Source organism: Nannobrachium achirus, assembly GCF_963921795.1.
Source record: "Nannobrachium achirus genome assembly, chromosome: 19".
NCBI lineage: Eukaryota > Metazoa > Chordata > Actinopteri > Myctophiformes > Myctophidae > Nannobrachium > Nannobrachium achirus.
Window position 1 is genome coordinate 51197543 of NC_137826.1, and position 72089 is coordinate 51269631.

Consider the following 72089-nt stretch of genomic DNA (forward strand, 5'->3'; position numbering starts at 1 on the left):
CTGTGCATCTGTCTGACTCGGCAGTAGCCTAGTAGTTGTAGTCTCTTATGGGGGTCCCTGGCATATCTGGGGGTCCGTGGGCTAATAAGTGTCAATTTAGGGGTCCTTGACATGAAAAGGTTTTAGAACCACTTGTGTAATATGCTTGCTAACTAGTCGGTGTTTGTTGAAAATCTATACAATTATTAAAAAAATTACATAATTTTTTTTAAATGTATATTTTATTTTTAGTAGGAAAAGAATGGGATTATTACTCGAGTTGTGACCCATACAAATTGGTCTGTGACCCACAAATGTGTCTCGACCCACTGTTTGGGAAACTACCCGAGGAAATGGCCCACAAATAATAGCTACATGAATGATGAGGATTTGTCAACATCAATTACTATCACTGTTATTTTCCTACTGAAATACATGTCAAATTGTTCATTCAGAGTATTTTGTCTGAATAATACTTTCTGAACATTTCCTTTCATAGCATTGACTGGGAGGAGGAGGAAGAAGTCTAGGTGTGTGCTGGAGCGAGGGCTTGTAGAGTCATCATCTTCTTCTTCATCATCTGAAGAGGAGGACGGTGAAGATTATGTGGCTCTGCTTTGTTAGGTAGGTTCCTATGCTGTCCCACAACTGGTGTTCCACCCCCATCCACACAGCAGCGGTTTGAGTCACAAGTCAGCTGAGGTCTTGGTACAATTTATAATAGAGATGCATTTGAATAGTACACCTCCATATAAACTATCCATGGTGATTCAGAAGGAAACATTGTTTTATTATTTTGTGTGTATTACTTCAGCTAACCTCTGATGCCTGAAAAATGACTAGTCGGTGGGTCAAATTCATTGTCCAGGCGTAAACCTTATGCTGTGAACAAGCAGATTTCATTTTATTTCTAATTATGATTTTACTTTACCAGGCCATGGCATGGACTTGGCTGGGAGCCGACAGGACCATGGAGACAGAAAAGTACCCCGCAGATCCAACCAGTGGAAGACCTGTGGTCTCCGGCAGTCTTCTGAACTGACTTCCAATAACTGTCATTACTGCACTGCCACCAAAGTGCCCTTACACAGAATACACACCTCTTGGAAAACATGGATCTCCAAAGGATTTTGTGCCTTTTTCACTTTAGTGCCTCTGCACTTTGCTCTATGCTTCACACATTGTCACTGTTGTGCTTCACATGACAACACAATACAGTATGTATGTAATGGTAAGACTGAATTCATTTTCCAGTGGATGCCTGCATCAGTGAAACCACACTTGGAATTTCCCAGAATTGCACCTTTCTAGTTTTATGCAATGTTGATGAATTACATGGGACCACAATGGAAGCAAGTCACCAGGACATGTTTTGTTATCCATTTAGCTCAAATGTAATGGTATATTTCTGTTTACACAGTGTTTAATCAATCAACACAGATTTTTAAACCAGGGACCAACAATCTTCTACTGAGAACCCACTGTTGAAAACCCGTTTTATTTCAATGTCTGAAGGACAAAATGTTTTACACTGCAGTGGTGTAATAAAAAAACAATTCACCATAGAACTCTTAATTTATTCTTTGTCAGAATATAATGGTAGTCCTGATGTTTTGATTCTGTGACATTATCATATTGCACTTGCTAATTGTCCATCCTCTTGTGTCAGGTACGGGCTAGACTGCTGCTGTTAAAAATATGAAATGTTGTCAAAGACTTCCCAAAGAAGTAATGTTTCAACATTACATTTTGATTGCCTACTGAAGTCAAATAAATTCAAAAATAGTTATGCAGTGTGACAGAAGATGACATTTCTATTATGTTTAGACATTTATGCACTTGTGTCTAACAAAACAAATACAAGTAGAATTGTCTGTGGAATAAACAGCACATTTATTTAATTGCAGGTTTTTGTGTGACCATGGTGATCAGTTTATTTTTTGACTGATCATTTTAATCCATGACACCAACTAATTACTTACTTTACAGCACCTTACGTTTGTCACACAATGTTACATGAATATGTAAATATTTACCCTCCTAAAATACAGCATGTCATGAAGAAAACTTGAGAGTAACCATTTGCATTATGACTGATTGAAAATATATACTTGATGTTTAAACATTTGAACCCCAGCATCCCTATTCTGGGGGGAACATTATGTCCATAATAGCCATACTCTACTATACAGGTATATATTTTTAATTCCTATATATTCTTTTAATTCCCTAACCCTACAACTTCTGTACTATGAGATTGTTGCTTGCAGCACTTATTCAACAATGTTGGCATTTCTCTGCATCAACTGGGTGCCCAGGGGCCTGGCGGAGGACATTGGGGGAATCTGGCAGGTCTAAGAGCAGGCTGGGCTCTCGTTGAAGAGTGTGACATTCGGTCAATTTGTGCCTGACAATAGACAAAGACAATAATATTCACATAGAGACAATTAATTTCCCACAAAGTAACTTATGTTCATCAAAGTATAAATATTATGTGTGCAATGGGCATTGGGCACACATCTCTCTTTCCCATACTTTGTTAATTGTTATACTGTACAACCTTAGCCTACTTGGTACAGTAGCATTTACAAATCACATAAGCTTGAGTTATACTTTATAATTTGATGGTGTCATGTAGCAAAGAGCCGATCTACAAGCTCACAGTTATTCCCAAAATTGGGAAAGCAGATTGAAAGAGCCCAAATGCAATTTTAGAAGTTGTTTTGTTACATAGAAATAATATATTTACAACATAATTGTACATGAACAGCCCATTCATGCACAATTCACCAAAGCAAATATAATTGAAATGTATTGACTTTACTTATTGTATAGCTTGAGTAAAACTTACTTGTAAACACTGTGATAACTATGGTAGGCTCTGCCTGGCGTGCAGACATTTAGACTAAAATATAGCATATGGCATATAGCCTACCAATATATCTGAACTGGACTTGTTTGATACATCATCGCTACTAACTGATGTATGATCTACTAAAGGGCTATAGCTAACATTATCGCTAACATAGTAACATTAGCTTCAGCTAATATGTTTTTTTACATAAAGATTCACTCGGAAACATGCTATTGCAACGTGTACACGCACGCCACACACACACACACACACACACACACACACACACACACAGTGCAGCACGTTAGCCAGCAAACTGAATACAGCCCAGTATAATGTCTTCCAGTAACTTGCTATAAAGCTGTGAGTAAAAACGTTCATTATGACACATAATTTTCTAAAAGTCTGATGATGGCTATAGCTTACCTCAGAACCAGATATTCTGCTTTCGGTAGTGGAGTAGAGTTGTTGGTTTTCTTAATAGAGTTATAATAAGGTTTTCTTTCAAAACAAACATACGGAGATCCTGACTTCCTGCGTCCTGAGCATGCGCTCTTCTTCGTTGGTGGCTTTTGCGAAGGGCCGTAGTGAGAGAGGCTGCCCTAGCTGGGCTGACTGTATTATTGTCACAGGATTGGCTACTTGTTTAGAAGCCAACTGCGGCCCCTGCAGGTAATATAGAGACTAAATATTTAGTACGAATAACCAACCCATTGAAACTTGTATAAAAAAAAAAAATAAATAAAAAAAAGTGACAGTAAAATTTTGACCAGATCTGGCCCAAAAAATGCTTATATCAGCTTTAAGTTGAGTAGCCCTGGTCTCCCTTACCAAAAAGTAGTAAACTTCAAGTTTACTTTTCTAAGTATACTTAAGTCAACTTTGAGTATATTTCTTAAGTATACTTTAAGTACAAGTATACTGATATTTATGTACAAGTAGTATACTAACAAATGTACTATAGCGAGGCAGATAAAGTGCATATTACAGGTGAATCGTTCACTTGCGGATACAAGCACCAAAATTGGCACACATACTCCTTAGGCATTGCTCTTTTCAGAAAACCATCTGGCCAAAAAAAAAATCAAGATGGCGGCCAATTTTCATGATGGCCGCCATTGAATATACAGTAATCTTGCATTCCGCAATAAAATCCCATAGACTTGTCCTATTTGAATGATTTTGGTGTCAAATCATACATTTATCACTATGTAGAATCCAAATTTGGACCCATGGACTTACTCACTGGCTTCCTAGTACCATACATCAGTCCCGGAATCCTAATATTCTGCTAAATTAGAGGTTTGTGTTATGTCTGACTCGGGTAAAATGGGTGGTAGTGTATATCTTAGTATTGTTAGAGGTTTATAGTGTGTGTGTGTGTGTGTGTGTGTGTGTGTGTGTGGGGGGGGGGGGGGGGGATGTAGTAATGTAGTAACTCAACAAAGCAGATTTCAATGCATAGCGGCTGACACAGCTAACATGCATGGTAGATATAATAGCGCTGTGGGATCACTCTTTGTTTAGTCTCTATTCTTCGACCTTTTTCTATCTAGGGCCTAGGCAGTATAGTACAATAGTATAGTAGGCCTAGACTACAACACTTCTAAACCTCGCACCTGCAGCTGCACAGTGCCGTGCAGGGCAGACCAAAGCGGTAGCATTTGCATCGACTGCAGCATTCCAACTTGCATCCACACTTGGTCAGCTGCTGGCAACTCTCTGCAATGGGTGGGAGCTCAGTCCAATCAATCTGCCACAGATCTCCTTTCTTGGTCCAGCCCCAGTTGTCAGGAGTCTGCATTTCTGGTTGACATACTGTTGACTGACTCCAGATGCAAGCCGCTTGATAGGAAGCGCGCTTCACATGTTGCTTCAGTGCTGCTTGCGTTGGAGGAATGGCTTCGTATGGCCTCTGCTTCCGAGCAAACATGTCCAACCTCGCATCATTGACACCTTCAGCTGTGCTGGATCGGTCGTACATCATGACCACAAACTTCTCCAAGGTTTTCAGGTCTTCATCATCCACTACAGGTGGGTAATGGCTGAGTTTGCTGAAGACACCGGAAGCCTCATCACAAACATTCCAGGTTTGCCACGCAGACTTCTTCCCCTTTCCGCGGAATGCTGAAACAACATTGCAGCCAGTGAAGGCATGGAAGAAGAGCATCCCTTTGCTCTTTTCTGCAAGAGTGCAACACAGGTCATGAACAGGAATCCACTTTAAGTTCTGTCTTTGGCCAAATGCAACCCACAACTGCTGCAGACCGAGCTCCTGAAGTGCCTGCAGAACACTGACTGCGATGACAACAACATCTGTGTCGTTGGCTTTGACGTTTGAAGAGTACGCAATGCTTGATGTCCTTCCTACAATAAAAGCATACTCTACCAAGTACGAGAGAACAGACATTGTGTTGGATGTTTACCGGCCATCTAGTCTGAAAGCTGAAACTAGATCGAAGCGTGGACGTGGGGTGAGACGCAGGGTGACAGGCTTGGGCAAAATTCCTTCAAAATGGCAAAACTTTATGAGAGAAAATGACAACAAAGCTGAGCTATTCAACTTTCTGGCTGATAAGATAGCATGTGTGGCCTCACCAAATGTGGTCATTGTGACCAAGGAAGAAGATGCTCTCAGCAACAGCACTATCAATCTGGCTGGGGTGGCACCATGCAGTCACGAAGAAGCGGACACACGGATCTTTGTGCATGCCAGGCAGGCCACAGAAGCAGGCAGCAAGGTCATCATGGTCAAAGCCAACGACACAGATGTTGTTGTCATCGCAGTCAGTGTTCTGCAGGCACTTCAGGAGCTCGGTCTGCAGCAGTTGTGGGTTGCCTTTGGCCAAAGACAGAACTTAAAGTGGATTCCTGTTCATGACCTGTGTTGCACTCTTGCGGAAAAGAGCAAAGGGATGCTCTTCTTCCATGCCTTCACTGGCTGCGATGTTGTTTCAGCATTCTGCGGAAAGGGGAAGAAGTCTGTGTGGCAAACCTGGAATGTTTGTGATGAGGCTTCCGGTGTCTTCAGCAAACTCAGCCATTACTCACCTGTAGTGGATGATGAAGACCTGAAAACCTTGGAGAAGTTTGTGGTCATGATGTACGACCGATCCAGCACAGCTGAAGGTGTCAATGATGCGAGGTTGGACTTGTTTGCTCGGAAGCAGAGGCCATACGAAGCCATTCCTCCAACGCAAGCAGCACTGAAGCAACATGTGAAGCGCGCTTCCTATCAAGCGGTTTGCATCTGGAGTCAGTCAACAGTATGTCAACCAGAAATGCAGACTCCTGACAACTGGGGCTGGACCAAGAAAGGAGATCTGTGGCAGATTGATTGGACTGAGCTCCCACCCATTGCAGAGAGTTGCCAGCAGCTGACCAAGTGTGGATGCAAGTTGGAATGCTGCAGTCGATGCAAATGCTACCGCTTTGGTCTGACCTGCACGGCACTGTGCAGCTGCAGGTGCGAGGTTTAGAAGTGTTGTAGTCTAGGCCTACTATACTATTGTACTATACTGCCTAGGCCCTAGATAGAAAAAACTAAAAAAAAAAAAAAGAAAAAAGAAAAGACAAAAAAAAACGTGTCTCCATGACCCCCAGAGCTATGTCGGCAGGAGTCTTGTACTCCTGGCAGGGTTACCCAAGTCGAAAAGGTCGAAGAATAGAGACTAGACAAAGAGTGATCCCACAGCGCTATTATATCTACCATGCATTTTAGCCGCGTCAGCCACTATGTATTGAAATCCGCTCTGTTGAGTTAATACATTACTACATTACCCCCCCCCCCCCCCCACACACACACACACACACACACACACACACACACACACACACACACACTATAGACCTCTAACAATACTAAGATATACACTACCACCCATTTTACCCGAGTCAGACATAACACAAACCTCTAATTTAGCAGAATATTAGGATTCCGGGACTGATATGGTACTAGGAAGCCGGTGAGTAAGTCCATGGGTCCAAATTTGGATTCTACATAGTGAAAAATGTATGATTTGACACCAAGATCATTCAAATAGGACGGGTCTATGGTATTTTATTGTGGAATGCAAGATTACTGTATATTCAATGGTGGCCATCTTGAAAAATGGTCGCCATCTTGAAATTTTATTTGGCCAGATGGTTTTATGAAAAGAGCAATCCCTAAGGAGTATGTGTGCCAATTTTGGTGCTTGTATCCGCAAGTGAACGATTATTTCTGTTATCTGCCCGGCTACTAGTTAGTGTACTAGTTAGTATACTTACAGTATACCTACCGTACTAAAAGTAATCTGAATTGGCCCACTTTTGAGTATACTCGAGTAAACTCTAAGTTTACTTAAAGTATACATGAAGTATATATGAGTATACTTAAATTATTGTATTCATACACTAGAATTGTGCTATTCCCTTACTTAAAATAAACCATTCATATACTCAGATGTATACTTAAGTACACTACTTATTTACTTGAATTGCACTTCTCTTATACAAGAGGTATACTATGGTCATACCTGAACTGCACTACATTTAAATTTGAAGTATACCATTTATATACGTAAAACATACTATGCGTGAACTTAATGTACACTACTCTTTTACCTGCAGTGTACTTGAATAGCACTTTTATTGTACTTGAGGTATACTAAGGTCATATGAACTGCACTACTTGTAACCTTGAAGTATACCATTTATATACTCAAACTATACTATGCATGAACTTAATGTGCACTACTCTTTTACCTCTAGTGTACTTGAATTGCACTTTTCTTATACATAAGGTATACTACGTTTATATTTGAACAGCACTTTTTTCATACTTGAAGTATATCATTTATATAGTCGGAACATACTATGCATGAACTTAATGTACACTACTCTTTTACCTGCAGTGTACTTGAATTGTACTACGTTTACATTTGAACAGTACTATTTCATACTTGAAGTATAACGGTTATATACTCAAAACATACTATGCGTGGACTTAATGGACACTACTCTTTTACTTGAATTGCAATATTCTTATACTTGACGTATACTACGTTTATATTTGAATTGCATTCATTTTAAACTTGAAGTATACCATTTATATACTCAAAACATACTTGATGTACACTACTCTTTTACTTGCAGTGCACTTGAATTGCACTTTTCATTTACTTGAGGAAGACTTTGGTCATACTTGAATGGCACTTTTCTTTTACTTGAGGTATACTATGGTCATAATTGAACTGCACTACTTTTAAACTTGAAGTACACCATTTATATACTCAAAACATACTATGCGTGAACTTAGTGTACACTACTCTGTTACTTGCAGTGCACTTGAATTGCACTTTTCATTTACTTGAGGTATACTATGGTCATACTTGAACTGCACTACTTTTAAACTTGAACCATACCAGTTATATACTCAAAACATACTATGCGTGAACTTAACTTACACTACTCTTTTACTTGCAGTGCACTTGTCTTATACTTGACGTAAACTACGTTTACATTTGAACTGCACTATTTTCATACTCGAGGTATGCCATTTATATACTCAAAACATACTATGCGTGATTTTAATGTACACTACTCTTTTACTTGCAGTGCACTTGAATTGCATTCTTCTTTTACTTGAGGTATACTATGGTCATACTTGAACTGCACTACTTTTGAACTTGAACCATACCAGTTATATACTCAAAACATACTATGCGTGAACTTCATGGACACCACTCTTTTACTTGAATTGCACTATTCTTATACTTGAGGTATACTATGGTCATACTTGAACTGCACTACTTTTAAACTTGAAGTATACCATTTATAAACTCAAAACATACTATGCGTGAACTTAATGTACACTACTATTTTACCTGCAGTGTACTTGAATTGAACGTTTCTTATACTTGAAGTATTCCAGTTATATACTCAAAACATACTAGGCGTGAACTTAATGGACACTACTCTTTTACTTGCATTGTACTTGAATTGCACTTAGCTTATACTTGACATATACTATGTGTATATTTGAACTGCACTATTTCTATACTCGAAGTATACCATTTATGTACTCAACACATACTGTACGTGAACTTAATGTTCACTACTCTTTTACCTGCAGTGCACTTTAATTGCTCTTTTCTTATACTTGAGGTATACTATGGTCATACTTGAACTGCACTACTTTTAAACTTGAATCATACCATTTATATACTCAAAACATACTGTGCGTGAACTTAATGTACACTACTCTTTTACCTGCAGTGCACTTGAATTGCACTCTTCTTTTACTTGAGGTATACTATGGTCATACTTGAACTGCACTACTTTAAAACTTGAAGTATACCATTTATATACTTAACACATACTATGCGTGTACTTAACTGACACTACTCTTTTACTTGAACTGCACTTGTTTTATATTTGACGTATACTACGTTTATATTTGAACTGCACTATTTCCATACTCGAGGTATACCATTTATATACTCAACACATACTGTGCGTGAACTTAATGTTCACTACTCTTTTACCTGCAGTGCACTTTAACTGCTCTTTTCTTATACTTGAGGTATACTATGGTCATACTTGAACTGCACTACTTTTAACTTGAATCGTACCATTTATATACTCAAAACATACTGTGCGTGAACTTAATGTACACTACTCTTTTACCTGCAGTGCACTTGAATTGCACTCTTCTTTTACTTGAGGTATACTATGGTCATACTTGAACTGCACTACTTTAAAACTTGAAGTATACCATTTATATACTCAACACATACTATGCGTGTACTTAATTAAAACTACTCTTTTACTTGAACTGCACTTGCTTTATATTTGACGTATACTACGTTTATATTTGAACTGCACTATTTTCATACTCGAGGTATACCATTTATATACTCAAAACATACTACGCGTGAACTTAATGTACACTACTCTTTTACTTGCTGTGCACTTGTCTTATACTTGACGTAAACTGTGTTTATATTTGAACTGCACTATTTCCATACTCGAGGTATACCATTTATATACTCAACACATACTGTGCATGAACTTAATGTTCACTACTCTTTTACCTGCAGTGCACTTTAATTGCTCTTTTCTTATACTTGAAGTATACTATGGTCATACTTGAACTGCACTACTTTTAAACTTGAATCGTACCATTTATATACTCAAAACAAACTGTGCGTGAACTTAATGTACACTACTCTTTTACCTGCAGTGCGCTTGAATTGCACTCTTCTTTTACTTGAGGTATACTATGGTCATACTTGAACTGCACTACTTTTGAACTTGAACCATACCAGTTATATACTCAAAACATACTATGCGTGAACTTCATGGACACTACTCTTTTACTTGAATTGCACTATTCTTACTTGAGGTATACTATGGTCATACTTGAACTGCACTACTTTTAAACTTGAAGTATACCATTTATATACTCAAAACATACTATGCGTGAACCTAATGTACACTACTATTTTACCTGCAGTGTACTTGAATTGAACGTTTCTTATACTTGAAGTATACCAGTTATATACTCAAAACATACTAGGCGTGAACTTAATGGACACTACTCTTTTACTTGCATTGTACTTGAATTGCACTTAGCTTATACTTGACATATACTACGTGTATATTTGAACTGCACTATTTGTATACTCGAAGTATACCATTTATATACTCAACACATACTGTGCGTGAACTTAATGTTCACTACTCTTTTACCTGCAGTGCACTTTAATTGCACTTTTCTCATACTTGAGGTATACTATGGTCATACTTGAACTGCACTATTTTCATACTCAAAGTATACCAGTTATATACTCAAAACATACTATGCGTGAACCTAATGTACACTTGCTGTGTACTTGAATTGCACTTTTCTTATACGTGAGGTATACTACTTTCATACTTGAAATGCACTATTTTATTACTTGAAGTATACCATTTATATACTCAGAACATACTATGCATGAACTTAATGTACACTACTCTTTACCTTTCAGTGTACTTGAATTGCACGTTTTTTATACTTCACGTATACTACGTTTATACTTGAACTAGACTATTTTCATGCTTGAAGTATACCATTTACATACTCAAAACATTGAATTGCACTTTTCTTATACTTGAGGTATACTATGTTTATACTTGAACTGCACTATTTTCATTGTAGCGACGGGGTGCAACTAATTAATATTCGAACACAGTTCTGCATAGGTATTTTAATGGTTAAAGAAAGACAGAGTGTGAAATATTATAGCTTTGGAAATGGAGGACTGTATATTCTGGAGTTGAGGTTATGCGCACCACAGGGCTCCAGTCAAAGAGCAGTAATCAATGATGACACTTGGTGTTTTATGTGGTTTTTATAAAGGAGGTAGTTGGCGGACACAAACATACACAATGATGAATGGTATCTGAAAATATAGAAATAATACATAAGGATAAGGAGACAATAAACGATATGCAGTAGTAACCTACACAAACATAGCATATTACTGAAATGCCATGCACTCATGTGCCAGCTTAGACCCAGCATGCACTCACACACAGGTTAGACTAGGGCCTGTTAGCTTAGCCACTGAAGTTTAGCTAGCAAACACAATTACAAAAACAAACTTTTTAAACCACACACAGATCAATTCTGACACAATAAACTGTTACCACATGAACCATTATTGCTCTGCAGGACAGAACTCACTTTGTCAAGAACGCATTCTTATGTGCATATGTTTGTGTGTGGCTGCACTCATGCATGTAAACAGTTGGGGGAATGTTTGGTGTTGCTGAACTGTCTGTAGATTTCACTCTGAATGTGTAGTCTTGCCGGTCCCATTATACACCTACAAATGAACAGATAAAGCACATTAGTAATATACAGTAGTAATATACTTTGAATTGACAAGTAGAATACTCAAGATTTGTGAAGATAATGTAAAGCTGTTATTTGTAAAACCCTTACCTTTGTCTGTCTCCTCCTCCCAGGGTGGTGTTCGGGCAAAAGAGTTCCCTCCGGTAACACGCACACTATTTATAGTTCTGGGAGGGTGAAGCCAAGTGGGGGGGTGGATAGAGGGGAGATTGAAAATGATTCTAATGCATTTAATAATGTATGGTGGGTGTACACATTTAGTGGGCATAGTGGTAATTGGAGATATGAATTAAAGGAGCATATCCATGTGCTAGTATTTTAAGTACTTTTGTATTATTAAATGCATTAGAATCATTCTCAATCTCCCCTCTATCCACTTCCCACTTGGTTTCACCCTCCCAGGACTATAAATAGGGTGTGTGTTCCCGGAGGGAACTCTTTTGCCCGAACACCACCCTGGGAGGAGGAGAACATCAGACAAAGGTATTATCATCACACATCTTGGCATTCTACTTGTCAATTCAAAGTATATTACTACTGTTGACTCCCATAACTAATGTGCTTTATCTGTTCATTTGTAGGTGTATAATGGGACCGGCAAGTCTACACATTCAGAGTGAAATCTACAGACAGTTCAGCAACACCAAACCCCATCACCACCTTTATTGTCCCCATTTAGAGCAGGCATGCCTCAGGTACCCTCTGATCAGGACCCAGGTGACACTTTAGTTGAGGCAGTTGTTTGGGCACCACTAGAACAGAGGACCCCAACTGTTTACATGCATGAGTGCAGCCACAAACAAACATATGCACATAAGAATGCGTTCTTGACAAAGTGAGTTGTTTTCTGTCCTGCAGAACAATAATGGTTCATGTGGTAACAGGTCATTGTATCAGAATTGATCTGTGTGTGGTTTAAAAAGTTTGTTTTTGTAATTGTGTTTGCTAGCTAAACTTCAGTGGCTAAGCTAACAGGCCCTAGTCTAACCTGTGTGTGAGTGCATGCTGGGTCTAAGCTGGCACATGAGTGCAAGGCTCATTTCAGTAATATGCTACATTTGTGTAGGTTACTACTGCATATTGTTTATTGTCTCCTTATCCTTATGTAGTATTTCTATATTTTCAGATACCATTCATCATTGTGTATGTTTGTGTCCACCAACTACCTCCTTTATAAAAAACACATAAAACGCCATCAAGTGTCATCATTGATTACTGCTCTTTGACTGGAGCCCTGTGGTGGGCATAACCTCAACTCCAGAGTATACAGTCCTAGTATACAGTCCTCCATTTCCAAAGCTATAATATTTCACACTCTGTCTTTCTTTAACCATTACAATACTTATTAATTAGTTGCACCCTGTCGCTACAATGAAAATAGTGCAGTTCAAGTATAAACATAGTATACCTCAAGTATAAGAAAAGTGCAATTCAAGTATGTTTTGAGTATATAAATGGTATACTTCAAGTATGAAAATAGAGCAGTTCAAGTATAAAGGTAGTATACGTAAAGTATAAAAAAACGTGCAATTCAAGTACACTGCAAGTAAAAGAGTAGTGACCATTAAGTTGACGTATAGTATGTTTTGAGTATATAACTGGTATGGTTCAAGTTTAAAAGTAGTGCAGTTCAAGTATGACCATAGTATACCTCAAGTAAAAGAAGAGTGCAATTCAAGTGCACTGCAAGTAAAAGAGTAGTGTACATTAAATTCACGCATAGTATGTTTTGAGTATATAAATAGTATACTTCAAGTTTAAAATTAATGCAATTCAAATATAAACGTAGTATACGTCAAGTATAAGAATAGTGCAATTCAAGTAAAAGAGTAGTGTCCATCAAGTTCATGCATAGTATGTTCCGAGCATATGAATGCTATACTTCAAGTATGAAAAAAGTGCCGCTCAAATATAAACGTAGTATACCTCATGTATAAGAAAAGTGCAATTCAAGTACACTAGAGGTAAATGAGTAGTGCACATTAAGTTGATGCATAGTATAGTTTGAGTATATAAATGGTATACTTCAAGGTTAAAAGTAGTGCAATTCAAATATAAACGTAGTATACGTCATGTATAAGAAAAGTGCAATTCAAGTAAAAGAGTAGTGTCCATTAAGTTCTCGCATAGTACGTTAAAGTATAAACGTAGTATACCTCAAGTATAATAAAAGTGCAATTTAAGTACATTCAAAGTAAAAGAGTAGTGTACATTACGTTCACACATAGTATATTTTCAGTATATGAATGCTATACTTCAAGTATGAAAATAGGGCAGTTCAAGTATAAACATAGTATACGTCAACTATAAAAAACATGCAATTCAAGTACACTGCAAGTAAGAGAGTAGTGTACATTAGTGTCCATTAAGTTCACACATAGTACGTTAAAGTATAAACGTAGTATACCTCAAGTATAATAAAAGTGCAATTTAAGTACATTCAAAGTAAAAGAGTAGTGTACATTACGTTCACACATAGTATATTTTCAGTATATAAATGCTATACTTCAAGTATGAAAATAGGGCAGTTCAAGTATAAACATAGTATACGTCAACTATAAAAAACATGCAATTCAAGTACACTGCAAGTAAGAGAGTAGTGTACATTAAGTTCACACATAGTGTGTTTTGTGTATATAAATGGTATACCTAAAGTATAAGAAAAGTGCAATTCAAGTACACTGCAAGTAAAAGAGTAGTGTACATTAAGTTCACGCATAGTATGTTTGGAGTATATAATAGTGCAGGTCAAGTATAAACGTAGTATACGTCAAGTATAAGAAAAGTGCAATTCAAGTACCCTGCAAGTAAAAGAGTAGTGTACATTAAGTTCATGCACAGTATGTTTTGAGTATATAAATGGTATACTTCAAGTATAAGAAAAGTGCAATTCAAGTGCACTGCAAGTAAAAGAGTTCTGTACAGTAAGTTAACGTAGAGTATGTTAGGAGTATTTAAATGGTATACTTCAAGTAAGAAAATAGTACAGTTCAAGTATAAACGTAGTATACCTCAAGTATAAGAAAAGTGCAATTCAAGTACACTGCTAGTAAAAGACTAGTGTACATTAAGTTCATGCATAGTATGTTTAGAGTATATAAATGGTATACCTCAAGTCTGAAAATAGTGCAGTTCAAATATAAACGTAGTATACAACAAGTATAAGAAACGTGCAATTCAAGTACAATGCAAGTAAAAGAGTAGTGTCCATTAAGTTCACGCACAGTATGGTTTGAGTATATAACTGGTATTCTTCAAGTATAAGAAAAGTGCAATTCAAGTACACTGCAAATAAAAGAGTAGTGTACATTAAGTTCACGCATAGTATGTTTGGAGTATATAAATGGTATACCTCAAGTCTGAAAATAGTGCAGTTCAAATATAAACGTAGTATACGTCAAGTATAAGAAACGTGCAATTCAAGTACAATGCAAGTAAAAGAGTAGTGTCCATTAAGTTCACGCATAGTATGTTTGTAGTATATAAATGGTATACCTCAAGTATGAAAATAGTGCAGTTCAAATATAAACTTAGTATACGTCAAGTATAAGAAACATGCAATTCAAGTACAATGCAAGTAAAAGAGTAGTGTCCATTAAGTTCACGCACAGTATGGTTTGAGTATATAACTGCTATTCTTCAAGTATAAGAAAAGTGCAATTCAAGTACACTGCAGGTAAAAGAGTAGTGTCCATTAAGTTCACACACAGTATGTTTAGAGTATATAACTGGTATGGTGCAAGTTTAAAGGTAGTGCAGTTGAAGTATGACCATAGTATACCTCACGTATAAGAAAAGTGCAATTCAAGTTTAAAAGTAGTGAAATTCAAGTATAAATGTAGTATACGTCAAGTATAAGAAAAATGCAATTCAAGTACACTGCAAATAAAAGAGTAGTGTACATTAAGCTCACGCATAGTATGTTTGGAGTATATAAATGGTATACCTCAAGTCTGAAAACAGTGCAGTTCAAATATAAACGTAGTATACGTCAAGTATAAGAAACGTGCAATTCAAGTACAATGCAAGTAAAAGAGTAGTGTCCATTAAGTTCACGCACAGTATGGTTTGAGTATATAACTGGTATTCTTTAAGTATAAGAAAAGTGCAATTCAAGTACACTGCAGGTAAAAGAGTAGTGTCCAGTAAGTTCACGCACAGTATGTTTAGAGTATATAACCGGTATGGTGAAAGTTTAAAAGTAGTGCAGTTGAAGTATGACCATAGTATACCTCACGTATAAGAAAAGTGCAATTCAAGTACACTGCAAATACAAGAGTAGTGTACATTAAGTTCAAGCATAGTATGTTTGTAGTATATAAATGGTATACCTCAAGTATGAAAATAGTGCAGTTCAAATATAAACGTAGTATACGTCAAGTATAAGAAACGTGCAATTCAAGTACAATGCAAGTAAAAGAGTAGTGTCCATTAAGTTCACGCACAGTATGGTTTGAGTATATAACTGGTATTCTTCAAGTATAAGAAAAGTGCAATTCAAGTACACTGCAGGTAAAAGAGTAGTGTCCATTAAGTTCACGCACAGTATGTTTAGAGTATATAACTGGTATGTTGCAAGTTTAAAAGTAGTGCAGTTGAAGTATGACCATAGTATACCTCATGTATAAGAAAAGTGCAATTCAAGTTTAAAAGTAGTGAAATTCAAGTATAAATGTAGTATACGTCAAGTATAAGAAAAGTGCAATTTAAGTACCCTGTAAGTAAAAGAGTAGTGTACATTAAGTTCACACATAATATGTTTTGTGTATAAATGGTATACCTCTAGTATAATAAAAGTGCAATTCAATTACACTGCAAGTGTACATTAAGTTCACGCATAGTATGTTTGGAGTATATAATAGTGCATTTCAAGTACAATCGTAGTATACGTCATGCATAATTAAAGTGCAATTCAAGTACCCTGCAAGTAAAAGAGTAGTGTACATTACGTTCACACATAGTATGTTTTGTGAAAATACATGGTACACCTCAAGTATAAGAAAAGTGCAATTCAAGTACACTGCAAGTAAAAGAGTAGTGTCCATTAAGTTCACGCACAGTATGGTTTGTGTCTATAACTGGTATTCTTCAAGTATAAGAAAAGTGCAATTCAAGTACACTGCAGGTAAAAGAGTAGTGTCCATTAAGTTCACGCACAGTATGTTTAGAGTATATAACCGGTATGGTGCAAGTTTAAAAGTAGTGCAGTTGAAGTATGACCATAGTATACCTCAAGTATAAGAAAAGTGCAATTCAAGTACACTGCAAATAAAAGAGTAGTGTACATTAAGTTCACGCATAGTATGTTTGTAGTATATACATTTTGTGTAAATAAATATGGTACCCCTCAAGTATAAGAAAAGTGCAATTCAAGTACACTGCAAGTAAAAGAGTAGTGTACATTACGTTCACGCATAGTATGTTTGGAGTATATAAATGGTATACTTCATGTATGAAAATAGTGCAGTTCAAGTATAAATCTAGTATACCTCAAGCATAAGCACTACAGGTGCACAGTGTAGGGCAACTACCTCAAGCAGCCAGTGTGAGAAATATACAAGTATACACCCACAAGCCAGATACTGTATAAGAACACAGTACTATAGAATATAGGCTGCACTTGAAATGAAGGAAAAGTATACTTAAACTTTTGCTGTGTACTCGTCAGTATAAACTAAGTATACTTTTGTTAAGTATATTCCTGATAGTACATTTTAAGTAAACAGAAAAGTATACTTACCAAAGTATTAGTTTAGACAAAGTATACTTAGTTCATAACAAGTATACTCAGAGTATACGTAAGTATACTACTTTTTGGTAAGGGCTATACTGTCCGAATGAATGGAGGTTCTGTTTAGAGTTGCCAACTGTAATCATGCAAGTTATTGTGGCAGACACTCGCAAAAACAACAAAACAAACTGTGCTTAGAGAAGTCGTCAAAAACACATTCATGTTGACGTGTGTTATTGTGTAAAACAAGTCAGAAGATGAAATGAAAAAAGTTTCCCCCGTACTGAAATCACACAGTATATGTACAGTATGACTTTTAATGGATTCGAACGGTCGGAGGTCTGTTTACAGGCCATTAAACTTATGGGTGGAATCTGAATGTGAAGCCAAAGGGACGACTGAATGCCCAGAACAGCTCAGCAATAGCATTGTGAAGGTCAGCTGAACTCTAGGGTACAGCATAATGAAGACAAAGAACAATGGACCCTGGGAGCTCTTGGACGCCATTGCTATGCCGAGTTCCAAGCATTCACCCATCAGGAGAGATCGAGTGTTCGCCAGGAATTTCATCAATATCGCTTGCGGAAGGTCGGCCTAACGAGTTGTAAAGATGAATACGATGAGGTTTTAGGCTCCGCGTTGACTCTAACGACTTGCATTTGATGCCAGCTGCACACATAGACATCAACAGATGTCAACAGACCATGAATGCAGTTTTTGCTGTAAAAGAAACACAAATGCCTCCCTTTCCATGACGTACCTGAAGCCATAGATGATAATTTGCCTTGTCCAAACTCTCCTGGGTTTTTCATGATTCTGAATCCATTTCAAGCATTTGTTTTGCACGAAAAACATTCCTTGGGTTAAAGGCGGCTCCCACAAAACTGTGAAAAGTGATGACTCATCACTAAACCATAGTTTTGTCGGGCCGTTTTTTTGACCAAGGAATGTTTTTGGTGCAAAACAAATGCTTGAAATGGATTCAGAATCATGAAAAACCCTTAGTTTGACCCCTCACATGGTACTTAAAGCATATTTATCTTGGTGTGTTTTATCCTGTAGGAGTTAACGCCAACTTTCAGCAGCTGTCAAGGATTCTCCTAGGGAAACTGAGTTTCAGACTTTGTGAGATGTGTTACTAGAGACCTTTACAAACACATTTGTGAAGACATTTCTTGGTAAGGAATGTATTCCAGGATTTGACACTATTTCTGAAGATATCCCCTTACTATTAAGGGAGGTTCTTGAAATCTAAAAGTTTGAGAACCACTGCTGGAAAGTATTGAACAACAGTAAACGCTCCAATTAAATTAGAAGTATACCTAAAATGGTACAGCACTTGAGTATAAAGTTACTGAAGTTACTTCCCGACGTTGCAGACAAGTCTGTGCAAAGAAGTCCTTTGGAAGGACAGGTGTGCTATTACTAAGAACACTTAGACTCTGCCAAATGGCTTGGGCAGCCTTGTTGGACTGACAGGGTTCAATCATCCCGCATATTGACAGAGGTCAGGTCAGCCATTTTGAAGAGCGATGCAGTCAAAAGAAGAAAGAAAAAAAGAAGAAAAAAAAAAAAAGACTCCAACACAGCCTTTAACCCAGATATGCTTTAACTATTAAAAATAGTGTGAGCTTGTAGATCTGCTATTTATTTTTTAAATCGTGAACATTTGAATTTTGACCAGATTATAAGTGTCTTCTAAATCCTTCAAGGTTTTTTGAAAAACACATGTTTAAACCTAGGTGGTTCTCAAACTCTTTCATGTCAAGGACCCCTAGATTTATATGTATTTTGTATCAGGGACCCCCCCAGAAGCAAATATTTGAGTTACAAATGTTCACTTAAAAAAATAGATATTCAAAGATTTGCACAAACTTTCATGAATTTTCAAAAATAGCAGATCTACAAGCTCGCAGCGCGGCACGTGAGGTTGTATATCTGCTATTTTGCAGTAGTTAAAGCATTCAATAATTTAGGCCTAATAAGGCCTAAATGGGTTAATACAGGTGGTTCTCAAAGTGGGGGTTCGGGGAGCCTCCAGGGGTCCTTGAGGTTTGTTTCAGGGGGTCCCCCGGCTAAATGAGCGGTGGTTAGGAACCAAATGAACCCTGACCAAAAAAATCGCAATGGCGTCAAAATGAACTTACACAGTACCAGTTTTATTTCATAAGGTGTCAACCGATTCTTTTTTTTTTCTTTCTTTTTCTAATAGCTGATCTACAAGCTCGCTGCATTGTGAGCAAAGTAACTTGTTAACTAGAAAAGAAAATTTCGAAGAAATTTTAAGTGTGCCTGCAGCTCGCTAAGTGTGTGCAACCTTGTACGTGTTAACATTAGCATCTTTGTTAGCATTAGCATTTGTTAGCATTAGCATGTGTTAGCATTAGCAATATGGTTTCTTGTTTTTAAGAAATAGGCTCCTCCCACAAGTTCCGCAAGGCGATTACGTTGTCCCGTCGCTCCCGAGATCGTTTGTGTTTCGTTTTGAGAGGGTCGTTCCCCCTGAAAAACGCGTTTTGGCATGAAACGGTTACGTTTTGCGCGTTTGTCGTGCCCCCTATGGGTCGAAGTGGAAATGCTTTTGGGTATATGTTCAGTATAGCGCCCCCCACTTGTGGTTAAAATTTGGTGTTGACTGGATGTTTCGTTTGTGATTTATGGCTACTTCTTACAAAACGGGCTCCTCCCGCTAACTTTGGAACCCTGTTACGGAAGAACGGTATGGACTATCAAAATATCGTTTACATATGTTTATTGCATGAGTCCATAGATCGTGTGTATCGATTTTTGAGACATTTGGAGAAAATATGTAGGAAAAGGAGCAAAAAGTGTGTTTTGAAGAAAATTCAAAATGGCGGAAAATCTATCCTGACGCAAATGGGCGTGGCCTATATGAGGAGATGCGTCATGACCCAAGGAATCCAGGGAAAAAGGAATTTTAATTTTCCGACCCACGGTTCAAGAGTTACAGGCCGAAAGGTAAAGTAGACTGTTATAGCGCCACCATGAGGCCAACTGACGAAATTATTTTTTGATTAATCCTTGATATCATTATAAATCTCCTCTCCAAGTTTTGAAACTGTAGCCCCTATGGTTTGCGAGAAAAAAAATATTGAATGTGAGTTTTTGCGATTCCCATTATAAGTCAATGGGTAAAATTAATTCACTAATAAATTAATATCAATTAAACGATACAACTTTTCTCTTAGAAAAGTAATAGCACACCATTCCCGGCCGAGCCGCACGTTTTGATGTATATATTGCGGCGGTGGTGTAAATCTTGCGGCAGTTATTACGAGCCGAAATTTTGTGACGTGATTATTATTAAGTATGGCGGATTACAATAAGTGTTTTGCCATTGCATGGCAGGCACACTTAACTAAAGCTATAGAATCGACAATGAAGCCAAAAAAAAAAGTTCAGAGCTGTTGGGTGTTACCCAACAGCCAGTTGTGCTTCGGGCACCAAAAAAAAGGGGTTGCAGCAGCCCTGAGTAAATGTACTTTCCGCCAGTTGTAAAAAAGCTAATTGGAAGTTCTCATAAAAAAACATGCGTTGGGGAAACATAACCCCGTCCGGTACTTTGACAACCTGGCACACACCGGAGAGCTCGGCTCGCTCCGCTCCGCCGGAATGTCACGGGCAGCCGATGACAGATAGAGGGGATTGCATGTTTAAAAAGGTTTCCATTTGCATTTGGGTGACAGCTAAGGCCAGCGGTCGGAGGGAGGGGGGTGTGTGGGGCTTTAGTCCCTAAAGGTTCAATCCCTTGCTGTAGCCTTTTGTCCTTCAACAAGATCATTATACATCTTGTTAAGCCGTTTAGGCCTAGAATTATTGAATGCTTTAACTATTGAAAAATAGCAGATTTACAAGCTCACAGCGCAGAGTGCCGCGCTGCGAGCTTGTAGATCTGCTATTTTTGAAAAATCATGATTTGTTTTTGCAAGTTTTTGCCTGGAACAACATATTTTGAGATGAGGGTCCGCGGCCAAATACCTGTAATTTTGGGGGTCCTTGACATGAAAAAGTTTGAGAACAGCTGATTTAGAGGAAGTATTTAGAAGTCGGTTCAAAGATCGGATCAAAGATATTCAAAGGCTTGCACACGTTTTCATGATTTTTCAAAAATAGCAGATATACAAGCTCACAGCGCGGCACCAAGTGCCGCGCTGCATGCGAGCTTGTAGATCTGCTATTTTTCAAAAGTTAAAGCATAAAATAATGGTTAGAGAGGTTAAAAATTCCAGGTCTTTGAGCGTTAATAATACCGCCTGCCATGATAATATGCAACTGAGTCATGGGTCTGCTTCGGGCTGGTGTCTTAATACGATAATCTGCACGGTCCCTGCTATTCAGATATGAACCCTGTCTGACCGTGTACTGTGCTTAAGTACAGGTGCAGTAAAGTGTCAGGGTTAGTGTACCATAGAATGGTAGGGGTTGCAGGCACTTTTGGCCCGGAATTTTGTTTGACATTTTCTTTAGCCCGAAAATAGCTGATCTGCAAGCTCACAACGTGTTGCAGTGCGACACCGCACTCAGCTGCAAAGTAGAGTACAATCATGGCGTATGACTTGGATTTCTACACAGAAACTTTATATCCCGACTTAAGTCAGAAAAAGCACTCAACGGTCGGATTTGAAATCTCGGCTTTAGTCGGGCTGGGGCCTTACAGCACATTCGCAATGCCAGCGAGCGAGTGTTCCGGCGGCGATGTCGCGCGAAATACTGTCCTCTTATGGAGTGTCATCAATTGTGTTGCGACGTAGCCTGAACCAATCAAATAAATGATTAATAAAAAAAGGTGTTTGGGGGCAGGACATGGCCATTTACCTACATTTACATCGCCACGAAAACCTCGCTCAAATAGAGACTCTGCGAGCGGAAAAAGGAGGGGTGGACGACGAAACGTTGTCGCTCACGGTAGATGAGGACGTCCTCATTGAAACAAATGTATTTTAATGAGATTTCGTTGCTCGCATCGTGTCGCATCGCGGGCAGTACGGATGAGCTGCAAGAGGGATAAAATGGTCATTTCATGCGAATCGGTCTAAAAGTCTAAAAATCCATTGCAAGCATTTGTTTTGTGGATTCAGAATCATGACAAACCCCTAGTTAGACCCCTCACATCCTACTTAAAGCGACATTTTTCTCTGGGTATTTACTTATTGCGACCGAAGGTCGCAGTATACCTTGAGAAATGACGCAGCTTGTCTCCGTCTGTGTCTGTCAGTCAGTCAGTCAGTACACATTTTTACAATCTACGGTTTTATGGGTTTGTGTATGGTTCTATGGGTTTGTGTATGGTTCTATGGGTTTGTGTATGGTTCTATGGGTTTGTGTATGGTTCTATGGGTTTGTGTATGGTTCTATGGGTTTGTCGCTCTGACATCATGCTCTGATGTCACTGTTCAGGGGAACCACTCTTAACAGAATGGGTTTGCCCTTTGACATCACGCTCTGGCTTTTTTGCCCATATATTTCATGCCCATATATAGTCGACAATGTGATGTCAGAACATGCCCATAAATGGGCATTCCCAGATCACACTTGCAAATTAATTACGCCCTTGTCCGTTTTATGCCCATATATGGAGATCCCTGTCCCGATGTCATCAATATATCTGGGAATGCCCATATTTGGTAATGTCCATATATGGGCATGTTCTGACATCACATTGTTGATTATCATGCAGGAATCTCCATATATGGGTAACTGGTCCGATATACGTATATCACTGGCCAGATGGTCAAGAATTGGCGCGACCTCGCCCTTTAGGGTGAGGTCGCATGTCACCCCGAGGTGTCAGTGGGAGGCCACTGTGCCGACCCCGAAGGTCGCCGGCTCGGGCACCCTAGCTAAGTCATTAGAGTATGCCCTGGGCTACATCTGTGCAACATGTATCACTTTTAGACTCATTTGCACAAAAGCCCCAGACTAATAGAATATCCCTCCGCAACCAGCAGGAGGGGAAACAGCGACACCTTCCAGGCCACTAATGAGAACTGCAGTGTTGTAATTACTTCCACACTGGCTTCATTTTAAAGTACAGATACTTAAAGGGGGACTCCACCACTTTTCAACCTATGTTCAAATAATTGGTCCTCACTCAAAAATAGTAAATACATTTTTTTTTTTATTATTATTATTATTTTTTCTTCAGAGGAGGGTTGTGGGCAGGTCAGAAACCCATCGTCTTGTGACATCATCGATTGCCAATCCAGCTTATAGAAACTGCAGGCTTGCAATTTTAAAGTGGAAGCCATTGTTCTCGCAATAATAAAAATCGAAATATTTTTTTCAAAAATATTGATTACATTTTTTTTTTTGGAAAATGATGATGTCACAAGACGATGGTTTCTGAACTTCCCACAGCTCTCCTAGGAGACTTGGACTGAGTAGAAAAAAATTGTGATATTTTATCATGAACATTAGTGAGGACCTATTATATGAAGACAGGTTGAAAAGTGGTGAACTACTCCTTTAAGTAAGTAAATGTACTTAGTTACTTTACACCACTGTATTTCGCCAGGCTGGATGGCATGCACCTCGCCCCGCCCTGGGAGTGTGTCTTGCTATCTCCTCTATGAATAGTGAATCTATTGTGCGTCTTGCTATCTCCTCTATGAATAGTGAATCTATTGTGCGTCTTGCTATCTCCTCTATGAATAGTGAATCTATTGTGCGTCTTGCTATCTCCTCTATGAATAGTGAATCTATTGTGCGTCTTGCTATCTCCTCTATGAATAGTGAATCTATTGTGCGTCTTGCTATCTCCTCTATGAATAGTGAATCTATTGTGCGTCTTGCTATCTCCTCTATGAATAGTGAATCTATTGTGCGTCTTGCTATCTCCCCTATGAATAGTGAATCTATTGTGCGTCTTGCTATCTCCTCTATGAATAGTGAATCTATTGTGCGTCTTGCTATCTCCTCTATGAATAGTGAATCTATTGTGCGTCTTGCTATCTCCTCTATGAATAGTGAATCTATTGTGCGTCTTGCTATCTCCTCTATGAATAGTGAATCTATTGTGCGTCTTGCTATCTCCTCTATGAATAGTGAATCTATTGTGCGTCTTGCTATCTCCTCTATGAATAGTGAATCTATTGTGCGTCTTGCTATCTCCTCTATGAATAGTGAATCTATTGTGCGTCTTGCTATCTCCTCTATGAATAGTGAATCTATTGTGCGTCTTGCTCTTGAAAAGAATTGCTTTAACAGTGACGGTGATAAGACCCGACTACAACTCTAACGCGATAACGGTGTGATTGTACCTCCGACGGCATCTGAGGAGAACCGCGAGTCTCATTAACCCATTATAGGCCTAGAATTATTGAATGCTTTAACTGTTGAAAAATAGCAGATATACAAGCTCACAGCGCGGCACCGAGTGCCGCGCTGCAAGCTTGTAGATCTGCCATTTTTTTAAAATCATGAAAATGTGTGCAAATTTTCAAATATATATTTTTCAAATCGAACTTTTGTAACTCAAATCTCTGCTTCTGGGGGGGGGGGGGTCCCTGGAACAACATATTCTGAGATGGGGGGGTCTGCGGCCAAATAAATGTAATTTTGGGGGTCCTTGACATGAAAAGGTTTGAGAACCACTGATTTAGAAGAAGGATTTAGAAGTCGGGTCAAAGATCGGGTCAAATACTTCAAAAATAGCAGATCTACGAGCTTGTATATCTGCTATTTTTCAATAGTTAAAGCATAAAATAATGGTTAAAGTGGTTAAAATCTAACGCGTTCCAGGTATTTGAGGGTTAAACAGCTTCTATAACACAAGCACAAGAGATGTGTCTGCCTTCGCCAAGCACGCATAATCCTCCCATTCTGCGTGTGGTTGTTGGAGAATGAACTGTCAGCAGTATTAAACTCTCTGGGTGCGTGGAGAAGAAGGGACACTTATACAATGGCTGTGAGAATCCTGCTGCTTTGTGTGTGTGTGTGTGTGTGTGTGTGTGTGTGTGTGTGTGTGTGTGTGTGTGTGTGTGTGTGTGTGTGTGTGTGTGTGTGTGTGTGTTTTTCCTACACTGTAAAAATGTCAGCGGTGATTTAACAAAGTTGCGTTTACGCAGAGGGTTTTGCTGGGTGGGCATAAACACAAGCAAGCTCGGGTTCTCTGTCCTTGTTCTGGTTCCCAATGTTGGGTTTTGGGGACCCCCCAGGGGCCCAAACATTGGCGGATTTAGAAAAATAGGGGGCTCCCCACAAAGTAGAATTTGGGGTCCCCCAACGCTGCGTGTGCGGAAAAAAATGTACATTTTGTACAAAAAAAAAATTAAAATGTATGGGAGTGTTTGGGTGGGAGCGAGGGAGAGAGAGAGAGAGAAGCCGCGACCCTTACGTGTCCATTTAGTTCCCAGGGGTCATCGCCATGATGGCTTGTGGTGGCCATTTTTGTAAAAAAGTACATTTACATACAAAATTAGAAGACAATAATATTACCAGAAAAACACAAAGAGATAGCCCTGAATGACCATAACAGGTCTGTAACCCTGAGAGTGTACAAATGGATTTGTACACACTCAGTGTTATGGCCAGGCCTGGAATTTCATCATTTTAGGGGCAAGGCCACTTTTTGTCCATTTTTTTAGGGCACAAAGGCCAAATGCCATGGCAGGAAGGCCATCAAATAAAACAAGATTTTAGTCCATTGAAAGAATTTGTTGAATTTCAGGGTTTGGGATGATAATCTGCAGTGAAATAGATAAATTATGTTATTTACATGGGAACTCGGGGCGCCCGCTGGCCTGGTGGTCAAGGCGCTACCACATATAGGCTATGATGCCTGCTGGCGTCGCCGGTTCGATTCCCGATCCGGACGACCTTTGCCACATGTCATTCCCCATCTCTCTCCCCATTTCCTGTCAGTCTACTATCCTATCAAATAAAGGCATAAAAAGCCCAAAAACAAATCTTAAAAAAAAAAAAAAAAAAAAGGAACTCGGGGCCCGGGGAGAGTTAAGATTTCAGAATCTCAACAAAAGACACTGGTGTCTACTGTCTACATATTGACAAGAAAGAGACGGAGGAGAAATTGGTACAGTCAACTGGGGCATTAAGGCCACTGTGGCCTCAGTTCATGCCATTGGTTTGAGGGGCAAACTGAGGGGCAACGGCGGCCATGGCCTTCATGGCCTCCATGAAATTCCTGCCCTGGTTATGGCGGTCCTTGAAAATAAACCATTTGAGAGTCACTACTGGTACTAGTGGACTCCTAATGTGCCATAGTGTCATAGTAAATAAGTGTCATACATATTCAGAAGAAAACGTGGTGACTGATTCAGTAAGTGGGTCTTATGATGAAAACAATTAAATTATAGTGTAAAGATTGAGAATTTGCCATGCAGGACAAAACCAAGTATTGCCACGGACACATGTTGGTGACCCCTGTTAGTTCCATCTGTATACTCTTAGAGTTAGCATAGGCCTACTGTAGCAGGATCTGATCTCTCACAGAGTAGATCCCAAATGGAATCAAATGGGGATCCGGACAGCGGCTTATAATAATGCATATCAAACTGCGGGTTCCTTGTAATGAAAGTGCAATGCTTGGTAGTATCGGTCCAGTGCGATAAAGACCATTTTCAAATGCATCTTCATATAATTTGTCCTCAATGATGCTAATTGTAAAATTAGCATTTCTGTCTAACTCTAAATGTCTAAAATGGTACCATTTCTGTCTAACTCTAAATGTCTAAAATGGTACCAATTCTGTCTAAGGGAGTGTACGTTATTTACCCACTAGGGGGTGCTGGTTGACAGGTGATATCTTTTTTTTTTTTTTTCATGGTCCCCCCACAACCTTAAAATATTGTTTTGTGGTCCCCCCTGTGTGACTTGAGAAAAATGCATGACCCCCCTTCCCAATAAACATATACATATATATATTAAGCTATCGTGCTAGTATTTTTAATTTATCGGACATCTGATAAAAAATACCGGACATAATAATTTGAATGCATGGATGACAAGCAGGTGCAAAAACGAATGTAAAGGAGTAGTAGGCTGTACAACAAACATACTACAGCTTCATCTTGCATAAGGAAATTAATTATATTGGACTATAATCGCACAGGCTGTGTTTGCACGCATACTGCATGTTTTCACAACAAGGTGTTTCTGCTGCATCATGTTTCAGGCCAACAACACATGTACAGAATAATGAGAAATAGTCTGAAAGTCGGGTCTGCGCAAATGTTTCATAAATTGATAGATTTATTTGGCCAGCAATTAATCAAATATATAGGCTACTCACTGGTATGGTCGAGTGGTCACGATGCTGCATATATCTCTGTTATGCAACTTTGAGAAGGTTGAAAGGGCTTTGTTGGTGATCTTGTACAGTTTCCATAACATCTCCCCATAAAGAACTTCAATCAAGTGTATAATGTTTGTTTTATATGGGTTGTTGTTAGTTGTCCTGCGTGCCTTCCATTGTGAGCTTGTAGATCTGCTATTTTTAAAATATCATTAAAGAACAGGACATTCTGCATAATGAGTACTTTTACTTTTGGGACTTTCATTTGACAATACTTAGGTACTTTTACTCAAGTACATTTTTTATTCTAGACTTGTAGTGGGGTTACAAAAACACTCCAAACTAAGATTGAGTAACTGATCTATTTTCCATGATATTCATCAAGCAACCAAGTCAACAAAGTGAGCATGAGTCTTTTCTCTCTCCTTCTGACTCCAATTCCCACTTCGCAGCAGAGAGAGAGAGAGAGAGAGAGAGAGAAAGAGAAAGAAAGAGAGAGAGAGAGAGAGAGAGAGAGAGAGAGAGAGAGAGAGAGAGAGAGAGAGAGAGAGAGAGAGAGAGAGAGAGAGACTACACCTTTCTTTCTAATGCTATATTCCTCTCTTGGTAACAAATATGGTGGTTGTTAGCCTATGTATCCAGTCCAGCTGCTACGAGAAACTCCTGTGTGTGCACACTGCAGCGAACTTCGACAACACAGAGACGCACTGAGAGCAGCCGGAGGGGGAGGGGCCGAGGGATGTATTAGAACAACTGGAATGTACCAAGTCCATCAACTATGTAGGGGACAATGTATAGTTGAAACTGGGTATACTAACTTGATGATGTTATTTAGATAAAGAACAAACTAAGCATTTTTAATTACAAAATTCGACAAATTAAAGTTGCATGGCCCCCCTAAAGCCAAAATGAAAAAAATCATGATCCCCCCAAGATCTAAAAAAAATATTTGATGATCCCCCCCCGTTATGGACCATACCAACCGCGCGTTAAAATCGCACACTCCCTAACTAAGGGCGGATTCACACTGCAATCCAATTGATTAGAACTGTTACTGAAAACAGTTGTCTGGTCCCCGTTGACCAGCATTCACATTGGCCAATGGACTCCCTGGAGTACACTTCATTCAACTGTAATGGTATTCATGTGCCTCCTGGGGGCGCTTGTTGACTATGGGGCTTTGGGAGATATAAAATGTCATGTCACAGAAGAAGAGTATCTTGTCAGAATTTAGAGCGAACTTTAAAGTTTTACAGTGTTCCTGACGTTATCTTGAGTTGTAACAATAACAGCACATCAACACACAACCAAAAGCAGTGTGTTGACTGTCTTTGAAACATCACAACGTAACGCCGTCTGTAATCATCGCGCCACAGTAACGTCACTGCCGCATCCTTGGTATCTTAATAGTGACGTCGCGGATCAATCCTTGTTATTTTCATCCCAGCAGAAGCGACACCACTTCCTGGTTCATGGAACAGTAGCTTCACATTGCAGCGCATCGTTCTTGTGGATGCATCAAGCGGACTCGAGACCACCTCCGCAGGTGGTCTCGAGGCTGCCGTTTCTGAGGACAACCGCAGGCTTCACACTGTCAAAACATCTGCCAAGCAGTCTCGAGAACGCACCGGAGACCCAAGTGTGAATCCTCCCTCACTCTGTGGGTCAGAAGGAGGGCTGTAGACGGTTCAGAAACCTGCATACCAATGACATCATCAGCCTGTGACCACAGAGCAGGGGTCTTCAACGTTTCAGCGAAACTAGCGGTTGTTCGTAGGAACTTGTTCCGGTTTGTTTTATCTTAATTCTGCAGAACTTCCCCCCTGCCTGTGACATCACACATATCAGTCGTTAATGAAGTATCACTGATCACAGTCCATTTCACTTTCCATTATAAACGTGCTAAATCTCTGCATGCGTGTGTATTTTGTAACTCCATACAGGCATGACATTTTAGGGACACTAACAGATACAGAGATCTCCATATATAGGCATATCATCATGCCCATACAGTATATGGACAAATACTGATGACATCAGAGATCTCCATATATGGGCATAAAGGGGACCAGAACTGATAGATACAGAGATCTCCATGGGCATAAAACGGCCAAACACAAACAGATACAGAGATCTCCATATAGGCATATCAGTATGCCCATATAAGGACATTTACTGTTGACACAGACAGATACAGAGATCTTGCCGTGATATATTCTGCAGCAAGTTAACTGTCATGTGAAGCAATCAGTGCTGGTCCCCTTTATGCCCATATCACACCGATCACACCGCCAGGAAGTTTGCGCCCTACTCCAGCAGCAAAGGATATCTCCACTTCACAAGCCTTCACAGCCAAAGAGAGGATTATATACCGCACAAGCCCCCCAAAGCACTACTAAGCTAGAAGTCACTCCATACCCATTCCTGGATCGGACGGATCATTGGTCATAAACACTTACTTAATAAGCGAGAGGCAGCAGAGCAGAAGTACTAAGCCCCAAGAGATGGAAGGACTAGAGGCATTCTATACCACTGTCACGGGCAGCATCAGCTGCCCCCAGGACGCAGTGGTGAGTTTCGTCCACTGGGCCATCACCAAGAACGGATACAAGTGTGTGGGCTCTGGAGACGAGCCGGGCAGCGCCGACCGGAGCTCAGAGCTGCTCCCAGCGGGCTGGAACAGCAACAAGGAGGTGTACACCCTGCGCTACCACGGCAGAGGCGGCACCGGCCGCTACCTGCTCAAGGCCCTGGTGGTCGACTCCGACGTCGTGATCGTCACCCTGTTCAACTCCGACACGGAGCGGGACTCGACGTTGTCGGTGAACGTCGGTGACCACGCGGATGCCGCGTGGCTGCAGTCGTTCGACCACGCGTACAAGGACGCCGCCGGACTCGCGGAAAAGGTGAGAGCGCAGCTCCTGGCGCCTCAGGAGGAGCCGCCCGCGAAGGCCACGACCGAGACGGGCACCATGACAGAGGGACGGCCGTACGAGGAGGACGATTACAGAGATCACAGAGATTACAGAGAGAGTGGTTACTACCCTCAGCCTCGGGGCGATTGGCATCCCGTGCCGCCACAGTGGCCTCCGCGCGCAGGGGGCGCAGATCTGGATCCGCTGAATCCGCTGGGCGGAGGGAGTCTTATGGACCCGCGACACATGATGCCGCCGCGGTACAACCCGCACGCCGGGATCCCGGGCGGGGGCAACCTGCCTCCGGGTGCTGTGCCCCCCGGGGCCCGATTCGACCCCTTTGGACCGGAGCCGGAGCCCGACCACCTGGCCCCGCCGGGGTTTGAGGACCAGTACAGCAGGCCAATGCGACACAGGCCCAGGCCAGGACCACCAGGGGGACCCGGGTTTTCTTGAGTCGGGCGCTCAAATCATACATTTCAAGAATTGGCGCAACCTCACCCTTTAGGGCGAGGTCACATGTCGCCCTGAGGCGTCTTACTAGTTATAGATAGGCTACACGTTTGGAGAACATATTTGTGTTTTGGAACACCAGGGGGGTTCCAGTTTGGAACACCAGGAGGGACGGGGTCTACTCCGAACGCTTTTGGAACACCAGGGGGGTTCTGGTTTTCTTGAGTCGGGTGCTCAACCCCCCCCCCCCCCCCAGCTGCATTTCTAGAACCACTCCCACGCCTGCGTGTTTTCCTTTACCGAATAACCTCCCCCCCCCCCCCCCCCCTGTTCATTTCTGACCACCACTCCGGTCCACAGGAAGTGCCATTTAGTCCCACATAGATCTGCAATAATAAATAATAAAAATCCTGTGATATTTGTTTTGAACTCCAGAGAACAATAAAAATACAAAATGAGGAGAGAGTTCATTGTGGTTTATTGTTGTTTTTAACGGTGCTAACAGACAGATACAGATGTCTCCATATATGCGCATAAATGGACACGGGAATCACAAAGATCTCCATATATGGGCATTAAAGGGACACAGACAGACAGATAGAGAGATCTCCATATATGGGCATAAAATGGACGCAGATAGACAGATATCTCCATATATGGGCAAATATGGGCATAAAATGGACTCAGAATCACAAAGATCTCCATATACGAGTATAAAAAGGACACAGACAAACAGATACAGAGATCTCCATATGGACCCAGAATCACAAAGATCTCCATATACGGCCATAAAAGGGACACAGACAGACACGTTCGTCCCACCAGCTTCAAATTCGGCACACGCGTTCCCTGCCGCGGCGTGGAGTGCAGTGCCCGGGCCAATGGACGCAGACAGACAGATACAGCTATCCTATGACAACAGATAATGGGGTTTGCATTAAAGGGCGGATTCATTCCCTATTTACATCGTTCCCGAGCTTCTAGTTATTATTAATGAAGGATAAAATAGAATAAATAGTCCTGGGCATTCCCAGAAACGGAATCCCTTTTATGCCCATATATGCAGATTTCTGATGTCATCAACCCCAGGCCCTAACTGGCCCAAGAGCCTGCTTTACTCTGATTTACACCCTACGTTCCCTACGTAATAAAGGATAAAATAAATTAAATGTCCATATACAGTAAGGGCATTCCCAGATGATACCCATATATGGAGATCCCCATGCATCAAACCCAGGCCTTAACTCGCCAAGGCCCTGCTGGCTTTACTAATTAACATACGTTTTATGCTCATACGTGGAGATCCCTGTCCCAATGTCATCAATATTAAGGACATATCTGGGAATGCCCATATTTGGTAATGCCCATATATGGGCAAGTTTTGACATAACATTGTTGATATCATGTAGGGGTCTCCATATATGTGTAACTGGTTCGATATACTGTACATCACTGGCCAGATGGCCGAATTGGCGACTTACTAGTCAGTATATGGTCAAATCGATGGTTCTGGAAAACAAGATCTCTATATACAGTATGGGCATGACGGTTCGGCTCTGCAGTTCTGGTCGCTATTATCGTTTCTGTAGGAGGCGAGGACGTAAGGGAGCACTTGTTTTCGGTGTAGGACGGAGACTTGAACCACAAGATAAATATTGTGACCACTAGGCTGGGACATCATGGACAACCGTATTTGGGCAAGACCTGAGATCTCCATATATAGGCATATCAGTACATATACTGATGACATCAGGGATCTCCATATATGGGCATAAAGGGGACTAGAACTGATAGATGCAGAGATCTCCATGGGCCCATGTACAGTATGGGCATATATACTGATGACATCAGGGATCTCCATCAGTCAGCAGGACTGACTGGTGATCAGACTGATGATGTAAGTGGTGTCATCAGCATTCCGCTATAAAAGCGGAACGCAGTCCCAGATGCGATCACACTGCCCTACCTCAGGAGCAAAGGAGATCCCCACTTCACAAGCCTTCACAGCAGAAGAGAGGATTATATACCCTACCTCAGGAGCAAAGGAGATCCCCACTTCACAAGCCTTCACAGCAGAAGAGAGGATTATATACCCTACCTCAGGAGCAAAGGAGATCCCCACTTCACAAGCCTTCACAGCAGAAGAGAGGATTACATACCCTACCTCAGGAGCAAAGGAGATCCCCACTTCACAAGCCTTCACAGCAGAAGAGAGGATTATATACCCTACCTCAGGAGCAAAGGAGATCCCCACTTCACAAGCCTTCACAGCAGAAGAGAGGATTATATACCCTACCTCAGGAGCAAAGGAGATCCCCACTTCACAAGCCTTCACAGCAGAAGAGAGGATTATATACCCTACCTCAGGAGCAAAGGAGATCCCCACTTCACAAGCCTTCACAGCAGAAGAGAGGATTATATACCCTACCTCAGGAGCAAAGGAGATCCCCACTTCACAAGCCTTCACAGCAGAAGAGAGGATTACATACCCTACCTCAGGAGCAAAGGAGATCCCCACTTCACAAGCCTTCACAGCAGAAGAGAGGATTATATACCCTACCTCAGGAGCAAAGGAGATCCCCACTTCACAAGCCTTCACAGCAGAAGAGAGGATTATATACCCTACCTCAGGAGCAAAGGAGATCCCCACTTCACAAGCCTTCACAGCAGAAGAGAGGATTATATACCCTACCTCAGGAGCAAAGGAGATCCCCACTTCACAAGCCTTCACAGCAGAAGAGAGGATTATATACCGCACAAGCCCCCCTAAGCACTACTCAGCTAGAAGTCACTCCATACCCATTCCTGGATCGGACGGATCATTGGTCATAAACACTTAAGCAAGAGGCAGCAGAGCAGAAGTACTAAACCCCAAGAGATGGAAGGACTAGAGGCATTCTATACCACCGTCGCGGGCAGCTTCAGCTGCCCCCAGGACGCAGTGGTGAGTTTCATCCACTGGGCCATCACCAAGAACGGATACAAGTGTGTGGGCTCCGGAGACGAGCCGGGCAGCGCCGACCGGAGCTCAGAGCTGCTCCCAGCGGGCTGGAACAGCAACAAGGAGGTGTACACCCTGCGCTACCACGGCAGAGGCGGCACCGGCCGCTACCTGCTCAAGGCCCTGGTCGACTCCGACGTCGTGATCGTCACCCTGATCAACTCCGACACAGAGCTGGACTCGACATTGTCGGTGAACGTCGGCGACCACGCGGATGCCGCACGGCTGCAGTCGTTCGACCACGCGTACAAGGACGCCGCCGGCCTGGCGGAAAAGGTGAGAGCGCAGCTCCTAGCGCCTCAGGAGGGGCCGGCCGCGAAGGCCACGACCGAGACGGGCACCATGACGGAAGGACGGCCGTACGAGGAGGACGATTACAGAGATCACAGAGGGAGTGGTTACTACCCTCAGCCTCGGGGCGATTGGCATCCCGTGCCGCCACAGTGGCCTCCGCGCGTAGGGGGCGCAGATCTGGATCCGCTGAATCCGCTGGGCGGAGGGAGTCTTATGGACCCGCGACACATGATGCCGCCGCGGTACAACCCGCACGCCGGGATCCCGGGCGGGGGCAACCTGCCTCCGGGTGCTGTGCCCCCCGGGGCCCGATTCGACCCCTTTGGACCGGAGCCGGAGCCCGACCACCTGGCCCCGCCGGGGTTCGAGGACCAGTACAGCAGGCCAATGCGACACAGGCCCAGGCCAGGACCACCAGGGGGACCCGGGTTTTCTTGAGTCGGGCGCTCAAATCACACATTGCTCAAATCACACATTTCAAGAATTGGCGCAACCTCACCCTTTAGGGCGAGGTCACATGTCGCCCTGAGGCGTCTTACTAGTTATAGATAGGCTACTCGTTTTGGAGAACATAACACAGAGAACAATAAAAATACAAAATGAGGAGAGAGTTCATTGTGGTTTATTGTTGTTTTTAACGGTGCTAACAGACAGATACAGATGTCTCCATATATGCGCATAAATGGACACGGGAATCACAAAGATCTCCATATATGGGCATTAAAGGGACACAGACAGACAGATAGAGAGATCTCCATATATGGGCATAAAATGGACGCAGATAGACAGATATCTCCATATATGGGCAAATATGGGCATAAAATGGACTCAGAATCACAAAGATCTCCATATACGGGTATAAAAAGGACACAGACAAACAGATAAGAGATCTCCATACATGGGCATACAATGGACCCAGAATCACAAAGATCTCCATATACGGCCATAAAAGGGACACAGACAGACACGTTCGTCCCACCAGCTTCAAATTCGGCACACGCGTTCCCTGCCGCGGCGTGGAGTGCAGTGCCCGGGCCAATGGACGCAGACAGACAGATACAGCTATCCTATGACAACAGATAATGGGGTTTGCATTAAAGGGCGGATTCATTCCCTATTTACATCGTTCCCGAGCTTCTAGTTATTATTAATGAAGGATAAAATAGAATAAATAGTCCTGGGCATTTCCAGAAACAGAATCCCTTTTATGCCCATATATGCAGATTTCTGATGTCATCAACCCCAGGCCCTAACTGGCCCAAGAGCCTGCTTTACTCTGATTTACACCCTACGTTCCCCGAGAACGTTAATAGTAAGTCCACATATGTATATGGATATATATTAATAAAGGATAAAATAAATTAAATGTCCATATACAGTAAGGGCATTCCCAGATGATGCCCATATATGGAGATCCCCATGCATCAAACCCAGGCCTTAACTCGCCAAGGCCCTGCTGGCTTTACTAATTAACATACGTTTTATGCCCATATGTGGAGATCCCTGTCCCAATGTCATCAATATTAAGGACATATCTGGGAATGACCATATTTGGTAATGCCCATATATGGGCAAGTTTTGACATAACATTGTTGATATCATGCAGGGGTCTCCATATATGTGTAACTGGTTCGATATACATCACTGGCCAGATGGCCGAATTGGCGACTTACTAGTCAGTATATGGTCAAATCGATGGTTCTGGAAAACAAGATCTCTATATACAGTATGGGCATGACGGTCGGCTCTGCAGTTCTGGTCGCTATTATCGTTTCTGTAGGAGGCGAGGACGTAAGGGAGCACTTGTTTTCGGTGTAGGACGGAGACTTGAACCACAAGATAAATATTGTGACCACTAGGCTGGGACATCATGGACAACCGTATTTGGGCAAGACCTGAGATCTCCATATATAGGCATATCAGTACATATACTGATGACATCAGGGCTCTCCATATATGGGCATAAAGGGGACTAGAACTGATAGATGCAGAGATCTCCATGGGCCCATGTACAGTATGGGCATATACTGATGACATCAGGGATCTCCATCAGTCAGCAGGACTGACTGGTGATCAGACTGATGATGTAAGTGGTGTCATCAGCATTCCGCTATAAAAGCGGAACGCAGTCCCAGATGCGATCACACTGCCCTACCTCAGGAGCAAAGGAGATCCCCACTTCACAAGCCTTCACAGCAGAAGAGAGGATTATATAACCTACCTCAGGAGCAAAGGAGATCCCCACTTCACAAGCCTTCACAGCAGAAGAGAGGATTATATACCCTACCTCAGGAGCAAAGGAGATCCCCACTTCACAAGCCTTCACAGCAGAAGAGAGGATTATATACCCTACCTCAGGAGCAAAGGAGATCCCCACTTCACAAGCCTTCACAGCAGAAGAGAGGATTATATACCCTACCTCAGGAGCAAAGGAGATCCCCACTTCACAAGCCTTCACAGCAGAAGAGAGGATTATATACCCTACCTCAGGAGCAAAGGAGATCCCCACTTCACAAGCCTTCACAGCAGAAGAGAGGATTATATACCCTACCTCAGGAGCAAAGGAGATCCCCACTTCACAAGCCTTCACAGCAGAAGAGAGGATTATATACCGCACAAGCCCCCCTAAGCACTACTCAGCTAGAAGTCACTCCATACCCATTCCTGGATCGGACGGATCATTGGTCATAAACACTTAAGCAAGAGGCAGCAGAGCAGAAGTACTAAACCCCAAGAGATGGAAGGACTAGAGGCATTCTATACCACCGTCGCGGGCAGCTTCAGCTGCCCCCAGGACGCAGTGGTGAGTTTCATCCACTGGGCCATCACCAAGAACGGATACAAGTGTGTGGGCTCCGGAGACGAGCCGGGCAGCGCCGACCGGAGCTCAGAGCTGCTCCCAGCGGGCTGGAACAGCAACAAGGAGGTGTACACCCTGCGCTACCACGGCAGAGGCGGCACCGGCCGCTACCTGCTCAAGGCCCTGGTCGACTCCGACGTCGTGATCGTCACCCTGATCAACTCCGACACAGAGCTGGACTCGACATTGTCGGTGAACGTCGGCGACCACGCGGATGCCGCACGGCTGCAGTCGTTCGACCACGCGTACAAGGACGCCGCCGGCCTGGCGGAAAAGGTGAGAGCGCAGCTCCTGGCGCCTCAGGAGGGGCCGGCCGCGAAGGCCACGACCGAGACGGGCACCATGACGGAAGGACGGCCGTACGAGGAGGACGATTACAGAGATCACAGAGATTACAGTGGGAGTGGTTACTACCCTCAGCCTCGGGGCGATTGGCATCCCGAGCCGCCACAGTGGCCTCCGCGCGTAGGGGGCGCAGATCTGGATCCGCTGAATCCGCTGGGCGGAGGGAGTCTTATGGACCCGCGACACATGATGCCACCGCGGTACAACCCGCACGCCGGGATCCCGGGCGGGGGCAACCTGCCTCCGGGTGCTGTGCCCCCCGGGGCCCGATTCGACCCCTTTGGACCGGAGCCGGAGCCCGACCACCTGGCCCCACCGGGGTTCGAGGACCAGTACAGCAGGCCAATGCGACACAGGCCCAGGCCAGGACCACCAGGGGGACCCGGGTTTTCTTGAGTCGGGCGCTCAAATCACACATTTCAAGAATTGGCGCAACCTCACCCTTTAGGGCGAGGTCACATGTCGCCCTGAGGTGTCTTACTAGTTATAGATAGGCTACACGTTTGGAGAACATATTTGTTTTGTGAGCGTAAACTGTCGCGAGCGCACTGTGAGCGTAAACTGTCGCGAGCGCGTGACAATTTACAGGGTTTTCCTTTTTTGACCTAGATTTACGCACCCAGTATAACATTAGCTGCAACATTTGGCACATGTGCTCCATCAGAACACTGGTAGTCATATTAAGTCAATATTAAAACATATATGTTTTTATTGTTAACAAAATTCTAAGACACCAAGTGTGTATATAGCTTGTCTATTGTCTGTCACTGTCACCTGAAGCACCACATCAGAATAATTACAAGAAATTGAATAAAAAAAACATGAATAATAATAAATAAAATGCTAAATAAAAATGCTGCTCTATTTGGAAGGGTGAAAACATAAATGAGCAAACAGCACTATTTTGATTGACATGGAAGATCCCGGATCCAATCAAATAGGTGCCGGATCCACCGGATCCAATCAAATAGGTGCCGGTCTGCCGGATCCAGTCAAGAAGGTGGGGGAACATGTTACCCCTCAAATTGAGCCCTGTATGTACTATATTTTGGCGTAGACCCCCATCTGAAAAGGTTTTGTGCCCCCAGAAGACACTTGAACATTAAAGATTTTGTTCTTAAATAGCAGATGTACAAGCTCACAGCACGGCACAAAGTGATGCGCTGTGAGCTTGTATATCTGCCATTTCTAAATAGACACATTTTGCTGGGGACCCCCTGGAACCCCTTCAAGGACCCCTGAGAGTCCCTGGACCCCGCTTTGGGAACCACTGCTCTACTTCATCCATGAAACATGAAAATAGCAGATCTGCTATTTTGTCGTATTGTTGTTGTTTTTTTAGTTTTTTTTTTTAGAATTCTAAATGGGGGGTCCGTTGCCTATATGTCAAACTGGGGGCCCTTGAAATTAAAATGGTTGAGAATCACTGCTAGAGCTGTAACAATCTTGTCTTTTTGGGGGTCCCTGGCATCTTTTCAAATGGGTGTCTGCGGGCTGATAAGTGTCAATTTGGGGGTCCTTGACATGAACAAGTTTGAAAACCACTGCGATACACAAGACCCTTGTGAAGTTGATGATTCTTATCTCACACATCTTACCTGTACCACATCCTGTGCTTCATTCCCTCTCGCTGCTGAATCTGAATCGCTCCCGCGGGGATCAATAAATGTTTATCTGATCCCATCTTGTAAAACCTGAATTAACTCAATATGTACAGCGTCTCGCCTCGTTCTCTCCATTGCCCACACCCAGGACAGCCATAATGAACAAAACTCCACTGGCTTTAAAGAATAGACTGTAAAAAAATATGGACAGTGGAAAGCCATTGGTTTCTATGCTGCGAAAATTACGCTATTTTGGCCCTTGTCAGGGTGCCGCCATCATTGTAGAAATCAGCGTTCATTTGTAGAGATGGTACCATCTTGAATGCTATTGGCTGCCAACGGTCACGTGCAACCGGAAGAATGTGGTGTTGAGCTTGCCGAAAATAAAGCACACAACGAAGAACCATGCACAAGCCTATGATCACAAGCCTATGATCACAAGCCCTCTTACAGCATAGCCTGCTATAACATAAATTATAATATGAATTGGACCATATTTTCACAAAATGCATATCATGGTGATTGAAACGAGGCTTTAAACTAGCGACAGGAAACATAAAGTATTTATGACAATGTTTATTAAGGTAGGAAAATCAAATGTAAAAGTTCAGGGGAAATTAATCGAATCCTATGGACAACATGTTGCTTCTGGTGCCAGAACAGCGCAGCTAGCGGCCAATCATAGGAACTTTTATTTCTGTGTTGCTTCATTGCTGTGCCAATCCCGAACTAGTTCGGCTTTATTTGTCCTTATCAGGGTGCCGATCCCGAACTAGTTCGGCTTTAAAAAAAATAATAATTTCATCCTGTTCCTGTACATGAACAAAGGAAAGTGTTCAGGCGAGTCATGGCTACACAGGGCTTGTGCATATACCAGCACTTGTCTATGTAGCATTCTATGGCCATTGGGCGCCCTCTAGTGGTGAAAAGGTGGCACAGAATGAGTTAATTATACAACAGGTAGTCAGGCTCTCAATGGAAAACAGGCTCTCCAACCGTGCATATAACGAGAACTACTGCACTGTCTCTCATCAAGTAAATAAATCAGCTGCGTTGGTCACGAAAGAGAGCAGGCGCTCCTCTCTCCCCACACTATGCTAGGCGGCTGGCTAGCGGTTTTCATGTGAGGTTCAGGGACATGTTAGCTAAATGTGGCATTAAAAAATTACTAATTCCTATTGAATATCTTAATTACAATGAAATGAAGTTGACGTGTTTTTGACGGCAACAGTTGTATAATCGCAATATTACACTCGAGGGTTTTCATTATCACGGTTATCTGGCACGACAGCCTTGCCGCAGGAACGAGCCGACAGGCGAGTTCCGTAGGCAAGGCTAATATCTTGTGTAATATTGCTTAAATACGGACAACTTCCCCCCTGCTTTAAAGGGGAAACTAGGTAACATTAAGCCTATATATATATATGTTTATGATTTTTCTTTGCAGCTATTTTCCTTTATCAGCCACTATATTATGTTTCCTTGCAGAGAGACGCATCCCTCTGGCTATATCTCGGTTCTGTTCCATTGTTTATGTTGACGTTCCACTGTTTATGTTGAGATTCATCGATCCTTGCTGGGACTTCTTTGTCTGTGAGGGGAGGGAGGTAAGCTGTGTGGTGGTCTGCGTCACCTGTGACCTCTGCAAAAAACTCACATTCCCATAATCCATCGGGAGATGACGTCATCAGGAAATCTCTCCAGATTGCCTTCTTGGTCAAAACAAGCCCTTATGTACGGATGGTCATGGTTGTAATTGTTACTTTCTGGATGAAAGAAAATACGAATGTCGCCCGCGACCAGAAGTAATTGGATTACATTTGGACATGCGGCACGTTCATGGAGCCTCGGAAAATAAGGTAAAAGCACTGGAAAATCCTGGCAGAAGCTACAGAATTAATTAATTAATTATATGCCTGGCAGAGATTCCCGTTGTGGAATATTACATACTTTCCATAAATGAAGCCCCATTGCACAGCACCAAAAGAGTTAAGAGTTTCTTTCTTCTTTCTTTTTTCAGCATGGCAAACATCCACTAGACGCATGTGGCAGCTGAAGCCTGTTTTTAATATCAAACATTGGAGTAATTAAAAGTCGGTAATCATCTTCCTCCGCGTAATTAACGAGCAAATTCATCTTTGAAAAAAGAACTAGGTGAATATGCCTCCCCAGCTGCCATGAGTGGCATGTGAGATTAGATATGACCATAACCATTTAAATTTGCCTTTGTTTGTTTGTTTGTCTGTTTGTTTGTGTTGTTCTCTCCACCGCTGTCTGTCACCATGTAAACCAAACAGTGATGGAAAAATAACGATTCACGTTTTATTTAAGCAAAAGTGTCAATACCCGCAATGCAGAAATACGCTGTTGCATCAAAATATACTTTGAGTACCAAAAGCAAACATACAGTGGTGGAAAAAGTAGTAGATGTTTTACTTAAAGGGGTACTGTCACCTAAAGGGGTTGAGGGGCAGATTACACTGTGACATGAGCTTCTCTGAAAACGGTCTGAAACAGTCTGAAGCTCATGTCACAGTGTAATCTGCCCCTTGCCCCCCAACAACAGCTGACCTGTACAGTAAGTAGTCATACAGTCAGGCTGTACAGACAATTAATTTGATTGGTTTATATAATTGTGCATCCCCACAATGTCATCATAAAAAATATTAACTTGTTTTTTAAGATGATTCTTAAAGTGACAGTAACCCTTTAGGTGACAGGCCCCCTTTAAGTAAAAGTATCATTACTGCAATATAGAAATACTCCGTTACAAGTAGAAGTCTGGAATTCAAAATGTACATGAGTAATAGTAAGAAAGTATTGGCATCAAAAGCTCATGTCACAGTGTAATCTGCCCCTTGCCCCCCAACAACAGCTGACCTGTACAGTAAGTAGTCATACAGTCAGGCTGTACAGACAATTAATTTCTCAACTCCTCGCGCTGCGAGGCGTTGAGAGCTTGTAGATTGGCTATTTTCGGCAAATAGGTTTGTTGTAGAGGTAAAAAAAGAGCAGACCAAGTACATAGTGAAAGGTAGAATATCGACGATTTAAGTGGTTAGATGTCTGAAAATACACATTAAAAAATCCAACATAGACTGATGACAGTGCTGTCAAACAGTGCTATGAATCTATCTATGAAATCGATGAAAATCTGCATCACACATGCATTTATACAATATGTAGAGGCCCGAGGGGTCCCTCCTTCATCTCTCCCTCAGTTAAGGGGTCCTTGGCCTGAACACGTTGAAGACCCCTGGGCTAGGCTACTCTAAAAAGAGAAAAGAGAACCAGTATTGTTTTTTTTTTTGTTTTTTTTGCAACAACTTAATGTAAAGTCTATTGTGTGGTGATCACAGTCAGGAAGGATACAGTGTAGCTGCTGCATGAATGCACCGCAAATGAGGATCCCAATAAGCCAATAAACCAAAAGCTTGGCTTATACAGTACAGGGCCACTTTAATGGAAACACTGTAGAGTTAAAGCAACAATGCCTTAGGGCCCCATGGGACGGGGGAAAAGGCTTTGCAGGTCGTTCAAAGCGTAGTGAACCAAGCTGCCTTTCTTGTGTTAGTCTACAAAGGAGCAGCGTGTAGCGCCGTTTACTTTCTTTAATGCTATGAGTTGACAATGTTATTTGTATTTTGTTTTTCAAGTTGGGGCGTCTAGGGTGCTCCTTCCCAAAAAAAACATACAAAAAAGCAGCAAGCAAAGGGCTTCACCCTGATTAATAACAAAAAATGCCCACAGCTAATACAACACATTGTATCTGATCGGGCTCTTACGCTTAAGTTATACTCTTGCACAGCAGCTGTAAGGCGAGCAACAAGCCCTGTTGTACGTTTATGAATCACCCTTTACTCAGCGGCAGTGTGTAGGAAAACATTTATGGAGGGGTATCGTTTGGAGTCCCAGGGGATGGCCATTTCAACGCTCTAACTAAGTTGGTTGGACTGGCTTGTTGTCGACATCGGCCAAGAATGAGGGTGTCTGTCCCCTTTTCAATGTGCTTCAGCTAGACCCTTGGGATATGGATTGCTGAGGTTGAGCGCAACGTTTACCTTCAAAGTTTGTCTCTATAAATGGATCCAGCTCCCAGCCAGCCCCAGTGAACCATGGTGTGCCACAAGGTTCGGTACTTGGTCCCATCCTTTTCACCATCTACATGAGCCCACTTGGTCAGATCATCCGCCACCATGGTCTACACTATCACTGCTACGCTGATGACACCCAGCTGTATCTCACCACTACACCAACCACTCTGCTCCCTCCACAGTCCATTGTCAACTGCCTGCACCAAATAAAAACCTGGATGACCATCAATCTACTCAAACTCAACAGTAAGAAAACAGAGCTCATGGTCATGGGTCCCAAGGCGCAACTTCAGAAGGTTGGAGATGTTCTCCTCCAGGTGGATGGCTGCTCCATCTCTCCATCCACCGAGGTTCACAACCTGGGTGCCATCCTGGACTCTACTCTCTCCTACCAATCCCACATCAAATCCGTTACCAGATCTGCCTAGTTCTTCCACCTGAAAAACATTTCCAGACTCCGGCCATCACTCTCAGACTCTGTTGCTGAAACACTCATTCACTCATTCATCTCCTCCCGTCTGGACTACTGCAACGGTGTCATGTTCGGTGTCCCCAACACATTCTTGGACAGACTGCAGTATGTCCAGAACTCAGCTGCCAGAGTGCTCACTCGTACCAGACCGTGGCAGCACATCACCCCCACCCTCAAACACCTCCACTGGCTTCCGGTCAAGTTCCGCATCACTTACAAACTGCTCCTCCTCACCTATAAAGCCCTCCATGCCCTCTAGAGCCCCTCAGTACCTGTCAGACCTCCTCAAGGACTACTCTCCTGAGCGGAACCTGAGATCGGCTGACCTGGGGCTCCTCACCGTCCCTCCCAGCAAAAAGCGGACCCTTGGGGATAGAGCCTTCAGTGTGGCGGCCCCAACCCTCTGGAACTCCATCCACATGGCGATTCGCCAGCTGCCAACATTGGACTCTTTCAAGTCCGCACTGAAGCGACACTTATTTATTCTGGCTTTTGGACAATAACGTGATTGTTTATGTCTTGTTAAGCGCCTTGGGTTTTTTGAAAGGCGCTGTATAAATCAAAGTTATTATTATTATTATTATTTATTATTAAATCACACAACTTGGTCACCCAAAAGCTGTACTCATAAACTGAGTTGGCATGCGCCTTCTAGCCACCCTGGTAAACGCATCATAACAGTGTTGTTGTTGTTGTTGCACACGTGCAGTCTGAATACTAATTAAGTGAGCCATATCTATTGTTAATAGAATTTCACATTTCACATTTTTATCTTGTTTTCTGGTCTTCCCAGTGTCTCTTCCAGCTAAACAGAACCCAATTCCTTAACTCTAAGCCTTGCCTTTCATTTCAGTGATTTTCTGAATGGGCGTGTCTGAACGGTACTCTTTTGAAATCGGGCCCAATTGATTATGTCACAGGCCCTTGTTTATGTCACAAAGTGGCTCATTTCCTATTGGGCCCCTTCAAGAAGGGGGCGGTACTTTTTGGGAGGTTACATTCTATTGACACTATGGGGTGGACGGGGTGAAGTGGCTGTTAAAATTGGAACAATAAAGGGAAGATTAGCATTGTGCCATGCATATGGTACCATGCTAATCTTCTCTGTATCGTTCCAATTTTAGGCCAAAGACAGCGCCCTGTTGCCAAAAAAGGGCATTTTGGTATTTCATCTGAAATGGCTTGGGATTAGAGACAGACAGAACATGACATTTCAATATCTGAGTGGTTGTTTAGGCTAAAACCTGTATAAAACCGTATTATGGACCAATATTTATATAAAATATATATTTTTTAAAAGCATGGTGTGGCCCCTTTAAGTTAATGCGTGAACTACCTTCGAAACTCCCATGGCCATGCAGCAGTTATTATCACTGATAGCCACACATAAGCCCTCACATTCACCTCAATGAAATGACACCCCAATGATGGATCTCTCGCTCGGCACGTGCGCACGCCAACGTGGCAGATCCGACCCGACGCCCTTCTGATTATTCGAAGGTTAAATGGTTGATTCTTTTTTGGCATATCAGGTATACCCAGAACCCTCCTACCCCATCCCCTCTGGGCCAAACCTTCTCTCCCCAACACACACACACACACACGCACGCACGCACACGCACGCACACACACACACACACGCACACACACACGCACACGCATACACACACACACACACACACACACACACACAGCAACCATTTAAAACAATCTCCAGTCCCCTCATTTCGTCTCTCTCTATCTCACGTCCGCTCGCTCGCCCCCCGGACGTTTTAGCGCCAAAGCAAAAAAGCACCCGCAAATTGCCTGGTCTTGACCCCGCACACACACACACACACACACACACACACACACACACACACACACACACACACACACACACACACACACACACACACACACACACACACACACACACACACACACACACACACACACACACACACACACACACACACACAACTGCCCGGAGTGCCCTGAGGCGCTGGGGTTTTGAATTTACGATTTGGGACTATAATAAAAAAGGCTCAGGTGATGGGGGGTTTGGAGGGGAGGAGGGATTGGTTTTGGGGGTTGGGGTTGGGCGTCCAATTAACCCATTAAAACCGGTAAAGCATCAGCGTTATTTAAGATTCTAAACTATATATATCAGGGGTCTTCAACAGGGGGTCCGGGTCCTCAGAGTTACTACAGGGGGTCCTCCAAATCTTTCAGTGATAGAAGCTTTTTTTCACCTTTTTCTATATTAACCACTTGAACCCCCAGCTTCCATATTCTGAGAACTTTAGCAGAAAATAGCAGAAGAGAGCTTGTAGATCAGCTATTTTTGGCAAAGAGGTTTCATGTAGGGGAAAAAGAGCAGACTAAGTACAGAGTGAAAGATCAAGTTTATTAAGTATTGACGGTTCAAGTGGTGAGATATCTGAAAACACACAATGACATGAATCCAAAATGCACTGATGATTGTGCTGTCAAACAATGAAACTACAGGTATATGGAATCTATGAACAGGTTGTGGGGGTCCCTGCTTCATCTCTCTCTCAACTAGGGGGTCCTTGGCCTGAAAACGTTGAAGACCCTTGAACTATGTATATGGTCTCTGTCCAGTTGAAACCTCACATGTCCCAAACTGTGACTTTTCAGGATTTCAAATTCAAAAGCAGCATAGTAGTGATGCGCGGGTCAGGTTTTTTTCATAACCCGCACGACCCACAGCCCGCACGAAACGTAACCCGCCCGCGCCCGCCCCGCAGAACAATATACAAATCAACGAATCCGCCCGCCCCGCAACCCGCATTTAAAAAAAAGATGGTATATCATCTCCAGAATAGCTCATCTGTATACGGCTCTTCTAAGTACCCAACGTCGCTTTACAGAAAGGTTTACAGTAGCACAATATTGTCATGGGCTAAATAAACAAACGTGTTGTTCAAATTGGGGTTTAGCCTAAAAGACATTCATTCAAAGACGTTCATTCTCTCTGGGGCATCGTCGGGGAAGAATGGCGTTTCAGGTTTTATGTCAATCATATTTATACAGCGCAGACAGCAAAAGACGGACAATATTACATTCTGTTGGTTGTTGATTCACCAGATTGGAGAGATGGGATCATGGGAGCGACTCGAGGTGGGCGCATGGTGATTTTCCGATGGCCTTAAAGTCCGAGTGACTTAAAGTCCGAAAGGCTGTTCAATTTAGTAGCCTATATGAGAGCGGAGACACACAGGAGGAGGAGAGAAAGAGGAGGAGAGGCGGCTGACTTTGGATGCGCAGCATGTGATGTTTAAGATGTTAAACTTGGTCTCACACATCACACATAGGCCTATGAGTGATTACTTTGTTTGATTTGAAAGCATGATGGATAATAAAGACCTGGATGTTACCTCTTATTGTGTGATCCAGGATGGATGCAGTCAATTTGAAGAAATAATAATCCAGCATGGACAATAAGAAAGCACTGGCCTACGTTTTCATTCACTTCTTGGCTGAAAATCTATTCTATATAGCAGCCTATATGTCATTTTATAACCTAGTTTAAACTAAGGGAGGCGGGAGCTGCTCGACTCTTTTCAGACGAGCGCTGACACAATTGAGTGCGAGAGCTTAATTGAAATGACCTACATAATATATGCGCAGTGAACTGGAATTATATAATTAATTATTTGGGAGCAGGTGTGTAAAGATTCTAATCTATAAACATCTCAAATAGCTTTTATACTTTTTTTAATTCTCGAGGCGAGCGTGGTTGGTTCATTCAGTCAAAAAATCCGTCTCACTTGCGAAAGTTGTGTTTCAAATCGTATCCGTTGACTGGCTGGTTATAGTCTATAACTTACCCGACACAAAGTATTTAGCTATAAACGGACTTGTGTGGATGACAGAGACACATACGGTAAGTGAAATCCTGCTGAATTGTTTGTGCATTCTTCTGCTGTGCTCACGTTGTGTCAAATGTTGGCAAAATGCGGTTCGCGGGCCCAACAGGAGCGGAATTCACCCTTTGTCAAGTCCCGCCCATTGTCCTGCCCCTCTCCACACCCATTGGTTGCTTTGACTTGGAGGGACATTCAGTGGGACATTCCATCCACTGCCATGTTAATTCAGTTGCTTCATATTGTTATTCTGTGTGCTCAATTCTAATTTCAAACTTTGTTTCAGTCAATTGGAGCTGCTCAGTGGCAGCATAGTGAATCAGCATGTTTTTAAATGTTTTTATTTCTCCAAAAATTATGTTTTAGCTAATTCAGCATAAAAAAGGCGGAACCAGGGCGGGACAAGGCAGATAGAGCATGCTGGTTGGTCAGTCAGGGACCAACCAGGAGGCTAACAAAGGGTGAATTGGGACGGTCCTCGCACCAAGGAGCGGAGGAGAAACCTCGCTCCTCTCTGGCGCATTTTAAAACATGCTCGCTCGCTCATGCTCGTATTCAAACATTATATTCTTATTCTTATAGGACTACTCTTATTAAGAATAAAAGGCAAATAAGAACAGGTGATTATTCTTATTTATTTTTTGCACATGAGAGTGGTGATAATCCGCCCGCCCGCCGCCCGCCAATATTGAGTCTCAAACCTTGACCCACCCACCCGCACGCGGGCGGGTTGGCGGGCGGGTGGGGGCACCGGGTCGGCCCGCGCATCACTACAGCATAGGGAAGCAGATCTGCGGTGCTCAAAGCGCATAGCTTCGAGACGCCGCGAGGCGTTGTGTGCTTGTAGATCGGCTGTTTTCACTAGTTTAAATAATTTTTTTAAATGATAAATGCAAAACAAACAGTTTTGGACATACAAGGTTTCCACCCGACAACGACGATATAGGCTATAGGCTTTCCAGAAAAATACGTTGAGGCATTCGTGTCGAATCGGCCTCGGATCGTAACGGGTTAACCCTGCAAGACCCGAATTAATTTCTACTGGCCAAATTTTTTTTTTTTAAATCAGATGCTGTTGTAGGAGTCCTAATCACAGGAAAATGTAATGTTAAAACATTAATAATGTTTTTGTAAGGTTTTATGCTCTAATTTGCATTTTGGGGATATTTTTCACAACATTAACATATGCACGTGTTCTAGACATTCTAATGATCACGAGAAAAAATTATGTTTTAGTGAGGAATAGCTTCAGTTAAAAAGTGAGATGTTGTTCGTCCAGACGCTGGAATTTCAACTTCTCTGGGAGGTGTGAATGTCAGCCCCTGTGGGGGGTATTTATATGCAAATATGGTGGCCAATGGCATTGTAATACTAAACAATAAGATTTAATGGTGATGTTAATGTGAAAAAAGAACAGGAAAACTAATTATAACATTTAAAAAAAAAATGATTTAAAAAATGTTGCCAAAAAGCAACGCCGGGCCTTGCAGGGTTAAGCAGGGCACTTGGCTCGTCCCCGGGGAACGAGGAGGAGGTGGGGGGGAGGGACGACGATTACAGCGAATGAGAGTGTTTTTTACGGGCGGCGGCATACGGCCCGGACGGTCCGGGGGCCGTAAAGTGGCGGGACCCTGTGCGGTGCTGGGCGTACGCTGGCAGATTGATAGGGTTGGCAGGGGGGAACACGTGGGCGCCGGCGGGCAGAGGGCCACAACCGGTGAGCCAGAAATATCAGGGCCAGCAGAGGACAGCCAATAAAAGGCCGATAATGGAGCCGGGGATGATAGCTGGAGAGTTCTGGCTTTTTTTCTGGCTTTTTTTTATGAAATATGCTAATTTCGGTGCCAGCTGAGTCGTTTGATGGGGAATGAGCTGTGTGAGTGTGTGTGTGTGTGTGTGTGTGTGTGCGTGCGTGCGCGTGTGCGTGTGCGTGTGCGTGTGTGTGTGTGTGTGCGTGTGCGTGTGCGTGTGCGTGTGTGTGCGTGCGTGTGCATGTGTGTGTGTGTGATGTCACTGATAGCACTGTAGAGGATGGAGACAAGATAATGGATCCTTATCTCTCTCTCTCCCGGTTTTACCTTTCTGTCTGTCTGTCTGTCTGTCACACCCCAATAGTGGAAATGGCCAGGATGAAAAGTCGTTAACTTTGGGAATGAATCGTGTGTGTGTGTGTGTGCGTGCGTGCGTGCGTGCGTGCGTGCGTGCGTGCGTGCGTGCGTGCGTGCGTGCGTGCGTGCGTGCGCGCGCGCGTGTGTGTGTGTGTGTGTGTGTGTGTGTGTGTGTAATCCTATATGAAAGGGGAGGTGAGGTGAGCAGACTTGGCTTCTATTAGCGATAACAGCATCAGAGAGGCTCACAAAACAAAGACCCCGCCCCCCCACCCCCCCCCCCCACCCTGCGGGACAGAGGTTTAGTGAATCCCATCGTAATGGAAAGGACCTCCGACGTGTCCCCCCGTCCCCCCCCCCCTTCATCCCGCCATGTTTCCAGTCCAGAAAACAACCTCCGGAACAACAGAGCAGGGGCGTCACAAGGGGTAGGAAAGTGGGACTGAGTTACTGGGGCCCAAGGTGTAGGGGCCCTAATAACTTTATCTATTGAAAAATAGCAGATATACAAGCTCACAGCGCAGCACCGAGTGCCGCGCTGCGAGCTTGTAGATCTGCTATTTTTGAAAAGTTGTGACAATGTGTGAAAATCTTTGAATATATGTATTTTTTAAGCGAACATTTCTAACTAAAATTTTGCTTCTGGGGGGTCCCTGGAACTAGATCGGGGTCCGTGGCCAAATACATATCATCTTGGGGGTCCTTGACATAGGTTTCTTGCACGCTTTTTCACGATTTTTCAAAAACAGCAGATATACAAGCTCGCAGCGCGGCACTCGGTGCCGCGCTGTGAGCTTGTATATCTGCTGTTTTTCAATAGTTAACATTCATGGGGGGCCCCGCAGTGAATCCTTGTACCCAGGGCCCAGAATTTGGTGTGACGCCCCTGCAACAGAGACAACGGGAGCTTAACCGTGTTTAACCCCCTGCAGCGCCCGTATCGCGGAGAAAGCTTTGATGCAGGAAAAGAGTTTGCTCGACAAGCTCACAACACGCCACCCGCAGCTTGTCGATTGGTTATTTTCCTGCGAAGGTTTCCCCGCGATAATGTAAAACTGAAAAGACGCTGGCATAGAGCCCTGCAACCTATGGGGTTCAACCCGTTGAATAATACCTAAAAAAGGCCTTCTAACGGTTTTCTGAAAAAAAGACTTTTTTCTATCTCAGTACGTGGCGCTCAAACTTTAATGTCAAGGACCCCTAGAATTATATTTATCGTGGAACCCCATCTCAAAATAGGGTATTTTGTTCCAGGGACCCTGAGAAAGGAAAGATTTGAGTTACAAATCTTGGCTTTAAAAAAAGATATATTCAAAGATTTTCAAAAACGTTCAATATATAAAAAGAAAAAAAATAGCAGATCTACAAGCTCGAGTGCCGCACTGTGAGCTTGTATATCTGCTATTTTTAACAGTTAAAGCATAAAAGAATGGTTAAAGCGGTTCAAATCTAAAGCGACACGGGTGCCGTTCCAGTTGGTAATGGATTTTTAAGTGGTTAGAATTGTGATTAAAGCCGCGTACCCGCAGCCTTCTCTTCCCCGGGAGACAGAGTTGTCACCGCCGCGTCGCTTTGTGTGCACGTGAACGTGTTGCCGCGTATGTCTGGCATGTGATTTATCTGTTATATATATATATTATGGCTGGGCAATATATCGAAAATGTATACATATCGACAAAGGCGGCTTGAAATGAGGTATTGGTGTACGTGTCAAATTCATTAACAGACACACTATGCATGCACGTAGCACATGCAAAAACGTGCAAAAAAGTGTGGTTATTTCAATAAAACCATTGTTGGAAAATGGGCATTGAATTTATTTATTCTATGTGTACTGTGCATTATCTGGGTTAGGCAGGCAGTGGACCTAAACATGAAAAACATTAAAACTATATAATGCAATTGTTTTTAATAATATTGTGAGTAATATAGACATCGAGGTATTCAACAATGTTATCGAATATGGAAGGTTTTCCCAATATCGCCCAGCCTTAATATATGTATACCCTATATCAGTGTTCCCCAAATAGTTTTCCCCAAGGTCCGAATTATGTCTAGGGTACCAAGCAGAGGGCCACAACATTGCAGGGGGCGACGGTGGCGTTTCCGCTACTCCAGCAAACAGTTCAGATATCTTCACTGTCGGGCAGAAACTTTGTATCTCCAAGTTTCAAATGTGTACGTTTTTTGGTAAAGCAAAGCCCTGCTTCATCATACAAGATCGTCGCACAAAACTAGTGAAAACAGCAGATCTACAAGCACACAACTTGTGTGCTTGTAGATCGGCTGTTTTCACTAGTTTAGTAAATTTTTTAGATGATACAAATACAAAACGAACGGTTTTAGACATACAAGGTTTCCACCCAACAATGACGATATACTAGTGTTGTTGCTGCTCTTATACTACTACCATTATTACTGGGGTTGGTGGGGGCCAGACAGTAGCCCCCCGCGGGCCGCAAATGGCCCGCGGGCCGCCTATTGGGGAACCCTGCCCTATATGGTAATGCCATATACGTCCTGAGCTGCAATCGGCTCAGTAGGAAATCTATGGACTGAGTAGAGTGGCCATGCACAACGTTGTATAGCCTCAGGGCTACCTGAGGAGTCGATCTTTTTTTAGCACTCAAAGCTAAAAAAAAAAGTCAGATCCCCAGGTCTCTCTCTCCCACGTAGGAAACCAAATACCAACGGCACCACTGATGCAAGAGAGAATCAACTCCTGGCCAGGGGAGAGATAGGATAGGCAGTATCAGTAGGTGTCCTGATAACGCCTCAATAGAGTAGTAAGCTGCACAACTGCATGTGTACAGTACTAGTTATCTATATTAACCAATTACCTAAGTATGCGAATGACTCTCAGATTCTATCTCCATTCCAATCTGGTTTTAGACCCAATTTCTCGAAAGATTTACAAACAATGTATTTTCCTCATTTCAAGACAGTATGCTCACAGGGGCAATATTTATTGATCTCACCAAGGCATTTGATTTAGTCGATCATTACCTTCTTCTCGACAAACTGTATTCCATTTGGTCTCTCGAGACAATCTCTACTTTGGTTTAATTCACATCTCCACCTTAGATGCCAGTGTGTTTCATTTCAGGGTAATTAATCTGAGATCATGGAGAAAGGAGTACCCCCGGGCTCTTCCCTGGGGACTTTGCTGTTCTCCATCTTTATTAACGATTTGCCCATAATTTGTTCTGATTGCCAAATTCAATTATATGCCGATGACACAGTCATCTATTCCTCCAAGCCTGATATCTTACAAATTAAGTGCACACTACAGGCTGACTTCGACTTAGTTCAAAGATGGTTCTACCTTAATAAGCTGCTACTGAATAAGAAGAAGTCCTTTAGTATGCTTTTTTCCACTAGACTTTTACCCATTACAGTTTGCAGATGGCACTCCACCTGAAAAAGTGGTTGAATTCAAATATTTAGGCCTTTGCCCTGACCCTCAATTGTCATTCAAGTCCCATATCACTTCTGTTGTGCAGAAAATACATTTCAGCCTGAGAGTATTGTATCGATCCATCAACTGTTTCTTTCACCCTTCAGGTCAGGAAAAGAATCATTACACAGCTAATATTACCAATCCTAGACTATGCTGACATTATTTATCAAAATTGTCCAATTAATGTCATTTACCACAATCTTTGCAGATTCATCTTGAGGTGTCCCTATAGAACCCATCACTGCGTTATGTATGAGTCACTTAACTCATTTAGTGCCCCTGAAATTAACGGATTATAAAGTCCACGATGCCACCTTCAGGCTGCATTCACTCCCGTTATCTTATTTTGAAGGCCAGAAGTCCACAGCGTAAACACTTCCGGTCTGACGTCATCGCGTCCTGCGCCGGAACCGATCGTTGTTTACGTGGTGTCATGGCGGATCGGCTCGGAGCTTTTCTCCATGTGCTTTATAAGCGAGCATCTGCCTCCATCTTCGCTTCTAAAGTGTAGTTTTGAGATAATGGACATTAAAGATGAGATCCCCCGTCCACCACAATGTTATGGGATGACTATTTTGTGCTCGTGGAGCCGTGATGATGAGAAATCAGCTACGGATTTCGGCTCCGGACCTTCCGCCATTGTACTCGGTAATATATCCGCCGTTACAGTAATATATTACTTTTCACGAGTATACTCGGGATTGGCACTCCGGGTACTCGAGTACTTTTCACGAGTCTTCTCGGGATTGGCACTATATGAGTAACTGGTTATCCCCAATTCCAGAAGACTGTCGTTTGTTTTCAAAGGCATACATTTTAATTATGCACACTTTCTCAAACAATACTTATTTCTATTCAGCTCACCATACAACCTGTCATACTGAGTATACCTAAAAAAATATTTTCATTGTGATAAACGGGAACTTAAAATGTATGCTACGTTGTTTCCGTTGATTCAAGCCGGAACACAATCGATTGATTGACAATTAAAAGAACCGTGCTATGCAAACAGACGCGGCCCACCCATCTGACTCCTTAACACTTTGTAAGCCACGGGGAGCCCTTAATGTTAAAACCGTAGTATATCGCACATCCCAGCAAGGAGTCTCAGCCGCGCCGTACTTTCCCGGACTTTGTCATTAAAACCGGAATAAATGATTTTGATCTGAAAATCGGTGATCGTCTAACCTTCCCTAGTCACCGCTCGTCCATCGGTGGCTCGTGGCTGCTCTGACATGAAACAGAAGTGACTCTCATGGCCTCTCCTTCTTCAGCCTTCCTTCCTCCTACCCACTTCTTGTTTGGACGTTAGCTCTAGCAGAGCTGGAGTGCTAGGTGCTAGGCTATCCAAAGTGGACACATCGACTGTTCAGTCACTCCTGGACTATATGCATGGATCGTTATGTGCGCGGATCGCGCACGGCGAAACGCACGGGGAGATCGATGCTCGGCCAAAACCACCATTCTATCCCAACGGAGATCGAGAAAATCACGGTGAGCTAATGACCTGGGGGGAAAAAAAATAAGAAAAAACAACGGCGCTGTCCAAGAAGGAGGGGCGGCGGGCTCATGTTTATAAACATAATATTATGTCTCAGATCACAATACAATAATAGAAATTTCACGGCTAATCTACCAACCACCATTCTATTTCGGACGGCAAAGGGTTAACATGCCAGTGGAATGGTGAAGTGGTCAGATGTGTGGGCCTGCAGCAAACTCTTTTGAGCTTTTCAAAATAAGGTCCTGATCAAGAGAAGGCCGGGCAACCCGACCCAGCTTCACACCACACAGCCTTTTATTCATTAAAACAAGTCCCAGACCGCAGCTCTAATTGATTGTTTTTGCGCTCTTATGTGCGTGGCCGTTCACCCTGTCGTCTGCTGAACAGGGTTCAAAACCATTTAACTCTGATCTTGCAATGCACTTTGTGAGCCGTTGTGGATAAGAGCGCCTGCAGACTGAATTCTAAAGTGGGTTGTTTGTGCGCGTGCGTGCGCGTGCATGTGTGTGTGTGTGTGTGTGTGTGGTTGTGTGTGTGGTTGTGTGTGTGGTTGTGTTTGTGTTGCGTGCGGGACAAGCGTGCACATAAGTGTATACCGAGGCTACACAGTTCAATGCTCACACATCTGTAGTTTGTGTGGGTGTGCGTGCATGTGTGCGTGCGTGCGTGTGCGTGTTTTGGTCTCTGGAGGCGCAATAGAGTTTTCCCCTTCTCAATTATGTTGTTGCAACTGGGAGAACATACTTCTCTCTTCTCTCTCTCTCTCTCTCTCTCTCTCTCTCTCTCTCTCTCTCTCTCTCTCTCTCTCTCTCTCTCTCTCTCTCTCTCTTGGCATCCGTCCTAAGCCTGTTTATTTCCCCCCATCTTGTCTCTGTCCTCCAGAAAGATCTCCGTGTCCCCTAGAAAGATGCTCCGTCTCTCCTCTCTCCCCTTGTCTACCTCTCCTCCTCCTCTCTTACGTCCTCCTCCATCTCTGCCTCTCCTCACCCTTTCTCACTCTCTCTATTTATCTCAAATCCTCTCTCTCTCTCTCTCTCTCTCTCTCTCTCTCTCTCTCTCTCTCTCTCTCTCTCTCTCTCTCTCTCTCTCTCTCTCTCTCTCTCTCTCTCTCTCTCTCTCTCTCTCTCTCTCTCTCTCTCTCTCTCTGGAGTTGTACCCCCTGTGAAGTAATGTTATGTGTAACCACAAATTATGGAAACAAGCCTGTAGGGCTTTTTTGGGGGGGTTTAGCACCATTGTATAATCGTACCACTGTACTACATGTACAGTGTGCTGTACAGTGTGCAGAGTGCTTTATTCCCCCCTTAAGTCAGGATATAACGTTTCCCATTGTAAACCGTAGCGTGCGGTCTGTGGCACCCGGCAAAAACTCAAATTCCCATAATCCTTCGGGAGATGTAGTCACCTGGAAATGGAAACCTCAGTTTACTGGCACTGCAATGGATTGCTGTGAAGGAACATGGATTTATCTTGTATTCTATCTCCAGATCGCGTTCTTGATTAGCACAACCTGTGCCAAACTCATTCAGGAACGAGTTAAGGGCACAGGGGGGGGGGGTTGCTGTGCCAACTCTTTCTTACCTCGTCCACAGACAAGGTAAGGTTACCATGGTTACCAGGTAAACAAACGCTTGCTGCGGGTGCTGGTGAAAGACGCTGGTGCATACGTCATGATGCAACGCATACGGAAGCAAAACGGAGCGTCCATGCTGCAAATGACGCCAAAAAGGCAGAAGGCCGGTCTTTTTCAATGTTTCTCTTCTGGTTGAAAGAAAATACGAACGCATCACCGGTCCGGAAGTAATGGGATTACATTTGGACTAGTGGTACATACAAGGAGCCTCTGGAATAAGGTAAAAACACTGAACAACTCTGTCACTGAATTAATTAATTATATACCTAAAAACAAAAGTGTTAATAAAGTGTGCCATCAATCAAGCAATTCCGCAGCCAATCACCTTGTTGTTTGACAGCAGGTTCATGTGCATTACCCGAGCATTAAGCCTTATTCACATTCCCTCTGTGCAACGGCGCCGCTTTGCCAGAAAGTCCTGACGTGACACGCTGTTAGCTTGTGGATCTGCTCCTGTTGGCAAGCACCCTACACCCTTCTGCCGTCAGGGTATAAATTAAGCCTCACACTTTGTGCGTCTCCCTGGATAACAGAGTCTGATAAATGCCTAATTTATAAATGGACTTGAGATGACGGAGCTGGGTCCAGTGGCAGATTCAGAGTTATAGGAGAGAGGGAGACACTATTGTCTAGTATGGTGCCACAGCTTTGGTGACACACACTTGGCCCATTTGTCAAACCGACCGGCTAGGGGTGCATTTTGCTAAGAGATACGTTATATAGTTTCATTTATTTGTCAATTAATTTTCTACATTGTTGACTTTAATTGCGGGCTCGCTGAAAGCGAGAACACTATGTTATCTTCATTATTTATCTATCAGTCAAGTTCTCCTCAAAAAATGACGTAATCTATCAGTCAAATTCTCCTTAAAAAGTGACGTAATCCATCAGTCAAGTTCTTCTAAAAAATGACATAACCTATTACGTCAATTTAGTCAAGTTCTCCTCGACAGTACAAAGGCAGGGCCCTTAGCCAATGAGGTGCAGGCAGCCAAAGGGTAAATCGTTGTGCCCATACATGGTGTTACATGCGAGCCCACACTGTTTCGTAGGAACAGTATTTCTAGTTAAAAATTTAACTTTTCCCAAATATGACTGACATCATAGATATCTGACCACATGATCATAGACCACATGACACTGACACAGTATCCATAAATGGCATTCCAAGATATGGGCTTATATTGATGACACAGAGATCTCCATATATGGCCATTATTTATTAGTGAATACATTTTCCGCATTGACTTCAATGGGGGAAATTCAAATGGTAAGAAGGAATTAAAGTGTCATGGCAACACACTTGCAACTTCCAATTGCATCTTTCTAGTTATTATCAGGGGTTTAAAGTAACTAACCAACTTAATTTCACTCAAGTACAATTTTAGGTAGCTTATACTCACTTGAATATTTCCCCAGTTGATGTTCATAGTTGTTTTCTCCAGTACAAGTATGTGACTGTTTAGTTACTTAATACAAAACATACATTAACAATTCAATGATTTTGCAACCAGAGAGAGTCTAGAGTTTGGGCCGCTATGCGGCCCTCGCATGAATGTCGCACTGCTGATCTGAGTAATATGGCCAATTGGCCATATATGGAGATCTCTGTCAGTCCTTGTCCCTTTTATGCCCATATATGGATATCCCTAATATCATCTGTATATGCCCATATGGTCATGCTGATATTCCCATATATGGAGTTATCTGTAATGTGCCTTATATGCCAATATATATAGATATTAGGGGTGCAACATATTGAACCGAATATCGAATACCGAACCGAATGACCCTGTACCGAACCGAATGACCCTGTACGGAACAATACAATACAATACCACTCCACATCCACATTCCCCTGGAACCCCCTCAAGGACCCCTAGGGGTCCGCAGAGCCCACTTAAAGAACCACTACCGTAGAGGTCGGGTACCGTATTGTTCAAAATTAAAACAAAAAAATACGTAGTTATAAACATACATTTATAAATCAAGGACATTGCAGTTTATTTTTTGTATCGAAAAGTTCCTGCCCCCTTTGTGCTCATAAATGGAGCCGACTGATTTGTTTGCTGATGTCATGACGACACATTGGTTAGACAACACACTCATGGTGACATGAGCGTGACGACTTGGTCCGCTCACCCTCCAGCCGGTCGGTTCTCCCTTAAGCCAATTTTAATATAGGATACGGCATGTTAATCTAGCCAGAGGCATATAATAGTGATTCACATACGATTGTAATAATCACTATATATATAGTAAAGTAATGAAGACATTGATAATGCATCACCAATTACAAGATAATACTATGATTGTGAAACAGACCATTCTGCATAATGAGCATGTAAGTATATTGTATATGCCGGTGCTTTTATATATTATTCAAGTACATTTATTCATGCAGGATTAAAGCATTTCTATGTATTCTTTTTGTTTTTGCTTGTAGATCTGCTATTTCCAAAGATGTTGTACTTTTACTTTTGGTGCAAGTATAGTTTGATGCCAATTCTGTAATTTTGGAGTTGTACTTGTAACAGAGTATTTTTGCACTATTGATAGTTTTACATAAATTAGACCCTAGTCAAAAAACCTTGATTATATGCAGACTAAAATCATTGAATATGTGGGCAAAAATCCTTGATTTTGCGATGAAATATGCGCGCGTTTATGTGATTTTATGCGGTAAAATATGCGGTTAGTTCTGAAATATGTGGGCGGAAATATGCGATTATGCTGCCTTTTTGAAAATATGTGACTACCGCATAATCTGCAGCATTTGGCTAATTATGTGGGAAATCGCATAATCACATTTTTATGGAGGGTCAAGTAAAACATGTGTGTACTTTTTCCACCACTCCACCACCATTTACCATTTTGTAATTGAGGTCAGGAAATATGAAAAAAGCCACAAAAAATACATTTTTATTATTAAGTCATAAGACCTGGTACTAAATATTATTGTCCAATGAATACAATGCAGACAACCACTCGCTCACACTCCCCATGAAAATTACATAAGAATCAACAGAGAAAAGTTTGGTACACCCTTTAACCAGGTTTTTACAGCTTTTGTCCTGTCTAATAGCCATGGGACGATAATCGTCATTATTGTTTATCGCGATTAAAAAGGCTCACGTCAATCATATCACCTGAGATTTTAATTCATAGTAAAATTGTACTTCGTCATACACTGGAATTGAGTTTGGCTCTGTACTTTGACTGCTTTTTCCCCCCGTCTACACCGAATCTCTTTTTCGTTTACCGCGGTAATATTGTATAATAGTTTCCATTCAATCTGTTTATACGTATATCCTCAACACTCCTTGCAAGACCACCTGTTGAACACCGGCAACGTCCTATTTAGGGTTAGCGAAAAGGCAAAAGAATGGTAAAAATGAAAACTATACTAACATAAACAAGTGTGTGCGTGCGTGTGTGCATGTCTCTGTCTGAGAGTGTGCGTGCATAGGCGTATATTGTATGCGTGTGCGCATACATGCTTCTTCCGCAGGCAAAACATGGCACAACGCGATAATACCATACAACAAACAACGATGACAACAAAGTATCAAATCCACGGCCCGGGGAAACAAACACACAAACAACAGGCAACCTTTTTGAACGCGTATTACAGCATACAGGAGAGCGTATAAAGCAAGTCAGCTCCCTCGACAAAGAAACAACAACAACAATCCTTTTCTCGCCGAAAGCCTCAATTTATTCCTCAACCTGTCTGTTTATGCAAAGTCAATAGACTGGGACCTTCAATTCAGCATATCACCCAAAGTGCATTGACTCGCAGTTCATGCGCATTTGTCAACGGGCACCAGACGGGCCCCCGGAGGGGATGTGGGTTTGATTGAGCGCAGTCGCGGCCGATGTAGAAGTTTCCCCTTGATGAATTTGGCCTGCGTTTTAAATGCCCTATACACACACACGCACACGCACACGCACACGCACACACACACAGTGTGCCTCCCTTCAATGTCAGCCCACTGCGGCCAAAACGAGTCTATTATAAAACACACATTCTGCCATCTAGTTACCGAGGCCGGTCCTTTTCACTTATGACGCCTCAGACTGCTGGATGGAGGAAAAAAAAAGAAAACGCTTGGCATTTCCGATCAATTCCTCTTTAGGTAGAGCGGTGCGGAAGTGTCACAATAGCCCGGTAATTGCGGTCGAAAGAGAGGCGCCAGGCGCCCCATGCATGCGTGCAACAATGCCTTCCATGAGCGCTCGTTCCGATGTAATGGCTGAATGGATCGGTAACACCTAAGGCTCCATCGCCTCTTTTTTCTTTTTGTTACTTCTTCTGTTCTTCTACGTTGTGCCCGCGATTGACGGGCCTTTATTTTGACGTGGTTTCACACAATCAGTCCTTGGACACTGCCGAGTCTCGACACGGGGAAGAAAAGATGAGGGGGGGGGGGGGGGGCGGACGACGACTCCATGTTGGGGCGAAGGGTTGTTTTTATGGATCGGCCGACTTTCCGAGGGACGGAAATCAATCGGGGGGCCGAGGTTGTGACAAGTGACATGAAACCCTGCCGAGCCAACAGCATGCCATGGGGAGAGAGAGGGGAGTACACACACACACACACACACACACACACACACACACACACACACACACACACACACACACACACACACACACACACACACACACACACACACACACACACACACACACACACACACACACACACACACACACATCGTTGATGTGGAAACCTCAAATGTCCAAAACTGTTGCTTTTCAGGAGTCAAAGTCAAAAACAGCAAAAACTAGACATCTACAAGCTCACAAAGCTCACACCGTTGCACATTGTGAGCTTGTAGATGAGCTACGTTCACTAATTCTGCGTGCCACTGTAGTATAATAGGTCATTAGTTTGCGGAAACAATTTAAAATAAAAACATAAAACTGTTGAAGTACGAACATACAAGGTTTCTGCCCGACGGCGACGGCATGGACCTGGACGAGAGGGGTCTCATTAAAGCCGCCCAGCTGCGGCCCCTCCGTGCTATGGCTCCACTGTCATATACCTGTTAGGGTTACGGTGGCAGTGGCTCAGGGGTAGAGAAACCGTCAATAGTACACTTTTTTTTGTTTTGTTTCGCCGCATCACAGTCTGGAGAGCCTCGTATCTCCAGAGCCATGGCATTGGTCCAACATCTCATTGTTCCTACATCCCATTAGTCAGAATCTGGTGATGTTAACCTGGTGAAAAATACTATGCCTAAACCTAAACCTAACCCTAACCTCAGTAAAACTATGCCTAAACCTAACCCAAACCTCAGTAAAACTATGCCTAAACCTAACCCTAACCCTAACCTCAGTAAAACTATGCCTAAACCCAACCCTAAAACCTAACCATAACTAAATTCGGACTAATGAGATGTAGGACTAATGAGATTTTGGACTTATGCCCACACGGAAAGGAAATATATGCACATATATGATATTATATGTGACATATATGAAACATATATGTTGCATATATGCCATATTCATGGTAATATATGTTCATATATGTGGATATATAGGAACATATATGTGTCATATATGGCTTATATATATCAACATATATGCCATAGTCATGCTCATATATTTGCATATATGTCATACATAATGTCTCATATATAGCTCATATATGTCTGACCTTATGCATATATGTCATATATAATGCCTCATAAATAGCTCATATATGTCTGACTTTTTGCATATATGCCATACATAATGCCTACATCTCACTTTTATTTGCAAAATAATGTGCATATAAGTTTTATATAACACAATTTATCATAGTACCCTAACCCTAATGCAGGTCACCCCGGTTGCTGGGGGGCCGAGTTATGGCCTTTTTAGCGTGCTGCAGTGGAGGGGGTGCTCCACTAGGGGGTGCAATCACTTTTGGATCTGTTCTGGAGCAGCCGGAGTCGGTGGCCCCCCGGGAATTCCCCATGAGCAGCCCTGTTGGGGTGGTCATTTGGTAATTTTTGCACTTTTTGGCAGCTGGAACAGGGGGTCCCTGGAGCTCCGGGGGTCCTGGGAGGGGTGGAGGTTGTGGTTTGCCAGGCAAGGACTGTGTGTGCAAAGTTTGGCATGGGGCAACGGTGGCAGAGATATGAGTTGGGGAAAAGTGTGACGTGACGGACAGCCAGCATTTTCACGCGACGGGACCAACTACATCGGACTCAATGTCAAAAATCAAGTCAGAATAAGTGTATTTTATCTGAAAAAATATATAATTGATGCTGTGTGTTTTTTAACACTTTGACCGCCACGGAGGTCATATGACGTCGCGTTTTTCCCCCCCCCGCGCTGCCACCGGCGTCATATGACGCCGGAATGTCTTTTTTTTAATTAACACAAGATTAGGAGCATATGTATCACTGACGCTTGGATTCAGCCGTCCTGGGCCCTGGAATGACTAAAATCACCATGGTTACCATTGTGTGGCCAATCAGCTTGTGTTACCTTGTGTTACCATGGTGATTTGGTACATGACCGTCCTCCCCAGGCCTGGGATTGCTGGATGGACGGCATTCACGGAAGGAGCAGCATGTGTTTGGGGGGGGGTTTAGTTTAGTGCTTTACTATACTACTGAGGACTACTTCTACAGCCGTATGTGATCTGAAAAGTTTTACTGGATCGTCATGGTTCATCGACCAGGCCACCAGGGACCACCGAGCCGCGGCGTCGCAGCGAAAAGAACTGCTATATAAAGTAAGTGGTTGTTGCTAGATTGATTGATTGATACAGTGGTGTATTGCCGTGTTTGGGGGGTCGCGACGTCGCTCCGAGAGCAAGCATGAGATGAGAGATGATTATGCTCATTATTATGCTCATCGGTGGTCCGCGCGCGGACCACCGATCGAGCAGGGCGTTTAGCTCAGCGGCGTCAGTTCAGAAAAAGCTAAGTTATGGCAACTTGACTGGTGTCTTTCACGCGCGCGAGGCTCGCGTGCAAGACACCAGTCATGTTACATACCTTTACAACAGGCACGATTACAGTACATTTTATTATATTCCCCCTGTAGCCAAGGTATGGCAGCTGCCATAGCTTGCCATACCCAATTGACGCCTCTTTAGCTTAGCTTGGTGAGAAAGGAGGACAGATGCTCCATTTAGTGCAAAACAAACACATCCCAGCAAAACAACCACTATAAGTCACTCGCAAACGTCGCAGTCTGACCAATCCAGCGAGATGGAGATCGAAAAAGAATCCCAGTGGTAATCCTCATTGTATTTTTATAGTTTTATCGTGTTTTATTCTAAAAGTAACCTGGTGCCAACGTTGTTTGCTAAGCCTGCTCAGATTTCCTCTCTCTCTTCCTCTCTCTCTTCCTCTCTCTCTCTCTCTCTCTCTCTCTCTGCCATGATACAAGAGAGAAAGTTGGGGAGAGAGAGATTGATTGATTGATTGATTGATTGAAGACTTTATTAGAAGTTTGCATAGGAAAAGGTACAGTTTCATGACAGTACAGTTCACTGGTACAAGGTCTACTAAAAGGAGATCATGAGATCCATGAAAAGACTAGGCTTATTTCCATAGTAAACCATTGCAGTATCTCATATAACATTGAATGACAGACGGATAGAACACAGTACTATGCAGTAGATATAGTCAGGAAAAAAGGGGGAAATAAAAAACAGTATAAAAACATACAGTAGGTAAATACAAAGAAGGGATTGATTGATTGATTGATTGAAGACTTTATTAGAAGTTTGCATAGGAAAAGGTACAGTTTCATGACGGTACAGTTCACTGGTACAAGGTCTACTAAAAGGAGAGCCATGAAAATACTAAGCTCATAGTGCCTTGCTGGGCTATGAGCTTGTAGATCGGCTATTAGGCATCATATGTAAATGGAAGATCTACAAGCTCATAGCGCGGTGCCGGGCTATGAGCTTGTAGATCTGCTATTTTGGAAATATATGTACCTGTGTATATAAAATGTATAGCAAATAATTATATATACCTTATGGTAATTATGTTTTTTTTTTTCATAATTACTCTTACTTGCAGTTGCCTGGTCTGGATTCTAACATGGTGAAGTTTGTCGCAGTTGGCTTGACTTTGTCAATACAAACATTTCCATATGAATGTACATCAATTTTTATTTAATTTTATGTATTATGACTTTGAATTGCTCAGGGTAGTTTGACCGTTTTAGTTTGACGTGACTAAAATGATGATTGCAATGGAACACATCTACAACTATACTGAAGTGAAACAGCAATGTAAAGTTTTTTTTTAATCTTTATCAGAGTTTTTATCTTTATTTTTGAGATGTCTGATGTCTAACTGAAGGCTTGAATAAAAAAATCCCAGGTCAAAACACAGTGGATTCTACTCTGTCTCTCCTTCATCCTGGGAAGATGAAAAAAGAGCCTCTGTCAGTCTCCTGGCTTCTTCCACTTTCCTGCCTTATAACTAGACCACGGTACAACTTTTTTTTAACTTTTTTACAGCATTATGGCCGGTACCCTGTTCTTCATTTAGAGGTACTGTGTGTTCTTGTACCATTTACCAATTTGTTTCTAGGGCTTCTGAAAGTTTTTTTCCTTTGACCTCAATTATCTCAGAAAGTAAATTTCTGATGCTCCTTTTTCATCTGTACAGCTTTCGCTCTCCCTCAGGTTTCTCCACAGCAGAACACCACAGCAGGACGAAATTTTTATGGTGAAAGCTAAGGTTCCGACTCTATATTCTCTGAAATTTTTGTCAATTTTCGTACATCCTACCATTTTCAATTTATTCCGTCAAAAATGAATGGCCGTCTATGGTGGCAAGGGTTATACCCTTAAAACCCTTAACATTGTGGCAGTCAAAGTGTTAATATAAAACTAATATAACATTCCTATGTAAAATAACATCCGGATTTATTAATATTATAGGCTATTAATTATATTATTACAATTATTTATAGTATGTATTATAATTATAATAGTTGTAATAATTATTGTTATTATCATTATCAATCAATGTATTATCTAATATAATCTTTGCATAAGTGTTGTTCATCACATGAGAAACAATGCATTGTTGCATCAGCAGTTACAGGGTTAAGTTCCCAAACTTGGTTAGACCAGTGACATCACACAGTGCTTTGATGTGCCTGCAGAGTGAAACTGGATTGAACCGGTTTGTTTGAATTGCTTTCAGTGACTCACTGCCACTGCCAGTGAGTGTGCAGGCAGAAGGCTCTCTCATGGACTAAATTGATATCTCCTTTTGGTAGGTGAAATTTAAACAATACTTAACCACTGGATAATGTATGTTAAGAATGTTGTCTGTGGTGTTTTTGTCTGTGGTGTTTCCTGAAGGGCCCATGCTAACCAGTAGACAAATACAAAGCTAATGCTAACTGATGCTAAAGTTATTACAGTACATCCTAAAGGAACTGAATGTTCCAACTGTGTTGAATAGCTTATACTATGCCCTTTTGATAGAAGTGGCAGTTTTTTTGTTTTGTGTTATCATAGGTGCTTTGCTGTGTACTGTAGTATGTGTGGCTATAAGCTAACATTAGTTAGCAATTGTTCCATGTTAGCAGCATGTGTTGTTTGCAGCTAGCTAGCTAATGTCAATTTGCTAGTTGTTCAATGGTAGCAGAGAGTGTACAAATGGAACCAAACAACCCCTAACAGGTTAATTTGGTTCCATTTGTACACTGTTAGAGTTAAGGGGAGACCTTGACATTTTAATCTGTTGTTGACTGTTAGCCCCCAAAATAATCACATTTGAACTGCATGGGGACCTCCCAAAATATTCACATTTTAACTGGGGACCCTCCACCCACCAAGTACTTGGACTGCAGTGAGCTTGTAGATCTGCTATTTTCACATTGGTTGCCTCTTTCTTATATCAGCTGACAATTTGGCCAATGTTTGACCAGTTTGTATTTAGTGTTGTTTACTTTTGATGTTAGATCTTATAGTGGAGCTGATGTTAACACCACTGACACCAGCCAGACAAAATGACACACATCTGACACTCAAAGGAGGCATGTGCTTGATCCATCATCATTTGTCAGATCATTTAATTTAATTTCTGGAATCAAATTGGTTTAATTAATTGATAACGTGTGTGTGTGTGTGTGTGTGTGTGTGTGTGTGTGTGTGTGTGTGTGTGTGTGTGTGTGTGTGTGTGTGTGTGTGTGTGTGTGCGTGTGCACACTGTAGGAAGAGTCCTTCAAGGCGTGTTAAAGAGGACTACGCAAATCACTGCCTTGTTTCCATACCTGGCCGATCCCTAGGGCACTTTGACAAGAGTGAGATTTCAACAAAATTTCAACAAATTTTCTATATGCTGACCCCAACAAGTTGATCGCCACAGATGTCAGACCTGTTGACCTTGATTTTAGCAATTCTCCAGACAAGGGCATGTGTTTAGTTTTTTAAGGAGAAAAAATAAAACACGTTCTTGTTTTTTAGGAGCAGTATTACAATCCAGTAGATGGGAGTGGGTTTCTTGCATGGAGAGTGAAAACACTTCAAAACAAAGCCTCAGAGGGACAAAAGAAGAGAAGAAACACTCAGCCACTGACAGGTATGTGATTTTGATTATAGTTAGAATTTCACATGTTAAATAATGTTTTAATGTGCATAGGCCTATAGTGCATTTTTGCTACTGTGGTGGGCATCGCAAGGGGGTCCAGTAAAAAGACAAGTGGCCCTCTGGTGTAAGGGGTAAAAACTGTCTTAACGTTTTTGAGAAACTAAACCCAACATCACATTGTAGCAAATCGCGTGGGTGCCTACTAGGCCACTTGTTCCCAAGCAATGGGTCGGGATCCATATGTGGGTCGCAGACACATTTTTTAAGGTCCCTTATATTTGTATAAAAAAGTAGTTAGTGAAAATGGCCTAAACTAGTGAAAACAGCAGATCTACAAGCTCACAATGCGTCGCACCGCATTGTGAGCTTGTAGATCTGCTGTTTTCACTAGCTTGGGTCCTGGGCATAATTTCTCTTGAGCTAATAGTTTGGGAACCACTGCTCCAAGCCATGGCCCATTGGTCAGAACTAGTCCCAAGTCCCAACATACCTTTCTCCTAACCCCTACAAGTACATACCTTTCTCCTAACCCCAACAAGTTGATCGTCACAGATATCAGACCTGTTGACCTTGATTTTAGCAATTCTCCAGACAAGGGCATGTGTTTAGTTTTTTAAGGAGAAAAAATAAAACACGTTCTTGTTTTTTAGGAGCAGTATTACAATCCAGTAGATGGGAGTGGGTTTCTTCAGCTAACGACAGAAACCCAGTGTCTTGAGGGCATCGCACTGATGATGGTCAAGGAGAAGATGAAACAGACCTTCACCCATTGCCAAACAATGGTTCATGACCCAGTGAAGTCCTCTGAAATATTCACCACCTTTACAAGATTTCTTGACATTGCAGGAATGGTATGTCGCTCTTTAACTGTCTTGCCTTAAAGTCAAACTGAAATGAAAAATGACTTTAAACAGATCACATCCCTGGTCATAGGGTGAACCCATTAAAATGTATGCCATGTTGTCTGTATTCCATCCTGTCTGCAGATACAGGATTTCAGTCTGATGTTTGGTGATGACATCGCTGCAGAAGTGGCCTACTTACTCACTACATGCAGTAAGTCCTTGAACAAAGCTGTGGACTCGCCCAGACAGGCGACCATGTAGATCTGCTTCATAATGCTGAATCCACAACAGAAGAACTGGAAAATGGTACGCTGGAATTAAAGGAATAATACTAATGGAAGAGGGGATGGTTTTGAAACCAAAATGTAAACAGATTTTAGTAAAAATGTCTTTGTTTCCCCCCCACCCTTGTATTTTCAGGATGGGACAGTGAGATGTCCTCCATCTTGCCTTATCCACCACATGCCACCCTCACCTCAAGGCCGCAACGAGACCAGGAAAGCTCTCAGCCCGACAAGCCATTGACCACCTTTTGAAGTTTATCTAGGTAAGGTTACAGTTCAATTAAAGTTTTTAACTCATTTAATGCCACCCTTTCACCACTAGAGGGGGCCAAGTGTGCCACAGACAATCCCATAGAGATATGCTGGTATATGCAGAAGCCCTGCAGCCATGACTTGCCTAAACACTTTCCTTTGTGCATGTACAGGAAGAGGATGAAGTTAGCTTGAAGTTAGCTATTGGCTACCAAGCATTTTAAAAGCCTTATTTTCGTCAACTTAGCCATGATTAAACCTTGCACACCTCATGCATGGGAAAAAAACAGAGAAGAATGAGCTCTAAAAAATCCAATGCAATCCTGGATTGCATTGTTGTGGGTTTGTGCAGTTTGTTCACAGCTTTCAAACAAAAAAATCCGATTGGAAATCCGTTCAGGCATTCTTGAGATAATAGCCATTATGTTTTACACTGTTGTGAGCTTGGAGGTCTGCTACCTGAGTTGTATGGGGGTTGTATGGGGGTTAAACATGCAAAATCGCGATTGAAATCATGTTCACTAGTTTTGATGGGGTCCAAAAAAAAATTTTCAAAAAAAAATTTTTTTTTTTTTTTTTTTTTTTTTGAATCACGTGTATATACGTGATTGGCACTGTGGGATGCGCTAATATATCACGTGTATACGCGTGATTGGCACAGAATGAGTTAAGATGGCTCACTGTACTGTCCCTAATATTCACCCTTAAAACTATACTTTTCTGAAATTATGCGATGACCATGCTCATCTGTAATCAGCGACTGATATGTGTCTGCTTCTAAATCTAAATACTGAATGAAGAAATTCAAAAACTGTCCTGGGTGTTCCCAAAAGCCTGATTAGATGCTAAAATGACAAAAAGTAATTTTGAAATTGGAATATCTCTTTAAGTTACTCTAGACCCCCGGGTGTGTTGTTATAAATATCCCCTACCCTGGCTGGGTCACCCACCATTCACAAAAAATGAAGCATAGTGTTGCAGTTGTCAATTATGTCAGCTCATTTCTTTGTCTCACTTGAAACTTTACATTTTCTGTTTACTGGAGAGATGGGGAGAGAAGGTTGCCGTTGAACATGACAATCCCTGCTACTGAGAAAATAAATATTCCATAGCAATGGCATAGCAATGACGGTTATCAGAATATAGCGCTATTTAACACTTATTTGTACTCAACCTTTGAATATGTTGGGATTGTCATAATATTTGTTCCTCTTCATTCCAGGCATTGAACACCTGCAAGCTCTACAGGGACTTGTTGAGATGGTTGGGGACATGGAGATGGCAGATCCAATGTGAAAAGTTTAGGTGTTGGCCATTGAGGTGCAAGAGCTATATCCAGGTATGTATAAATGTATAATGGATTTTACATTTTTGATGGTACGATTATAGTCCAGGTAAAAATTTGGGAGGTAGACGAACATGTTCAATATACATTTCACACTACAGTGAGAAGATTAACTATCTTAACTATATCCCATACTACGCTTTGTGATCTGTTAGAGCTAGAAAGTTAAGTTTCCTTTAGGCCTGCTTTACACTGGCAGTCAAATCCAGCCTAAATCAGATCTGAGTCACATTCAGATTGGAATCCGATTGGCTTAAATGGTCACATGGAACCAATCAGATTCCAACCCGAATGTGACACAGATCTGATTCAGGCTGGGTTTGGCTGCCAGTGTAAACCAGGCCTAATTAGATCACACAATGGTCTGTTTCCATGGTCCACTTGAAGAGCAGAAACTTTGTGAAATGTGTTAATCATGGAATCTTTGTTCACTGGCTGTGGACTCTGTGTTCTCGTTGGAACAGGTAGCCATTCACCACAGTGCTAAGAAGGACTGCAGTCGCCTGTTCCACCAGCTGTTTGACAAATTCTTCACGACTGAAGAACTGGAAGGATGCAGTTGTCACAGGGAGGCATGGTGTTGTTCCAGAGCTCGAGGGCAAACATATGCTGGACCCCACCAAAGTGGAAAAGATTCAAAGTAAGTTTATCTTACACTTACACGTTTTGTAAAGTATATTCAGATATACAGTATGATGTCACCATTGCATTGGTTATATGTGGTAAATAATGTGTCTGACACATTGTGCAGTAGTTAGTAAAGAAATGCTGCCCAGCTTCAACATGATGTTGCAGTGGTGAGAGTCTCTCCCAGTCTAGTCAAATACTTTTTAATGTAATATTGTAACATCCCCCACTGACTGAGCAAAGGACCGAACATGGGGAAAACTAGCCCCATATAGAACCTCACTCTCCGCTGCATACCGTTGTGCTCCTCGAGATGAGGTCCTAAGCGGATATCCCTGGGCTGCTGTAGAATGCCTCCACGCCGAGGTAGAGGTTCTATCCAAAAAGTAAAGGTAGTTCCATGCTCCCAGAGTATGATTTTCCATCCCGCGGTGCATAACAGTATGCAGCAGAGGTTCTATATGGGCTAGGGGAAAACATGTTTAATGTGCTATTATAGCTAATTTCATCTTCTCTGTCTCCAATCTTACGGTATAGCACCGGAGCTGGATGGAAGGCAGTATCGGTGGAAACATCAAGACTGGTTGGACAACGCTGAGGTGATTCACAGCAAGGGGAAGAGCAGGCTGTTCTTCCTGAGAAGACTGCGATCGTTTTGCCACCAAACAGTTTTTTTTTTATTAATGTGGAATAACGTGCTGGGGAGGAACAACTGAGCAAGTGACACCTTCAACTCAACAGACTGGTGAGGAAGGCGGGCTCCGTTGTTGGGTTCTCCTTGTAGGGGGTGGAGGATTAATTGGCCAGGATGCAAATGGCTAGGACGCTGGATATCCTCCCACCCCCTCCACCTTCCTTGGATAGACAGAGGATCCGATAGATTCATCTACCCAGGACGGAGATGTGAGAGACGGGAAAGTCCTTTGTGAATGTTATACAATGAGAGACACAGCGGTCGTTTGGACAACTGTAACTTAACTGGAATAATTGTTACTGACTGTTCCTGTGCGGCTTTGCTGGGAGTCCAGCCCATGTCACTTGTACTTTTTTGCACTGACCAATGGACATTTTGCATTCTCTGTAAGTATGTGCCTGTATGTTAATTACTGCCCACACACACACACACACACACACACACACACACACACACACACACACACAATGTGTGGCCATTAATGTGCCAGGCTACAGCAGTCGATATGTCGTCAGTTCAGTTTTCAAATGGAACATACAGTATCAGTGTCAGTTGAGTTCTGCTTGTATGTGAATAAATGCTAATAATGACTTCAAGATTGTGTGTTTTATTTTGTATTCCTGTAGGTATATATAGAGAGTATGGTATGTGTATCATTTAACACATATATGTACATATATGTGGTGCATATATGTGCATATATTCTACATATATATGTGTACATACCAGTCAAAGGTTTGGACACAGCTTCTCAAACGCACATTGAATAGAAGCTGTGTCCAAACCTTTGACTGGTAGGCTATGTGCATATATCTTGCGACCATATATAAACATGTGTGCATATATACATATATGTACATATATGTTTATATGCACACATATATGACATATATGACATATAGGCGGCCATTTTTTTATATGTGGCATATATGTTAGACATATATGCATGCATATATTAAAAACATATATGTTCATATATTTTTCTTCCGTGTGGGTGGGCAGTCCCCGTATCTCCAAGGGGAGGTGGGACATAGAAAGCGAGTGGAATCCAACCGTGGTTTCTCATTGGTCTGTGCTGCGGGGACGGACAAATACACCAGTGTGTATTTGGCTGGCTGATGACGTAGCTAC

At 42.5% G+C, this 72089-nt stretch overlaps 3 protein-coding genes across 3 annotated transcripts; all 3 read left to right on the forward strand.

Moving 5' to 3' along the window:
- Nucleotides 1-30225: 30225 nt before the first annotated feature.
- On the forward strand, nt 30226-31092 carry LOC308304918 (proteasome inhibitor PI31 subunit-like; the record flags this gene model as incomplete). The annotated part of the gene is made up of 1 exon (XM_080749543.1): nt 30226-31092. The coding sequence occupies one exon, from the start codon at nt 30226-30228 to the stop codon at nt 31090-31092; it is 867 nt and encodes a 288-aa protein (XP_080605669.1).
- Nucleotides 31093-33967: 2875 nt separating this feature from the next.
- LOC308304919 (proteasome inhibitor PI31 subunit-like) lies at nt 33968-34822 on the forward strand (the record flags this gene model as incomplete). The annotated part of the gene is made up of 1 exon (XM_080749544.1): nt 33968-34822. One exon carries the CDS (start codon nt 33968-33970, stop codon nt 34820-34822), a length of 855 nt encoding a protein of 284 aa, XP_080605670.1.
- Nucleotides 34823-37121: 2299 nt separating this feature from the next.
- Nucleotides 37122-37985, forward strand: LOC308304920 (proteasome inhibitor PI31 subunit-like; the record flags this gene model as incomplete). Its single annotated transcript, XM_080749545.1, has 1 exon — nt 37122-37985. One exon carries the CDS (start codon nt 37122-37124, stop codon nt 37983-37985), a length of 864 nt encoding a protein of 287 aa, XP_080605671.1.
- Nucleotides 37986-72089: the final 34104 nt, after the last annotated feature.